This window comes from Drosophila suzukii, chromosome 3 (assembly GCF_043229965.1).
Source record: "Drosophila suzukii chromosome 3, CBGP_Dsuzu_IsoJpt1.0, whole genome shotgun sequence".
NCBI lineage: Eukaryota > Metazoa > Arthropoda > Insecta > Diptera > Drosophilidae > Drosophila > Drosophila suzukii.
Window position 1 is genome coordinate 42555705 of NC_092082.1, and position 72089 is coordinate 42627793.

General features: G+C 33.9%; 2 protein-coding genes and 1 long non-coding RNA gene across 3 annotated transcripts; 1 reads left to right on the forward strand and 2 right to left on the reverse strand.

Moving 5' to 3' along the window:
• Positions 1 to 11890: 11890 nt before the first annotated feature.
• On the reverse strand, positions 11891 to 13721 carry LOC139352794 (myb-like protein Q). The gene is made up of 2 exons (XM_070995424.1): positions 13347 to 13721; positions 11891 to 11995 (listed from the first exon to the last, which is right to left on the reverse strand). The coding sequence occupies exons 1-2, from the start codon at positions 13719 to 13721 to the stop codon at positions 11891 to 11893; spliced, it is 480 nt and encodes a 159-aa protein (XP_070851525.1).
• A 4728-nt stretch (positions 13722 to 18449) lies between these two features.
• LOC136117547 (uncharacterized) lies at positions 18450 to 20050 on the reverse strand. Its single transcript, XR_010655078.2, has 2 exons — positions 18881 to 20050; positions 18450 to 18815 (listed from the first exon to the last, which is right to left on the reverse strand). It is a non-coding gene; the product is annotated as an uncharacterized lncRNA (long non-coding RNA).
• Positions 20047 to 20735, forward strand: LOC108014230 (uncharacterized). The gene is made up of 2 exons (XM_017080266.4): positions 20047 to 20411; positions 20467 to 20735. Exons 1-2 carry the CDS (start codon positions 20052 to 20054, stop codon positions 20476 to 20478), a joined length of 372 nt encoding a protein of 123 aa, XP_016935755.4. The 5' UTR covers positions 20047 to 20051; the 3' UTR covers positions 20479 to 20735.
• The last annotated feature ends 51354 nt before the right edge of the window (positions 20736 to 72089 follow it).

The window sequence follows — 72089 nt, forward strand, 5'->3', positions numbered from 1 at the left end:
TCCCCCTCCCCCTCCCCCTCCCCCTCCCCCTCCCCCTCCCCCTCCCCCTCCCCCTCCCCCTCCCCCTCCCCCAATTAGATTTTTCGACACCATAACGTTAAAACAATAAATAATATACTCTTCTTTTACCCTCACTTCAATTTTGATTCCACTTGTGGAATGATTATGTTGTTATCTGCATTAAAATATATAACTTAAAAGGTAGTACAAAATATGACAGTTTTTATGCCATTCATTTTAATTTTGCGAAGGTTTACAGAAGTGAGCCTTCATACCATCTTTAAAAGCCCATAGATTGGTGAAATGAGCTCGGATTTTGATATGGCATACCTTTATGGGCTTGTGGAATGATTATGTTGTTATCTGCATTAAAACATATATCTTAAAAGGTAGTACAAAATATGACCGTTTTTATGTCATTGATTTTTATTTTGCGAAGGTTTACAGAAATGGGAAACCTTTCCATCTTTAAAAGCCCATAACTTGATCAAATGAACTCGGACTTCGATATGGCACATCTTTATGGGCTTGTGGAATGATTATGTTGTTATCTGCATAAATAAATATAAAACTTTAAAGGTAGTACCAAATATTACCGTTTTTATGTCATTGATTTTAATTTTGCGAAGGCTTACAGAAATGGGCCTCCTTTCCATCTTTAAAAGCCCATAGCTTGGTCAAATGAACTCGGAATTCGATATGGCATACTTTTATGGACTTGTGAAATGATTATGTTGTTATCTGCATTAATAAATAAACCTTTAAAGGTTGTAAAAAATATGACCGTTTTTATGTCATTGATTTTAATTTTGCAAAGGTTTACTGAAATGGGCCATCTTTCCATCTTTAAAAGACCATAACTTGGTCAATGAAATCGGTTTTCGATATGGCATACCTTTATGGGCTTGTGGAATGATTATGTTGTTATCTGCATTAAAATATATAACTTAAAAGGTAGTACAAAATATGACCGTTTTTATGTCATTGATTTTAATTTTGCGAAGGTTTACTGAAATGGGCCTTCATTCCATCTTTAAGTGCCTATAACTTAGTCAAATAAACTCGGTTTTCGATATGGCATACCTTTATGGGCTTGTGGAATGATGATGTTGTTACCTGCATTAAAATATATATCTTTAAAGGTAGTAAAAAATTTGACAGTTTTTATGTCATTGATTTTAATTTGGCGAAGGTTCACTAAAATGGGCCTTTTTTCCATCTTTAAAAGGCTATAACTTGGGCTTGTGGAATGATTATGTTGTTATCTGCATTAAAATATACAACCTTGAAGGGAGAATATAATATGACCGTTTTTACGCCATTGATTTTAATTTTGCGAAGGTTTACTGAAATGGGCCTTCTTTCCATCTTTAAAAGCCCATAACTTGATCAAATGAACTCGGACTTCGATATGGCACATCTTTATGGGCTTGTGGAATGATTATGTTGTTATCTGCATTAATATATATAACTTTAAAGGTAGTAAAAAAATGACCGTTCTTATGTCATTGATTTTAATTTTGGGAAGGTTTACTGAAATGGGCCTTCTTTCCATCTTTAAAAGCCCATAACTGAAATGAACTCGGATTTCAATATGGCATACCTTTATGGGCTTATGGAATGATTATGTTGTTATCTGCATTAAAATATACAACTTGAAAGGTAGTAAAAAATATGACCGTTTTTATGTCATTGATTTTTATTTTGCGAAGGTTTATAGAAATGGGCCTCCTTTCCATCTTTAAAACCCCATAACTTGGTCAAGTGAACTCGGAATTGGATGTGTAGTAGTAGGGTGTATTTGTATGTTCTGGATAAAACGATGGTGTATTTGTATGCTCTGGATAAATTTGTATTGTATGTTCTGACTCACTGTTTCGCTGGTGCGGGGGCGCTTATCGCTTGCGTAAGTTGTTGTTGTGGAAGTTGCTAGGGCCGCGCTCAATCCCCCTCCCACTCCCCCTCCCAGTTCCCCTCCCGCTTGTCCTCCCGCTTGTCCTCCCGCTTGTCCTGGTGCTTGACCCTCTGGGGGGTTGCGCTCACTCCCCCTCCCACTTCCCCTCCCACTTCCCCTCCCACTTCCCCTCCCACTTCCCCTCCCACTTCCCCTCCCACTCCCCCTCCCCCTCCACCTCCCCCTCACCGTGTCACCGTGGTGCTATATCTATTAAATATATCAGATATTTGTCCCATGATGACAACAAATAATATACTCTTTTTATCACACACTTCACTTTTTTTTAATTTCTACACACACATTATTGAAGGCTTTAGATATATCTTTTTTTTGTTATCGTGGAAAGAGTTCTTCTATTAAATAAATAGCAAATCTCTTTCCGCGACACAAAAAAAAAAAATACTCTTTATCTCACATCACTTTCTCTGCATTTCTGTTTTTTTTCTTTTGAAGGCTTTAAAAATATATTTTTTTCCTGATCGCGTAAAAAAGATCTATTAAATATAGCAGATCTTCCTCATCGATACGGAAAAAATATACTCTTCAACTTACGTTACACACACACACACACGATCGTTGATTTTGATATTGTTTCTGTTCAACGTTCTAGTGCAATATTTTGTGAATATTAATATAATCAATAGATCGTTAAACAGAAACAATATAATATTGTTTTTTTGTTTTTTTTTTTTTTGTTTTTGTGACTGTAAGCTGAAATGAGAACGTTGTATATTAAGAGATTCTATTTTCAGGAGTAAATAAGTTTTTTTATTAATGTTGATAGATTAATATATATATATATAGGTTATTGTTATATATGTGTATATTATTATTATTATTATCGCCTTTCAATTCTATCGGCCAAGTCCTGGTAGCGTTGTATTATAATATAAACTCCGACTTTAAAACGTTTTCTAATGTTACGTGAAAACGTCAATTCGCTGTCTGATAAGTGTGCCCCTATCGTCATCAATTTTCTCATATTTCGTAAGGTTTGTAGTTCGAAATCAGGGAGAATGTCTTCATATTCAATGCAAAATTCGTCGATTTCTTTTTTTAGCTCATCAACTTCGTCTGTATTAACGAATGTTTCAATCTCATAACTGCTTAATTCTTTCCTATTATTGTATCCCGCACCGAAAACGTCATCATCATCTTCAATACTAATTTTAGGATTTTTTTTTGTTAGGTTTTCACGCAAGAAGCGATAACGTTGCATTAAATTAAACGCTCCCCACATGAACTGCCCCCTGATTGGGCGTAAGGCTCTGTAGTCCCCCGGAGTAAGTACTGTTCTTACTGTCAAAAGTCTTTTTACAGTCCGTAAGGTTCTCAGATCAGCGCTAGATATTACATCATCGTATAACGTACGAAACTCTTCAATTTCATCCTTTAACTCTCGAATTTCTCGATCAGCAACACCAACAGAGTCTTCACTGTTGATAGATCTTCGTTTAGCAAGAGAGTTAACAGTGGTGGATTTAACCAACTTATTGGGTCGAGGATCTTCCTTTTCAGCAACACCAGCAGCAGCAGCAGCATCAGCATCAGCATCAGCAACACCAGCAGCAGCAGCAGCATCATCAGTAGTACCATCATCAGTACTAGCAGCAGCAGCAGCAGCATCACCATCACCATCAATGATAGATTTAGAAACTTGTGTGTTTTTGGAACCCTTTATTTTTTTTTTTTTTTGATTGAAAAAATATAAATAAAAAAAAAAATGAAGAATTAATTATAATTTTACATTCTTTTTTATGTTTTTTTTCTTGTTTTGTCTAGGCGCAGCAGGTATGGTTATGGTGGAGACCTACGTTATTATCCTCAATGGTGTCATCAGGAATTTGAGTTAAGATCTTGTAATCGTGGACGGTATAGTCTTCTTCTTCTTCGTCTTCTTCTGAGGTTGCGTAACCGGGTTGTCTGTGGGTACACACCACACATTTGCAATTGGAGCATCGAAGCGCTTTCGGTGGTCTACTCAATTTGCTTAACCAATTTGAACCGGATGCTTCTTCTGCTCCTACTACCACTTTCTTGTATTTGATCGTTTGTGACTCCATGTTAACTTCTGCTTGCTTGCTTAGTTTTTTGGTTATATATATTGTTCACGTACTTAATTCAATTATGAACTGACTTTGAATTTGACTGTCTCAGCGCTATTTATTGGAAACTTTTCGCTGATTGAGTGTGTGTATGTGGACGCTACATTTTCTCGCAATCACTTGCAAATACAAAGTAAGTGTTTTTTGTTTGAAATCCCTTTTGAACACCGGATGTGCGATAACTGCATCCATTGCAAAAAAAAATTATTAATTTGTTTATTTCTACCCCCACGCTCAATTTTTTTATTTGAGTAGGTGGCTTGCTGGGTATTTTTTTTTTAAAGTTATGTGAAAGATAACGAAGAAAAAAAGGACATTAAAATTTATTGGCTGAGTGGATGATAAGAGTATGCTTTGAGAAAAAAAATGTGATTTAAATTCACAACTGCGCAATAAGTGCACACACACACACACACACACACACACAATCACTTGCAATACAAAGTATGTATTTTTATTTTTTGTATTTTTTTTCTTCTTGTGATAACGAAGAAATAAAGTGTTTTAAATTTATTGGCTGAGTGGGTGATTTAAATTCCTCAACTGCACAACAAGTGAGTGATAAAAAAAAATCCCGCTCTCGCTCTACCTACCGCCCTCCCTCCCGCTCTCGCTCTCCCTCCCGCCCTCCCTCCCGCTCTCGCTCTCCCTCCCGCTCTCGCTCTCCCTCCCGCTCTACCTCCCGCCCTCCCTCCCGCTCTCCCTCCCGCCCTCCCTCCCGCTCACCCCCAATATTAAATACGATTTTTTTTTTTTAGTTTCACCACAATATGAAATATTAGTATTTTAATTTATTTCTAATTTTCTTTTTTTGTTTTTTAAATATTTTGAGTACAATATGCATTATTAAGTTCGTAATTATTATTATTATTTCGAACTGGTGATGCTGCATCTTCAGTCATCTCAACTTTGATGCAGTCTATATAACAAGAAAAGATTATTTGAAATATTACAATTGCAAGATAGACTAACAAAAGCAATAATAAAAATATAATAGTAATGTTAATATGATAGACATATTTTGATACAAGTGATGTTTTTGAAATGTCATCGTTGTCTACTGCTGCTGCTGCTGCTGCTGCTGCTGCTGCTGCTGCTGCTGCTGCTGCTGCTGCTGTTGATGATGAGTCTGGTTCTTTGATGCTGGTTGTTGTTTGTGTTGCTGCTGTTGTGTTGTCTGCTGCTGCTGCTGCTGCTGCTGCTGCTGCTGATGATGAGTCTGGTTCTTTGATGCTGGTTGTTGTTTGTGTTGCTGATGTTGTGTTGTCTGCTGCTGCTGCTGCTGATGAGTCTGGTTCTTTGGTGCTGGTTGTTGTTTGTGTTGTTGTTGTTGTTGTTGTTGTTGTTGCTGTTTCTGTTGTTGTCGGGGGTTGTGGTGTTGTTGTTGTTGTTGTTGTTGTTGTTGTTTGATTTGAAGTGATTTTAGCGACTGCGCATACTAACAGTAATAGGAATACGCGAAAATGCATTTTTTTTTGTTCGAAATGCTTGAGAGAGAGACTCGAGAATAATTTTCAACATACTAAATCTACTGACCAACATACACTCAATTTTATAGCTGAATCTATATACTATATATCACATTCTATCTTGCCTTAATTTTCCATCCCATTTTCTTTGTTTTCCTTTTTACAATCTCTCGCTCTATAATACACACACACACACACACAAACAACACAGGAAGCCTCCCACTTATTGTTCGGATATACTAGATGTTGACGATGATGATGATGATGATGATCTGAAATATATATATATAACAAATAAAATAACTGATATATATATATATTTATAAGTAGTATACTTACAAAATTTGATAGGAAGTCATAATTTGTAATGCGTCATGTTCATCAACCAATTTTTGTTGTATGTACTTGAAATGTTGTTCTTTTTCACAATCTACTACATCATCAGCAGCAGCAGCATAAGTTGTACTCATCTCTTTATTCGTTTCCATTTGATTAAAGGTAATATTTAAATTTTTAATATGTTCTAATCGCATATGTATACTTTGGAGAGTTTCTTTATCCTCGGGCGACAGAATGTGTAGATAATTTTGAATAAAATCAATAATTTTTTTTGTAAATGTCATTATTTTTTTTTTTTGTGTGTTGTTATTATTGATTATTCATATGCAAAACCTGTTGATAATCATTGATGTTATACGTTCCGATGTGTCTCTCTAACTGAAGGTTGGTGGGGTTGGCTTTATCGTAATAATCATCTCCCTCATCGTTGGTAAAGTCTCGTTCAAAAAAATAATTTTTCTCTATCAGGTTTCGCTCATTGGTATTGCTTACAGCATTATAGTGATGACAAAAAATTCGTAATGTTTTATTTTCGAAATCGCTATGATAATTGCATCGAATATTGACAATACTTCTCAAGTATTTTAATTTGAAATATCTACAAATTACAGCGGGTGAGTCAATTATTCCACCAATATCCTCTTCTTTTCTAATTAACTCTCGGCGGAAATTTTCAACTACCTCATCGATCGTGGGGAAAGTAAGAGGCATATGTTCGAATAGTACCAAATCTCGTTTAAATCTAATATCATTTTGATTTTTGTTGTTGCTGCTGCTGCTCTCTCGAATCACTTCCACAAATGCGGTATTGAGTTCAAAAATTAAATTTACTTTGACAGTCAATGTTTCGTTTACAACGAGATCAAAACTAGAGTATTTAATTTCCGTTTGGTAGGGAATTTTTTTGATATCATATTCGCTTTTTACTGACGCTATTCCAACGAGGATTCCAAGTACAAATAATAATATCAAAACCATAATTATTTTTATTTTGTGTATTTATTATTAATTTTTATTATGCGATTATATACTTTCCCTGTGGGTGAATGCTTAAAGACTAGTTTTACAGAATTGTGATTAAAGTAAAAAAATGCATGAATGCATGTATAATATATAGGTATAAAGAATATAAATTTTTTTTTGACGTCTCTCTCTCTCGGGCTCTGGCTTTGGCTCTCTCTCTACTGATTATTGAGTATTAGCTGCATTTGTTTTGGGCTGATAGCTTAGTAACAACAACAACAACACTAGTAAGTAAATGCATGAATAAAGTATGTGTATATAAATATATATAGGTATAAGTATAAAAAAAGATTAAAAAAGTTTTTTTTGTCTGCTCTCTTTCTCTCGGGGCTCCGGCTCTCCACTGATTATCGTTTATTGGCTGCGTCTGTTTGTTTGTGTGTTGTAATCGACTTCTAGTGCGTGCCCCTCTCTCTCTCTCTCTCTCTCTCTCTCAAGTGATTGTCATCGTCTCAGTTTGTATATAGTTGTTGATGTCTTCGTTGAGGATAATGTTCTTCAGGGTGTTGGGGTTTTTTTCGACAAATGTTTGTTCTACCTCACCGTTTGCTAATAAACGTTCAATAATGATTGTCTCAATATATTGATTGCATTTTATATTTAGTGTTCTCTTCTCATAATTGCTTTTATACAAACAACGAATTGATATAGCCGACTCTTTATATTGGAGATTAAAGTGCCTATAGAATGGTACTGTTGCATTCAGTATTCCTCCAATATTTTTCTCCTTTTCTATTAGGTTTGCTTGAAACAATTCGATTACTTGATCAACCGTAACTTTAATATTATCCTCGGCATTGTCCTCATCGTTAGCTGTTGATGTTGGTGGTGCAGCTGCTGGTGGTGTTGGTGTTGACGATTCAGTTATCAATTCCACCCACTCACTGGGTTTTATTGTTGTGGTTGGTGGTGGTGGTGGTGGTGGTGGTGGTGGTGGTGGTGGTGGTGGTGGTGTTGATGATGGTTGTCTCATAAATTCTAATGAGAGGTTTACTTTTAACACCTCGTTGTTCGATAATGTTATATTAAATTCTACACTTTTTGTATTTGTATTGATACTATTGGTGATATTCAGAATAGAAGCAAATTCAGGATTCGGAATAGGATTACAGTTTCCCTCCCCGAAATTGCAACCGAATAGTAAAATAATTACAATGAGTATTATTCGCAACATTTTTATTTTTATTTTTTATATTTTTTTTATTTGGTTTTTATTCTCGTTTTGATTGTAGTTTCTAGCTTGCAGTTCGACTTGCTACTAATGCTTGCTTGCTTGCTTGCTTGCATTCTCACAGAGAACGCAATAGAAAAAATATTCACATATACGTACATTGTATATATATATATATATATATTTATAATATTTTTCTAACCTCGTTTGATAGCGGTGTATATTCGAATAATTTATCATGAATTATGAGACAGTATGCAGATGTTTTTGAAGGGATATTACTTTGTGTTTTAATCTCAATTCGTATATCAATGGGTCCACTTTTTACTGCTTCATTTTGATGCGTTACATCTAAGACAATAATGGGAGCCTTATTTTTATAAGTCTCTAGCGATAATAACGGTTGTGACTCACAGCCGTAGTAACTTTTTTGAAAATTGATATACATATCGTATAATAGTGCATATCTATTATAAGAAAAATTTTGATTTAATCCGTCATACGGATATACTTCAGAATTGAGATATACTTTCACATCGACTAAATCACAATGAACATACTTCTTATTGTTTTTAAATGCGATAATAACATAGCGAGGGCGTTCAGTTTCAGCAGCTAATTTAACACTCCAAATAAATGTAGTTGTCTGTGGAACTACTGGGTTATAGTATATATCCCAACTCCTGAAGGGAATCAATAATGGCGTTTGTTTGTTTATCACATTAAACATGTACAATTTATAAGCATCAGACAATTGTACATGGGGCATTTTCCAAACAATGCTCGAAATCGTCATTTTCAATTGACTCATTGTTAAAGCTACAGCAGTGCTCTTATAAACATCATCGTTATCTTTTCCTCTTAATAGAACTAGCTCGTGTTTCCCATTCAGCAGTATTTTATTGTAGTCCTCAGCAAATCCAAGTAACAGATTCAACGGCACGCAAAAATTAAAGTTTCCTCTTTCAAGTTTTAAATTGTCTGTGATGGACCATCCACAATTTTCGAGCAAGTGTTCTTGATTTCGTTTAATTGATAAATAATTTTTTAAATCGCTTGTTACACCCAAATGTCGTGTTCGATCAATTTCAATACCATTCAATTCATATCGTATTTCACTAAATAGATACGCCATGCAATTATTCAATAAAGCTATTGTGGTTTCGATTTGATCATCAACTTTTGTGATATGCCCTTGAATGTGAAGAAAACTTTCGCTCGGCAACACATACAAATCTTGATTTTGTATGGCAATCCGAATTTCGTCATTGTTCTCATACGATCGCAAATAGGGTGAATAACTATGATAATCTTTCTTTATTATTGAATTATCAATAGTCGGTTTCTCGAGCACGTTAATTATATGTGACATTTTTTTTTTTTTTTAATTTGAATCCTAAACTCAATAAAAATTTTTTATTGCACTCCGTTAATGGGATTTGTTTTTGTTGTCGTCGCCGTCGTTGTTGTTGTCGATTAGCTAATCTGGTCAGCGTTGGTGAAGCGAGTGAGGGAGAATTGAGTGATAATGCCTTTTTATAGACGTTGTTGTTGTTGTTGTATATAATCATTTTTTTTATATTGGTTTTAAATGTAATCTTATTGTAATTCTTTCACCGCGAAAATTAATCAGATTACCGTCTTGATCACAGATTTTTAAAGTTATCGAATGTATTTCTTTTGTGTTTACTGGTAGATATATAACATTTTGTGGTACCTCAGTTATTTTATATCCAGGACTAACGACAAGCGCAAACTGATGTAGTGTGTGTGTTGTTTCGTTGTTTATATATGTACCATTTATAATATTGCATTGTACACAAATGGTATTAATTTTTGTGATATCAATTGCCTTATCAGAAGTATGTAATATATTAGGGCTTAATATATTCGAAGTGAATCCCAATAAAGAGCCGATTGACTTTTCCTTATTGAAATATATTTCATCAGTTGCAGAGAAAATTTCTGATTGCAAAGTGTTATAGTTTGGAACTAGATAGAATTTGGGACTTCCGTCGCTCTCATTCTGTGTTAACTTTCTATATTTTCGTGTCAATAGATCGTTAATATCGCTGATTTCATAGGAACCTACGGGGATTTTTATCAAATGTTTACCAATATGAAATAAATTATTGTCTACGTCAACGTTTGGAATCGAATTATAAGTGTCCAGACTGATTAACGCACACTGATAGTTCTGTTCAAGTTCAATTGGAGGAAAATAATCTGCAACAAGTACTGACGTATTGCCTGTTAGTGTTAATGTTATCGACATCTTAACGGTTCGGGAGGGAATGAAATGTTTATAGGCTTTACACATACACATATATAGTATGCTGCGTGTGTGTGTGCGTGTGTGTGTGTGTGTGTGTTTACAAATCAATCCAGGAATTATGCTCTGATGAGAATCCTAACCATTTAACGAATGCTCTACCATTTCGACGTCTAATAACCTTCTCCACTAGATATGTATCGGGAAATTTAGTTTTCATCAGCTCATATTCGTAAAATCCTCCCTTAATATCATTTCCCTGATAATCTTTCAATATATACGTAATGGGATTGGTATTTTGTATCCGTTTGATTTGGAATATCTCAGTTGTCCAGTTTGGAGTATAACCTTTTTCGAACACATGTTTATATTTACTTATTCGCACATAATCGTCAACTTTGAATTTTGGTTTATGAGTGATTTTCAGATGATTGTAAACGGTTTGGAGGAGTAATTCTTCATTTAGAAAACTTACATCGTTTGGCGCCATCAGAATTGTTTTATGGTATGTGTTATTATATTTAGCAATCAATGCCTTATAGATATTAATCCATTTGTAGCTACCTTGATAGCTGAACTCTTTCCACATCATATTTTTGATGGTTCTATTAAATCGTTCAACGATGCTGGCTTTTAAAATACTATACGTTGAATAATGATTAATATGATTTAATTTCATCAGATTTTGAAATGTCTTATTGAAAAATTCTTTACCATTATCTGTTTGTAAGTTTTTCGGTTTTCTTTGTGCATCATCGAAAATGCTTTTCATACTCTTTGTGACGCTGTCTCCTGTTTTGCTTTTAATAGCAACAGCCCATGCTTGCTTCGAAAACGTGTCAATAACAGTTAAAAGATAACGATATCCCTTATTATATAACTGATAGGGTATCATTTCAACTAAATCGGCTTGCCATAAATCATCTATCCCCTTCATTATCACACGTCGTCTGATAAAATTTTTTCGTCCTTGTCTATGCAACTCTTCGGTGAGTTGTCTTTTATCCGCATTCAAGTTATTGTTGTTGTTGTTGTCACTCATTTTGTTTTATTTTATTGTCAATATATTTAACAACAATGGGGAACTGTACTTTAATTTTTTTCACCTCATCCGTAGGTAGCTGTGTAGAGAGTAATTTAAAGAGAACGTCCTCAAGTCGTTGAATATTTTCTTCTAATCGCTCTATATACTTAGTATAAATATCTTGAGAGTAGTCCTCTAGAGCTAATTTTATAAGATTCGCACTTTCACTGACCTCTGATTGAAGGTTTGTTTCCAATGTAATTATTTTGCTTTTTAAAATATTTATGCTCTGTCTCAAGCTGTTTAAATCAATATCCGTTTTCTCTTGTCGATTTAAAATATATTTTTTTAGACTTGCTCCTCCTCCTCCTCCTCCTACTCCTCCGGACGACAAGCTTTCACCAAATTTATTAATCTGATTCATTTTATTATATTTGCCTCTCTAAGCTCTTCAATAATGGATATAATTTCGTTTTTGTGATTGGTATTTCCAGCACTCTCGGATGCTAATAGTAATCGTAATCTCTCGATTAATTCATTCGGATCATCCCAATACTTGTATCCTCTATCCTCCTTGGAGTAAGATTTTGTTGTTGCTGCTGCTGCTGCTGCTGCTGTTTGTGTTGTAAGCAAACCTTTACCAATAAGTTGTGTTTTCGGTTTGAATAGATTTTTTATAATATGCTGATACTTAAAGGATTTAGACCCCTTAACTTGTGAACTATTCTGATATTTTCGTTTGTGTGCGTTTGTTCTTAAGAGAATATCTCGATAATTTTTCAAGTCCAGATTTGAATAATGCGCGGGCTTCGTGTGAAATAGCAATTGAAATAGACCAGGAGTCAATTTCCATTTTTCCTTATCAATAATAATTGTGTTATTATTATTATATTTCAATTTACTATTGGCAAAATACCATTCACCATTTTCTTTTATATTCAGACCATACAACATGTCCAATTGTTTTTGACTTTTTAAGAGCTGAATATTATGCAAAAACGGTGATTTCTTGATCGAAACTTTTCTCTTGATTGCAATTTGTTTTTCCTTTTTGATCACATTGTTGTTGTTTTGTTGCTGTTGTTGTTGTTGTTGTTGTTGTTGTTGTTGTGGCTGTTGTTTTGTCTTGTTATATCTTGGATATCTGGGTCCATTTATCAAAAAACTTTTCTCAAGCATAGAATCTCTTTTTTCGATTAATTTTAATCTTTTATTAGAGGAAGAAGAAGACTGAGGCAGAGGTAAATTTTCTGTGTGAGCACTTCGTTTTTTTTTTGTGTGTGTGTATGATCTCGGTATAAAATTTATAATGTTCGATGACGATGTCTGTGCTGTTTTTTTAAATCTATTAAATTTGGGACCATTGACCTTACGACTTTTTTCAAGCATAGAATCTCTTTGTAGCAGATTAAAAGGTAATTTGTATCTCTTGTTATTAGGCTGGACTGCTGCTAAAGATAAATTCTCAATGTTAGCATTACGTTTGAGATTTTTAAAAAGACTTAATTTTAAATCATAATCATCATCATCATCATCAACAGCAGCAGCAGCAGCAGCAGCAGGGAGAGCTGGGGGGGCAGGGGGAGCAGGAGGGAGAGGGAGAGCTGGGGGGGCAGGGGGAGCAGCAGATGTACTACTACTAACTACTGCATTGTGGTCATCATCATCGTTCCCCCGTTTTAGTGTGTGTGCAGGACTGTTTTTTTCTAATAAATTAGAGTATTTTGCTCTTTGACTATCCAAAAATGAAGTATAGTCTGATAGGATTTCGTTGGAAGTATCTATCAAGTCGGGTGGGTTGTTGTTGTTGTTGTTGTTGTTGGTTATTGGAAAACTCGTTATTTGCGGACGATTAAATTCCATATCAAACACATTAGCATCATCATCATTAGCAGCAGCAGCAGCAGCATCCTCATGCTGGATGTTTCTTCGTTGATAAGGTCTTCTTTTCCTTCTGTTTGCATTATAGGATTTAAATTTTCTCACTTTTATCTCCAAATCGTTGTTTGTGTTGTCGGTGTTATCTAGTCTTCTTCGCATAACCCTCTTTGGAGAGTATCGTCTTTTGTGTTTAAGCATTTCAACATGTTGTTGTTGTTTTTGTTGTTGTTGTTGTTGCTGCTGCTGCTGTTGTTCTCCTTCTTGAAGACCTCGATGCTGATGATCATCATATTTTATCAGTTCACGCTTATTATTGTTGTTGTTGTTGTTGTTGTTGTTGTTGTTGTTGTTGTTGTTGTTGTATTTGTTTGCCTTCTTGTTCTTTTTTAGAAAATTTTCCGCAATCACATTCAAAGGTTTTGTAATTGGTTTAAAGGTATTTTCCAGCATATTAATTCGATCCATTTCATTCGACTTCATGCTCTTCAATTTCTGTGTCAACAACAATCTGGTTTGAATCAGATCATCCAACACTTTAGTCTTATTTTTTGATTTGACCATTGCTGCTGTGGTTGTTGTTGTTGTTGTTGTTTGTTTAAAAACCATTTATTTACTAGTAAAATATATGATATATATATGTATATATATATATATATAGCTGATCCAAAAGCTGATCCAAAGCTGATCCGAAGCTGATTCAGAGCTGATTCAAAGCTGATGCCGAGCTGATCCAGAGCTGATCGAGAGATGATGATGATTAAAGATGTATAAAACTATCGAATCCTTTTCTATATCGTCCTTTATCAATATCATTATCTTTACTTATGAGAACGAATTCATATTTTTGCTTCCAGCATTCCTCACAAATTTTTATAAATTGCTTAAAAGTCATATCGCCTATAACATGATCATTGTAAATATGTTTAATATTCATTTCATCTTGTTTAAAAATTATAATCAAATTAGCGTTGTCACGTATTAAATGTTTTGGTATTTTTGTATAAGTTTGACATAGATAGAAGGAGTCTATGTGTTTGTGGCGACCCATACAGAAATAATCTCTTATTGCTGTTTGCTTATCACAGATTACGTCATCAAATATCATTATTGAGTGTGGTCTAGCCCTTTCTGGACTGACGACTTTTTCCTTGTCTGAAAACGTGAACATGTGTATCCCCTTAATTGGTTTAATCAATTTCATTAAATATTGATACTTTGGCTGATACAACGATTTTGAATAAATGTATATATTTTGAAATTTAAGTCCATTGGGACTTTCGATCAAACTTATCATTACGTTTGTCTTTCCACAATTAGATGGCCCCACAATTAGAGCACGTATCGAATTCGGTAACAATGGGCTATGTGTAATTTTTCCACTCCTATCCCCCTCACCACAAATTTGATCGACATTTCGAACTTTAATTTGTCTGGTTTGTTTTATAAATCTCATTTTGTTGTTGTTGTTGTTGTTGTTGTTTTATTGGACAAATTTTTACAACTACTAATGAAAATACTATAAATATTTGAGTATATATTTCGTTTTTGTTTAATGTACGATTGTCATTGAAACAGAATAGTCATAAACAAAAAACAAAAAAAAGGAAATGCAATAATGCGTATAAATTATAAACATAAATTAAATTCATATCAGTATCGAATTGGTAGTGGACTCGTTAACAACTTGATTAACAAACTACCAATTGAACTTCATTTGCCAGGATATCAATTTTGTGGACCAGGCACAAAACTTGCAGAGCGTTTGAAACGTGGAGACAAAGGGATTAATCCGCTAGATGCAGCGTGTCGAGAACACGATATTGCATATTCACAATTCAAAGACCTGAAAAATCGTCATCAAGCCGATGATATTTTAGGTGATAGAGCGTGGGAACGTTTTAAAGCAAAAGATAGCGGTCTAAAAGAACGTTCTGCTGCTTGGTTTGTGACTAACGCTATGAAAACAAAAGTTAAATTCGGTCTAGGTATGTCTAAAAACAAATCTAATCGACGTCAACGTAAGAGGAAACCAGCTAGTAATAAAAAAAAACAACGTCGACGTCATCGACAAACAAGAAAAAAATCATTCGCAAGCATTGTGAGTCAAACGAAGCGAATTTTGAAACGAAGAAATCCTACGAGTATCGATGAAGCAATTCAGATATCTCAACAATCAATCCCACCTAGTTTTCATCGAAGACAACGAGGACAACGAGGACGAAGACGAGGTCTAGCGAATAATATCTCCAATATTCCGAGGGTGATACCATTACCAAAAATTGGAGGATTCCTACCGTTGATACCAATATTGACTGCACTTGGTGCAGTTGGTGGTCTTGCTAGTGGTGGATCTGCTGTTGCTAAAGCAATAAACGCTGTCAAAAATGGTAAAGAACAATTAGCCGAAGCGACACGTCATAACCGCTATATGGAATCAATTGCGATGGGAAAAGGACTTTTCTTGAAACCTTATAAGAAAGGATATGGACTATTTTATAAGCCATATTCAGCAAAAAACTAATAAATATGCTACCCAAACAAGCACTTACCGATATTGATTTAATTGATTTTGGTAAACAGCATTTTAGACACTTTCGTGGTGTTTTTATGCGTGATCGTCTCCCCAAGAAACCATGGACCAACGAATGTGGGATAATTAATTTAGATAACGAAAGCGGTAGTGGTACGCATTGGGTAGCATATTTCAAGAATAGAAATTATAAAGAATACTATGATAGTTTTGGTGATTTGCAACCGCCCATTGAAATTGTGAAATATTTAAAACCACCCATTGAATATAACTATAGAAATGAACAAAAATTCAATACATATAACTGTGGTCATTTATGTTTAAAATTTTTATTTCGAAAAAATAAAATGTAATATATTTGTATAAAGCAAAAAAGACAATTTTTTTTTATTTTTAGCTTAACTTAGTAGGGTATATCTTTGTGACCCCATGCAAGTGTGTCTATATTATTCTCTGTTATATAGCGCTTATCATCTAAATAGTTTAGGGTGACTTTTGTATACTCTTGCGTATAAATTTGATGTAATTTCGATTTAAATAAGTACATTGTTCCAACTTGCTTATTTTTTTTATACAAGCAATCTCGAAAATCGTTAATAGTTAATTTTGAGGTCACACTCGCCTTTACTCCTTTAATTTTTTTGATCTCCGTTGTTTCAGCATTATTTATATTAGAGACTTGTATTGAATACATTTTAGCTCTGAGTCCAATAAATTCTTTTATTATATCCCCCCTGCACTCATCTTTCATCATACCTAATTTTTTTTTGTTTATCAATGGTAATTTAAAAACATTATCCTTATCATATTCTGAAGTATCGAAATGCTGATCAATTTCAAAACGAATGTCATCATAAAAATCTATAGTCTTAATATCATAGATAAAAGAATCAGTATCCATATACATTAAATTTATATTTTCTTGATATTTCGGCTTCATATAGTCATAGTGAAAATTGTACATTTTAAATTTTGATAATTCTAGAACGGTGAAGCCAATGTAGACAGGCTTATCATAGACAACATGCACTTTTTTCATTTGAATTGCAAAGAAATCATCCGCCAATTGCAATATATTCTTAAAATTAAATTTTGAGATAAGTGCTCTAGCTCCCAATTTTTTACCATCACTCTCCCACCTGGACACTAATCTAATTGATTTTCTCTTGTCGACATTCTCCATTGTCTTCCCATAGACTGCATTGTTTAGCAGTTTGAAAAAATTCTTTTCAAAATCATTAACAGCCAATGTTCTGTGATGATTGTTACAATCAATATATTTTTTAAGCCAATCAGATTGTTCAAATTGTAATATTCGATGAATTTTCTTTAAAATCAGTCCATGTCGAAGACATTGCTGCAAATTTCTATAGTGAATTATATAATTATATTTGTTTGTCAAGTCTGCAATCAATTTTGATTGTTGCATATTTTCATTTTTTTTGTTCTGCGAACAAAATGGTAAATCATTGTGCTGGCTGTGTAAGTTTTCAGTGTATTCCAAATCGACCTCTAAAATATAACCAATTGGTTGATCATCTACGCACGTGTTTAAATCAAAATTTTCAAAAATTCCCTCTTCTGTTTCTTCTAGCCATTTAAAATTTTTATACGGAATAGCTTGTGACATAGCATACCCATATAAATTATTAACATCTAAGTATACAATATAATTTGATTCTTTCTCACAGTCGTAATCGTTATTTAGATATTTGTTATTTGCAATAGAATGACGTTTACTACATTGAACAAGACCACCTCTAATACCTTTCATTATAAAATTATACATATCAATATCTGTGAGTAGTTCTAATTCAATTTTAGTTGTCTTCAACATAGCATCCCACGATAGACCAGGAGTTGTATAATATTGACAAGGATCTAAATTATAGATTTTTTTACATACTGTTCTAAAATTCTCAAAAACATCACATAGCAACAGCACATCTACCTTCAAATATAATAATAAATAATCTAATAAATTTGTGCACTCGAAGGCATTCCAAACGTTTTGAGCGTGCTGATAACTCTCTTCAGAACAGTGTCTATCAGTTAATTGGTTATAAAAATTTTCGCGCAACGGTAATTGTGTATCTGACAAGCGTTCAACTGAATTTAAATAGCTATACGGAAATATGCCTTTACGTTTAACCATTTGAAATTTGTTCGGGTCCGTGAAAAATGACTTTATTGTGGTTAGATTTTCTTCTTTTAAATAACTGGCTAAGCTGTCTAAACTGGAAGGCATAAATCTAAATGAATCTAAAAATCGAAGTTCTAACGTTTCATTGGGATTTATATAAATTTTCTTTGAGATCGAAATATAAAACTCTTTGTTTAGCGGAATTATAGAAATATCACCAGGAATTTTAATTAATTCTTTTACAAATAAATGAGCATCGTATGCCGAGAGATTATGGAAAAATATTGGGAAAAATTTTGCTAATTTATAGTTTAAATTGCAATTATTATGTGCTACACCTCTATATTTGCCTGTTAAGTGACAATGGTCTAGAACTCTTTTAGATTGTTCAGTTAATATATTACCGCATATACTACAATTTTGTTCTAAGTCAATTATTTTTTGTTGCTCCATTGATAGCGGATATAAGGGTATCGTTACATTTAAGTGATTTTGATATAACACTAAACAATCATTATATATGCTCTCAACAAAATGTGTTGCACAATCTTCACCATAATATATTCGATATATATCCAAACTATTGTCAAATGAACACTTTATATAATAACTATATGCATACGGTATGTGCTTTTGAATCAAATTTATGTTATCCGAAGTTTTCAGATTCATCCCTTCTAAAATACACTCAAAATCAGCATATGCTACAAAAGGAACATCTAATTGATTTTTTAAATTTTTAAATCTTAAAGTCGCCGTTTCATTTGTAGGCATCTCAGTTATAATTCTATTACACTCCATAATATGTCGTTCCAGTTTGTCGCTATCGTAGAAATGTAGAAAACAGCCATTGCATAGATGAATCTTCCTCGTACTTTTCGTTATTTGTTTGCGAAGTAATCTAATGGAGAATCAAAGAAATAAATATAATTTTTTTATTTTTTAATTTTCTAATTTAATACTTACTTGGAAATATTTTTAATCCAAGCATAGTGATATTTGTCATCCTTCTCGAGAAGTAGTAGATATATAGTGTGTAAAACGTTGTCAGTTTTATTATTAGTTAAATAATATGGACCGATAATTGTCTTTTCATCGCTGTCTACACCCAACACAGTTATACTAATTTCAGGATTATTTTCTTCAAATATTTTTATGCTGTCGACCGGTGTGGGGAATTTTAATCCACTAAAATTTAATGATTTATTATTTATATTTATTATATCCGATCCAATGTTGTAAATGCCTTTACGTTTATATTGATTGGGTAGATTCTTATTACAAGGTAATTTCACAAAAGCCGATATTAATGCCCATTTAAAACAATATTCGTCTCTATTTTGCACGTTGATGCAGGCTTTTCTGTTTACTATTTCTCTTGGTAAACCAATGAAATTCGAGCCCTTTATTAGCTGATATTTATTTATATTAACTTCTAAATGAACTATTTCAATTAGGGACCAACCACTGTCTCGTTCTTGAAACTCGCTCATCTCACTTTTTATATAGTCATTTAAATTTTTGATTATTTCATTTAGATTTTCAGTCTGACTCATTGTTTGATTTAAGACTTGCATTTTTGTTTGAAATGACTTTAGATTGATTTCACAATGATCTTCACTCTCTTTAATCAAAACATAATTACAGAATTGTTCAAAATTAAATTTGCTTCGAGGAAGCAGTTGGCGGAAAAATACCAAGCACCGATGGAAGTGCTGATATCGATAGCGAAACCGATATCGATGTAAGAAACAGTGTTGAGCAACAACGAGTGGCAGTTGTAAACAAAGGACTAGAAGCGCCAAATATGTCACTTTCATTTGCCAAGGAAATCATCATGGATTTTGATGGATCTTCTTGTGCAAACATTTGGACCCAGCAAGTACGCAACATTGCTGAAATGTACAACCTGGATGCAGTGGGCATGAAGATGGTGATTGTGTCCAAACTGAAGGGTGTCGCTCAGCGCTGGTTGCATGCAAATGCAACGCGTATTATGGAGCCGGCAGAGAATCTTTTGGAACAGCTGATATTAGCATTCGGCGATAAGCTTTCAAAAGCAGAGGCACGACGCAAATTTGAAGATTTAAAGTGGCATCATTCCGAAAAGTTCGCGGTGTATTTTTAGGCAAAGACAATGCTAGCCAGCAGCATCAACATCGAACCGGACGAATTGGTTGATCAGATAGTCGAGGGAATACCAGCACAGAATTTGCGTGATCAAGCCCGGATCCAATGCTTCACAGATCCGATGCAAATTCTCCGTGCGTTTGCTGGTATCCGTTTGGACAAGCCAAAGGAGTTGGTGTCGAAGGAGCTGAACAGGAATAGGAGCGACAACGGAGGATTCCGCTGCGGTAATTGCAACGCCAGAGGACACATCGCTAAGAATTGTCGAAAGCCAGCAAGGGTGCCAGGATCCTGCTATGCTTGTGGCAAGTTCGGCCACTTCGTAGCCCAATGCGAGGAAAGGAAGGGAAATGCTGAAAATAAATATGTAAGGTGTATTAAAATTTATTTTGACAATCAAATTATATCTCCTATGGTTACAGCATGCATCTTAGACTCTGGCAGTCCAATTTCATTGATTAAATTATCTTTGTTGCCCAGGGAGGCCAAACTACATGAAGTTAAAGAACATTATTTTGGTATAAATAGAAGCCCATTACAAATCTATGGAAAAATTTTATGTTTTGTATTAAAAGAAAAAATAAAATGTTACTTCAATTTAACAGTTGTTGCCAATGAGTCTATGATGTATGATGTGGTTTTGGGTAGAAATTTCATGGATGCTTGCGATTTAAATTTAGATTTAAGAACTTTAAAGATGATAACTGTAGAAGATATATCAAAACATAACCCGACGAGTGCTACTAGTGATCTGTCGTTGCGCATTGCTGAAGTAAATCATTATATTGAGTGTTTAGATGACTATATAACCGAGAATGTTTTGGAATTGGCGACTGAAGCTGTAAAAGCGGAACATGCAGTCGTGAAAGATCATAATAAAAGAATAGGTCACAGGGCGATGATACAAAACAATGAAACAACGAGTCAAACAGTTACGAGACGAAACAATGAAACAATGAGTCAAACAGTTACGGGACGAAACAGTAAAACAATGAGTCAAACAGTTACGGGACGAAATAGTGAAAATGACGGTCAAACAGTTACGAGACGAAATAGTGGAAATATCGGTCAGACAGTTATGAGACTTAACAATGAAAAAACGGAATGTACAAATGTAAACAGGCAACTGGAAATTGACAATTTTGAAACCGAAATACTTAATATCGACTGTACAAACAACGAAACGATTGAATTTAACTGGGACAAAAGCATTACTTATCAAATACAATGTCGTTTCTTGAAAATAATTGAAAACAGTTATGTAAAAGCAACTAGACCTGAAAAGCCAATGATTAGAGCAGAAATGAAGCTATGCCTAGATAATGCAAAACCTTTCAGTTGTAGTCCTCGACGATTATCATATACAGAAAAGGATAAGCTTCAAAAATTACTAGACGAATATTTGAAAAGCGATATAATAAGACCAAGCGAATCAGAATTTGCATCTCCGATAGTATTAGTCAAGAAGAAAACAGGTGAAATTAGATTATGCATTGATTATAGGAAACTTAACAAAGCACTGCTAAAAGACAACTACCCACTGCCACACTTCGATGATTTATTAGATAAATTAGTGGACAAAAAAGTATTCTCGAAGTTAGATCTTAAAAATGGATATTTTCATGTTTTTGTAAATGAAGAATCTGTCAAATATACTTCATTCGTGACTCCACTAGGACAATTTGAATTTTTAAGAATGCCAATGGGTATCAAAAACGCACCGGCTGTTTTTCAACGCTTTGTTAATAAAATTTTTGATGACATGATTAGAAACAACAAAGTAGTAGTGTACATGGATGATATAATGGTCGCCAGCAAAGATATTAATGAGCATTTGGAAACATTAGAAGAAATATTTAAAAGGCTTACACAGAACAGATTAGAACTTAGAATGGATAAATGTGAGTTTTTAAAATCAAATATAAAGTATTTAGGATTTTTGATTTCCGAGAATGGCATCAGGGCAGACGATAAGGGCATTGAAGCCGTAAAAAATTTTCCAGTTCCCTCCAAGGTACAGGCAGTACAAAGTTTTTTGGGACTTTCTTCATATTTTCGAAGGTTTATAAAGGATTTCTCTACAATAGCAAAACCTTTGTACGACCTGTTAAGGAAAGACAAACCATTTCAATTTGGTGAAGTAGAGATGAATTGTTTTCTCAGTCTAAAGGAAAAACTTATTGAGTCACCAGTACTAGCGTTATATAATTACAAAGACGATACAGAATTACATTGTGACGCCAGCGCTCTGGGATTTGGTGCAGTACTGTTACAAAAGAAAGATGATGGCAAGTTACACCCTGTATTCTATTTCTCTAAGCGTACTACAGCAGATGAGGCTAAATTACATAGTTTTGAACTCGAGACTTTAGCGGTTATTTATGCTCTTCGTAGATTTAGGATATATTTGCAAGGAAAGCATGTGAGACTAGTAACCGACTGTATTGCACTTAAGTTAACACTTAATAAGGCAGAACTTAATCCGAAGATATCGAGATGGGCCTTGGAGATGGAAAACTATGATCTTGAGATATGTCACAGGGCTGGAAACAAAATGCAACATGTGGATGCTCTCAGCAGGTATAATAATATTCTAATAGTAGAAACCAACAGTTTTGAAGAAAATTTAGTCATTTGTCAAGGAAAAGATTTAAGAATTAAGAAGCTTAAAACCGTTTTAGAGAAAGCAGAACTTAAATTATTTGAAATGAGAAATGGTGTAGTGTACAGAAAAGCAAATGGCAATAGAATACTGTTTTACGTGCCAGAAGAATTGGAAAATCAGGTACTATATAAATACCATAACGAAATAGGACATGTAGGAAGAGATAAAATGATGGACATAATTTCAAAAACGTATTGGTTTCCAAGCTTGAAAGAAAAGTGTGTTGCGCATATAGAAAATTGTTTAAAATGTGTAGCGTTTTCACCAAAATCAGGTAAAGGAGAAGGTTTTTTGAACAGTATTCCCAAGGGAAGCAAACCATTCGAGTTAATACATATTGACCATTATGGTCCAGTAGACTCATCGAGAGCAAAAAAGCATATTTTTGTGGTAGTCGACGGATTTACGAAATTTGTAAGACTCTATTCAACTAAATCAACAAGTACTAGGGAGGTAATAACGGCATTAAAAGATTACTTTAGGGCATACAGTCGTCCAAAATGTATAGTTTCAGACCGCGGTAGTTGTTTTACGTCTAAGGACTTCGAAGAATTCATGGAAGAGTATAATGTGAAGCATATCAAGATAGCCACAGGCTCACCACAGGCAAATGGTCAAGTCGAAAGGATTAACAGGAGCCTTGGACCAATGATAGCAAAATTAGTTGATCAAAGTAAAGGTGTATACTGGGACAATGTTATAGATAAAATAGAACATGCTCTTAATAATACGTTGCACAGAAGTATAAGACAACTTCCGAGTAAAATGCTGTTTGGAGTAGAACAAAAAGGAAAGATTGTTGATGAACTTAAGGAAAAGCTAGAGGACATAAATGAAAATACAAAATTAGATAGCTTAGCACAAATAAGAAAAAAAGCTGCGACCCACCAAAAACAAGTTCAAGATTATAACGAAAAATTATATAATAAAAGACGTGTAAAGGCTAAAGGGTATAAAAAAGGAGACTATGTAATGGTGAAGAATTTTGACTCGACTGTTGGGACTGCTAGGAAACTGATTCCCAAACATAAGGGACCATATGTGATTGCAAAAGCGATGCGCAATGACAGGTTTTTATTAAAAGACGTCGAAGGGTTTCAATTAGCACGAAGTCCTTATCTAGGTGTTTGGAGTGCCCAAAATTTAAGACATTGGATAAAGAATAAAATTAAAGTAAAAAACAAAAATAAAAATGTAAAGTATAACAAGAAAATGAAACTTATGTAACCATAACCATAACCATTGATATAATAAGCATAACTTTTAAATCAATATATCTTGATCAGGTGATCAACCAGTCAGGATGGCCGAATTGTGGTAGGATAAGTGTCTTGTATATATTTAAGTATAACTCTTTGTTTGTAAATGTATATCAACAAGTATTTGAATGTAACGGCTAGCTGTCTAATAGTCGTTAGCATCTAAAGTATCTCCTGTTGTAAAGTGGCCAACCTGGCAACTCTAAAATGTTAAGTATCGATATTGATCGCAGCCAACTTCACGTAATCGTATGTAAAACCGACGCTATGTAAAACCAGCCTATTGCGAACAAGAAGTGAAGGAGAACAGTTCAGTTTAATAAAGTGTTTAATAAGTATAGCAGTTTATACTACTATAGATGTGATTATGTTGTTATCTGCATTAAAAAATATAAAACTCAAAAGGTAGTAAAAAATATGACCGTTTTTATGTCATTGATTTTAATTTTGCGAAGGCTTACAGAAATGGGCCTCCTTTCCATCTTTAAAAGCCCATAGCTTGGTCAAGTGAACTCGGAATTGCATGTGGCATACATTTATGGGCTTGTGGAATGATTATGTTGTTATCTGCACTAAAATATATAACTTTAAAGGTAGTAAAAAATATTAACGTTTTTTGTTATTGATTTTAATTTTGCGAAGGTTTACATAAATTGGCCTCCTTTCCATCTTTAAAAGCCAATAACTTGGTCAAGTGAACTCGGAATTGGATATGGCATACCTTAATGGGCTGGTGGAATGATTATGTTGTTATCTGCATTAAAATATATAACTTAAAAGGTAGTAAAAAATATGACCGCTTTTATGTCATTGATTTTAATTTAGCGAAGGTTTACTGAAGTGGGCCTTCTTTCCATCTTTAAAAGCCCATAACTTGATCAAATGAACTCAGACTTCGATATGGCACATCTTTATGGGCTCGTGGAATGATTATGTTCTTATCTGCTTTAATATATACAACTTTAAAGGTAGTACAAAATATGACCGTTTTTATGTCATTGATTTTAATTTTGCGAAGGTTTATAGAAATGGGCCGCCTTTCCATCTTTAAAAGCCCATAACTTGGTCAAGTGAACTCGGAATTGCATGTGGCATACCTTTATGGGCTTGTGGAATGATTATGTTGTTATCTGCATTAAAATATTTAACTCAAAAGGTAGTAAAAAATATGACCGTTTTTATGTCATTGATTTTAATTTTGCGAAGGCTTACAGAAATGGGCCTCCTTTCCATCTTTAAAAGCCCATAACTTGGTCAAATGAACTCGGAATTCGATATGGCTACCTTTATGGGCTTGTGGAATGATTATGTTGGTATCTGCATTAATAAATAAACCTTTAAAGGTTGTAAAAAATATAACCGTTTTTATGTGATTGATTTTAATTTTGCGAAGGTTTACTGAAATGGGCCTTCTTTCCATCTTTAAAAGGCCATAACTTGGTCAAATTAACTCGGACTTCGATATGGCACCTCTTTATGGGCTTGTGGAATGATTATGTTGTTATCTGCATTAATATATATATCTTTAAAGGTAGTAAAAAAACTGACCGTTCTTATGTCATTGATTTTAATTTTGCGAAGGTTTACTGAAATGGGCCTCCTTTCCATCTTTAAAACCCCATAACTTGGTCATATGAACTCGGTTTTCGATATGGCATACCTTAATAGGCTTGTGGAATGATTATGTTGTTATCTGCACTAAAATATATTACCTTAAAAGAAGTAAAAAATATGACCGTTTTTATGCCATTGATTTTAATTTTGCGAAGGTTTACTGAAATGGGCCTTCTTTCCATCATTAAAAGCCCATAGCTTGATCAAATGAACTCGGACTTCGATATGGCACCTCTTTATGGGCTTGTGGAATGATTATGTTGTTATCTGCATTAATATATATATCTTTAAAGGTAGTAAAAAAAATGACCGTTCTTATGTCATTGATTTTAATTTTGCGAAGGTTTACTGAAATGGGCCTCCTTTCCATCTTTAAAACCCCATAACTTGGTCATATGAACTCGGTTTTCGATATGGCATACATTTTTGGGCTTGTGGAATGATTATGTTGTTATCTGCATTAAAATATATAACTCAAAAGGTAGTAAAAAATATGACCGTTTTTATGTCATTGATTTTTATTTTGCGAAGGTTTACAGAAATGGGAATCCTTTCCATCTTTAAAAGGCCATAACTTGGTCAAATTAACAAGGAGTTCGATATGGCATACCTTAATGAGCTTGTGGAATGATTATGTTGTTATCTGCATTAAAATATATATCTTAAAAGGTAGTACAAAGTATGACCGTTTTTATGTCATTGATTTTTATTTTGCGAAGGTTTACAGAAATGGGAATCCTTTCCATCTTTAAAAGCCCATAACTTGATCAAATGAACTCGGACTTTGATATGGCACATCTTTATGGGCTTGTGGAATGATTATGTTGTTATCTCCATTAATAAATATAAAACTTTAAAGGTTGTACAAAATATCCGCCTTTCCATCTTTAAAAGCCCAAACCTTGGTCAAGTGAACTCGGAATTGCATTTGGCATACCTTTATGGGCTTCTGGAATGATTATGTTGTTATCTGCATTAAAATATATAACTCAAAAGGTAGTAAAAAATATGACCGTTTTTATGTCATTGATTTTAATTTTGCGAAGGCTTACAGAAATGGGCCTCCTTTCTATATTGAAAAGCCCATAACTTGGTCAAATGAACTCGGATTTCGATATGGCATAGCTTTATGCGCTTGTGGAATGATTATGTTGTTATCTGCATTAAAATGTATAACTTAGGAGGTAGTACAAAATATGACCGTTTTTATGTCATTGATTTTTATTTTGCGAAGGTTTACAGAAATGGGCCTTCTTTCCATCTTTAAAAGCCCATAACTTGGTCAAATGAACTCGGTTTTCGATATGGCATACATTTTTTGGCCTTGTGGAATGATTATGTTGTTATCGAAGGTTTACTGAAATGGGCCTTCTTTGCATCTTTAAAAGCCCATAACTTGATCAAATGAACTCGGAATTCGATGTGGCATACCTTTATGGGCTTGTGGAATGATTATGTTGTTATCTGCATTAAAATATATAACTCAAAAGGTAGTAAAAAATATAAACGTTTTCATGTCATTGATTTTAATTTTGCGAAGGTTTACTGAAATGGGCCTTCTTTGCATCTTTAAAAGCCCATAACTTGATCAAATGAACTCGGACTTCGATATGGCACCTCTTTATGGGCTTGTGGAATGATTATGTTGTTATCTGCATTAAAATATATAACTTTAAAGGTAGTAAAAAAAATGACCGTTCTTATGTCATTGATTTTAATTTTGCGAAGGTTTACTGAAATGGGCCTTCTTTGCATCTTTAAAAGCCCATAACTTGATCAAATGAACTCGGACTTCGATATGGCACCTCTTTATGGGCTTGTGGAATGATTATATTGTTATCTGCATTAATAAATATATAACTTTAAAGGTAGTACAAAATATAACCGTTTTTATGTCATTGATTTTAATTTTGCAAAGGTTTACAGAAATGGGCCTCCTTTTCATCTTCAAAAGCCCATAACTTGGTCAAATGAACTCGGACTTCGATATGGCATACCTTTATGGGCTTGTGGAATGATTATGTTGTTACCTGCATTAAAATATATAACTTTAAAGGTAGTAAAAAATATGACAGTTTTTATGTCACTGATTTTAGAAGGTTTACTGAAATGGGCCTTTTTTCTATCTTTAAATGGCCATAACTTGGTCAAATTAACAAGGAGTTCGATATGGCATACCTTAATGGGCTTGTGGAATGATTATGTACAAGGGTGGTCAAAAGTATTTTCACAAAAAAAAAGTTAAATATATTCCAAATTTGAACTTACATCTTGTTAACTTTGGCATCAATGGAAAGGTAATTTAAATGCCGTTTGAATGATACAATACATTTCTTAACACATTCAGTACTTATTGAAAAGGACGAATTTGTGTGAAAATGTCCCTTTTGAACTTTTTTCCTCGACTTGAAAACTTAAATTTTTTGATGCAAAAAGTTTCTTCAAACAAAAATAATAGTAACTGCAAAAAGAATTTTTCAAAAATCATTTTGCTTATATTTTTTATGATTTTTTGAAAATGCTTAGAAACATGCATTTTAGGCATATTTTTCTCTTTTTCATACAAATTTTTTCCGACAGTGTCACCTTTAAAAAACCATACAAAATATAAGCAAAATGATTTTTGAAAAATTCTTTTTGCAGTTACTATTATTTTTGTTTGAAGAAACTTTTTGCATCAAAAAATTTATGTTTTCAAGTCGAGGAAAAAAGTTCAAAAAGGACATTTTCACACAAATTCGTCCTTTTCAATAAGTACTGAATGTGTTAAGAAATGTATTGTATCATTCAAACGGCATTTAAATTACCTTTCCATTGATGCCAAAGTTAACAAGATGTAAGTTCAAATTATGAATATATTTAACTTTTTTTTTGTGAAAATACTTTTGACCACCCTTGTATTTATCTGCGTTCAAATATATATCTTAAAAGGTAGTACAAAATATGACCGTTTTTATGTCATTGATTTTAATTTTGCGAAGGTTTACTGAAATGGGCCTTCATTCCATCTTGAATAGCCCATAACTTAGTCAAATGAACTCGGCTTTCGATATGGCATACCTTTATGGGCTTGTGGAATGATTATGTTGTTATCTGCATTAAAATGTATAACTTAGGAGGTAGTACAAAATATGACCGTTTTTATGTCATTGATTTCAATTTTGCGAAGGTTTACTGAAATAGGCCTTCATTCCATCTTTAATAGCCCATAACTTAGTCAAATGAACTCGGATTTCGATATGGCATACATTTTTGGGCTTGTGGAATGATTATGTTGTTATCTGCATTAAAATATATAACTTAAAAGGTGGTACAAAATGTGACCGTTTTTATGTCATTGATCTTAATTTTGCGAAGGCTTACAGAAATGGGCCTTCATTCCATCTTTAAAAGCCCATAACTTGGTGAATAGAGCTCGGATTTCGATATGGCATACCTTTATGGGCTTGTGGAATGATTATGTTGTTATCTGCATTAAAATATATAACTTAAAAGGTAGTACAAAATATGACCGTTTTTATGTCATTGATTTTTATTTTGCGAAGGTTTACAGAAATGGGAATCCTTTCCATCTTTAAAAGCCCATAACTTGATCAAATGAACTCGGACTTCGATATGGCACCTCTTTATGGGCTTGTGGAATGATTATGTTGTTATCTGCATTAATATATATAACTTTAAAGGTAGTAAAAAAAATGACCGTTCTTATGTCATTGATTTTAATTTTGCGAAGGTTTACTGAAATGGGCCTTCTTTGCATCTTTAAAAGCCCATAACTTGATCAAATGAACTCGGAATTCGATGTGGCATACCTTTATGGGCTTGTGGAATGATTATGTTGTTATCTGCATTAAAATATATAACTCAAAAGGTAGTAAAAAATATGACCGTTTTTATGTCATTGATTTTAATTTTGCGAAGGCTTACAGAAATGGGCCTCCTTTCCATCTTTAAAAGCCCATAACTTGGTCAAATGAACTCGGAATTCGATATGGCATACCTTTATGGGCTTGTGGAATGATTATATTGTTATCTGCATTAATAAATATATAACTTTAAAGGAAAAACAAAATATTACCGTTTTTATGTAATTGATTTTAATTTTGCGAAGGTTTATAGAAATGGGCCTCCTTTCCATCTTTAAAAGCCCATAGCTTGGTCAAGTGAACTCGGAATTGGATTTGGCATACCTTTATGGGCTTTTGGAATGATTATGTTGTTATCTGCATTAAAATATATTACTCAAAAGGTAGTAAAAAATATGACCGTTTTTATGTCATTGATTTTAATTTTGCGAAGGCTTACAGAAATGGGCCTCCTTTCCATCTTTAAAAGCCCATAACTTGGTCAAATGAACTCGGAATTCGATATGGCATACCTTTATGGGCTTGTGGAATGATTATGTTGTTATCTGCATTAATAAATAAACCTTTAAAGGTTGTAAAAAATATGACTGTTTTTTTGTCATTGATTTTAATTTTCCGAAGATTTACTGAAATGGGCCTTCTTTCCATCTTTAAAAGCCCATAACTTGGTCAATGAACTCGGTTTTCGATATGGCATACCTTTATGGGCTTGTGGAATGATTATGTTGTTATCTACATTAAAATATATAACTTAAAAGGTAGTTAAAAATATGACAGTTTTTATGTCATTGATTTTAATTTGGCGAAGGTTTACTGAAATGGGCCGTTTTTCCATCTTTAAAAGGCCATAACTTGGTCAAATTAACTAGGAGTTCGATATGGCATACCTTAATGGCCTTGTGAATTGATTATGTTGTTATCTGCATTAAAATATATAACTTAAAAGGTAGTTAAAAATATGACAGTTTTTATGTCATTGATTTTAATTTGGCGAAGGTTTACTGAAATGGGCCGTTTTTCCATCTTTAAAAGGCCATAACTTGGTCAAATTAACTAGGAGTTCGATATGGCATACCTTAATGGCCTTGTGGAATGATTATGTTGTTATCTGCATTAAAATATATAACTTAAAAGGTAGTACAAAATATGACCGTTTTTATGTCATTAACTTTCATTTTGCGAAGGTTTACAGAAGTGGGCCTTCATTGCGTCTTTAAAAGCCCATAACTTGGTGAAATGAGCTCGGATTTCGATATGGCATACCTTTATGGGCTTGTGGAATGATTATGTTGTTATCTGCATTAAAATATATATCTAAAAAGGTAGTACAAAATATGACCGTTTTTATGTCATTAACTTTCATTTTGCGAAGGTTTACAGAAGTGGGCCTTCATTGCGTCTTTAAAAGCCCATAACTTGGTCAAATGAACTCGGATTTCGATATGGCATACCTTTATGGGCTTGTGGAATGATTATGTTGTTATCTGCATTAAAATGTATAACTTAGGAGGTAGTACAAAATATGACCGTTTTTATGTCATTGATTTTTGTTTTGCGAAGGTTTACAGAAATGGGAATCCTTTCCATCTTTAAAAGCCCATAACTTGATCAAATGAACTCGGACTTCGATATGGCACATCTTTATGGGCTTGTGGAATGAATTTGTTGTTATCTGCATTAATAAATATAAAACTTTAAAGGTAGTACAAAATATTACCGTTTTTATGTCATTGATTTTAATTTTGCAAAGGTTTATAGAAATAGGTCTCCTTTTCATCTTTAAAAGCCCATAACTTGGTCAAGTGAACTCGGAATTGGATGTGGCATAACTTTATGGGCTTGTGGAATGATTATGTTGTTATCTGCATTTAAATATATTATTCAAAAGGTAGTAAAAAATATGAACGTTTTTATGTCATTGATTTTAATTTTGCGAAGGTTTACAGAAATGGGCCTCCTTTTCATCTTCAAAAGCCCATAACTTGGTCAAATGAACTCGGAATTCGATATGGCATACCTTTATGGGCTTGTGGAATGATTATGTTGTTACCTGCATTAAAATATATAACTTTAAGGGTAGTAAAAAATATGACAGTTTTTATGTCACTGATTTTAGAAGGTTTACTGAAATGGGCCTTTTTTCTATCTTTAAAAGGCCATAACTTGGTCAAATTAACAAGGAGTTCGATATGGCATACCTTAATGGGCTTGTGGAATGATTATGTTGTTATCTGCTTTCAAATATATATCTTAAAAGGTAGTACAAAATATGACCGTTTTTATGTCATTGATTTTAATTTTGCGAAGGTTTACTGAAATGGGCCTTCATTCCATCTTTAATAGCCCATAACTTAGTCAAATGAACTCGGCTTTCGATATGGCATATCTTTATGGGCTTGTGGAATGATTATGTTGTTATCTGCTTTAAAATATATAACTCAAAAGGTAGTAAAAAGTATGAACGTTTTCATATCATTGATTTTAATTTTGCGAAGGCTTACAGAAATGGGCCTCCTTTCCATCTTTAAAAGCCCATAGCTTGGTCAAGTGAACTCGGAATTGGATTTGGCATACCTTTATGGGCTTTTGGAATGATTATGTTGTTATCTGCATTAAAATATATTACTCAAAAGGTAGTAAAAAATATGACCGTTTTTATGTCATTGATTTTAATTTTGCGAAGGCTTACAGAAATGGGCCTCCTTTCCATCTTTAAAAGCCCATAACTTGGTCAAATGAACTCGGAATTCGATATGGCATACCTTTATGGGCTTGTGGAATGATTATGTTGTTACCTGCATTAAAATATATAACTTTAAGGGTAGTAAAAAATATGACAGTTTTTATGTCACTGATTTTAGAAGGTTTACTGAAATGGGCCTTTTTTCTATCTTTAAAAGGCCATAACTTGGTCAAATTAACAAGGAGTTCGATATGGCATACCTTAATGGGCTTGTGGAATGATTATGTTGTTATCTGCGTTCAAATATATATCTTAAAAGGTAGTACAAAATATGACCGTTTTTATGTCATTGATTTTAATTTTGCGAAGGTTTACTGAAATGGGCCTTCATTCCATCTTTAATAGCCCATAACTTAGTCAAATGAACTCGGCTTTCGATATGGCATATCTTTATGGGCTTGTGGAATGATTATGTTGTTATCTGCTTTAAAATATATAACTCAAAAGGTAGTAAAAAGTATGAACGTTTTCATATCATTGATTTTAATTTTGCGAAGGCTTACAGAAATGGGCCTCCTTTCCATCTTTAAAAGCCCATAACTTGGTCAAATGAACTCGGAATTCGATATGGCATACCTTTATGGGCTTGTGGAATGATTATGTTGTTACGTGCATTAAAATATATATCTTTAAAGGTAGTTAAGAATATGACAGTTTTTATGTCATTGATTTTAATTTGGCGAAGGTTTACTGAAATGGGCCGTTTTTCCATCTTTAAAAGGCCATAACTTGGTCAAATTAACTAGGAGTTCGATATGGCATACCTTAATGGCCTTGTGGAATGATTATGTTGTTATCTGCATTAAAATATATAACTTAAAAGGTAGTACAAAATATGACCGTTTTTATGTCATTAACTTTCATTTTGCGAAGGTTTACAGAAGTGGGCCTTCATTGCGTCTTTAAAAGCCCATAACTTGGTGAAATGAGCTCGGATTTCGATATGGCATACCTTTATGGGCTTGTGGAATGATTATGTTGTTATCTGCATTAAAATATATATCTAAAAAGGTAGTACAAAATATGACCGTTTTTATGTCATTGATTTTTATTTTGCGAAGGTTTACAGAAATGGGAATCCTTACCATCTTTAAAAGCCCATAACTTGATCAAATGAACTCGGACTTCGATATGGCACATCTTTATGGGCTTATGGAATGAATTTGTTGTTATCTGCATTAATAAATATAAAACTTTAAAGGTAGTACAAAATATTACCGTTTTTATGTCATTGATTTTAATTTTGCAAAGGTTTATAGAAATAGGCCTCCTTTTCATCTTTAAAAGCCCATAACTTGGTCAAGTGAACTCGGAATTGGATGTGGCATAACTTTATGGGCTTTTGGAATGATTATGTTGTTATCTGCATTTAAATATATTATTCAAAAGGTAGTAAAAAATATGAACGTTTTTATGTCATTGATTTTAATTTTGCGAAGGTTTACAGAAATGGGCCTCCTTTTCATCTTCAAAAGCCCATAACTTGGTCAAATGAACTCGGAATTCGATATGGCATACCTTTATGGGCTTGTGGAATGATTATGTTGTTACCTGCATTAAAATATATAACTTTAAAGGTAGTAAAAAATATGACAGTTTTTATGTCACTGATTTTAGAAGGTTTACTGAAATGGGCCTTTTTTCTATCTTTAAAAGGCCATAACTTGGTCAAATTAACAAGGAGTTCGATATGGCATACCTTAATGGGCTTGTGGAATGATTATGTTGTTATCTGCGTTCAAATATATATCTTAAAAGGTAGTACAAAATATGACCGTTTTTATGTCATTGATTTTAATTTTGCGAAGGTTTACTGAAATGGGCCTTCATTCCATCTTTAATAGCCCATAACTTAGTCAAATGAACTCGGCTTTCGATATGGCATACCTTTATGGGCTTGTGGAATGATTATGTTGTTATCTGCATTAAAATATATAACTTAAAAGGTAGTACAAAATATGACCGTTTTTATGTCATTGATTTTAATTTTGCGAAGGTTTACTGAAATAGGCCTTCATTCCATCTTTAATAGCCCATAACTTAGTCAAATGAACTCGGTTTTCGATATGGCATACATTTTTGGGCTGGTGGAATGATTATGTTGTTATCTGCATTAAAATATATAACTTAAAAGGTGGTACAAAATGTGACCGTTTTTATGTCATTGATCTTAATTTTGCGAAGGTTTACAGAAATGGGCCTTCATTCCATCTTTAAAAGCCCATAACTTGGTCAAATGAACTCGGATTTCGATATGGCATACCTTTATGGGCTTGTGGAATGATTATGTTGTTATCTGCATTAATATATATAACTTTAAAGGTAGTAAAAAAATGACCGTTTTTATGTCATTGATTTTAATTTTGCGAAAGTTTACATAAGTGGCCATTCATTCCATCTTTAAAAGCCCATAACTTGGTGAATGGAGCTCGGATTTCGATATGGCATACCTTTATGGGCTTGTGAAATGATTATGTTGTTATCTGCATTAAAATATATATCTTAAAAGGTAGTACAAAATATGACCGTTCTTATGTCATTGATTTTTATTTTGCGAAGGCTTACAGAAATGGGAATCCTTTCCATCTTTAAAAGCCCATAACTTGATCAAATGAACCCGGACTTCGATATGGCACCTCTTTATGGGCTTGTGGAATGATTATGTTGTTATCTTCATTAATATATATAACTTTAAAGGTAGTAAAAAAAATTACCGTTCTTATGTCATTGATTTTAATTTTGCGAAGGTTTACTGAAATGGGCCTTCTTTGCATCTTTAGAAGCCCATAACTTGATCAAATGAACTCGGAATTCGATGTGGCATGCCTTTATGGGCTTGTGGAATGATTATGTTGTTATCTGCATTAAAATATATAACTCAAAAGGTAGTAAAAAATATGAACGTTTTTATGTCATTGATATTAATTTTGCGAAGATTTACAGAAATGGGCCTCCTTTTCATCTTCAAAAGCCCATAACTTAGTCAAATGAACTCGGTTTTCGACATGGCATACCTTTATGGGCTTGTGGAATGATTATATTGTTATCTGCATTAATAAATATATAACTTTAAAGGAAGAACAAAATATTACCGTTTTTATGTCATTGATTTTAATTTTGCGAAGGTTTATAGAAATGGGCCTCCTTTCCATCTTTAAAAGCCCATAACTTGGTCAAGTGAACTCGGAATTGGATGTGGCATACCTTTATGGGCTTTTGGAATGATTATGTTGTTATCTGCATTAAAATATATTACTCAAAAGGTAGTAAAAATATGACCGTTTTTATGTCATTGATTTTAATTTTGCGAAGGCTTACAGAAATGGGCCTCCTTTCCATCTTTAAAAGCCCATAACTTGGTCAAATGAACTCGGAATTCGATATGGCATACCTTTATGGGCTTGTGGAATGATTATGTTGTTATCTGCATTAATAAATAAACCTTTAAAGGTTGTAAAAAATATGACTCTTTTTTTGTCATTGATTTTAATTTTCCGAAGGTTCTTTCCATCTTTAAAAGCCCATAACTTGGTCAATGAACTCGGTTTTCGATATGGCATACCTTTATGGGCTTGTGGAATGATTATGTTGTTATCTGCATTAAAATATTTAACTTAAAAGGTAGTACAAAATATGACCGTTTTTATGTCATTAACTTTCATTTTGCGAAGGTTTACAGAAGTGGGCCTTCATTGCGTCTTTAAAAGCCCATAACTTGGTGAAATGAGCTCGGATTTCGATATGGCATACCTTTATGGGCTTGTGGAATGATTATGTTGTTATCTGCATTAAAATATATATCTTAAAAGGTAGTACAAAATATGACCGTTTTTATGTCATTGATTTTTATTTTGCGAAGGTTTACAGAAATGGGAATCCTTTCCATCTTTAAAAGCCCATAACTTGATCAAATGAACTCGGACTTCGATATGGCACATCTTTATGGGCTTGTGGAATGAATTTGTTGTTATCTGCATTAATAAATATAAAACTTCAAAGGTAGTACAAAATATTACCGTTTTTATGTCATTGATTTTAATTTTGCGAAGGTTTATAAAAATGGGCCTCCTTTCCATCTTTAAAAGCCCATAACTTGGTCAAGTGAACTCGGAATTGCATGTGGCATACCTTTATGGGCTTGTGGAATTATTATGTTGTTATCTGCTTTAAAATATATAACTCAAAAGGTAGTAACAAGTATGAACGTTTTTATATCATTGATTTTAATTTTGCGAAGGCTTACAGAAATGGGCCTCCTTTCCATCTTTAAAAGCCCATAACTTGGTCAAATGAACTCGGACTTCGATATGGCACCTCTTTATGGGCTTGTGGAATGATTATGTTGTTACCTGCATTAAAATATATATCTTTAAAGGTAGTTAAAAATATGACAGTTTTTATGTCATTAATTTTAATTTGGCGAAGGTTTACTGAAATGGGCCGTTTTTCCATCTTTAAAGGGCCATAACTTGGTCAAATTAACTAGGAGTTAGATATGGCATACCTTAATGGCCTTGTGGAATGATTATGTTGTTATCTGCATTAAAATATATAACTCAAAAGGTAGTAACAAGTATGAACGTATTTATATCATTGATTTTAATTTTGCGAAGGTTTACAGAAATGGGCCTTCATTCCATCTTTAAAAGCCCATAACTTGGTCAAATGAACTCGGATTTCGATATGGCATACCTTTATGGGCTTGTGGAATGATTATGTTGTTATCTGAATAAAAATATATAACTTAAGAGGTAGTGAAAAATATGACCGTTTTTATGTCATTGATTTTTATTTTGCGAAGGTTTACAGAAATGGGAATCCTTTCCATCTTTAAAAGCCCATAGCTTGGTCAAATGAACTCGGAATTCGATATGGCATAACTTTATGGGCTTGTGGAATGATTATGTTGTTATCTGCATTAAAATATATAACTCAAAAGGTAGTAAAAAATATGAACGTTTTTATGTCATTGATTTTAATTTTGCGAAGGCTTACTGAAATGGGCCTCCTTTTCATCTTCAAAAGCCCATAACTTGGTCAAATGAACTCGGAATTCGATATGGCATACCTTTATGGGCTTGTGGAATGACTATGTTGTTATCTGCATTAAAATATATAGCTCAAAAGGTAGTAAAAGATATGAACGTTTTTATGTCATTGATTTTAAGTTTGCGAAGGTTTACTGAAATGGGCCTTCTTTGCATCTTTAAAAGCCCATAACTTGATCAAATAAACTCGGACTTCGATATGGCACCTCTTTATGGGCTTGTGGAATGATTATATTGTTATCTGCATTAATAAATTTATAACTTTAAAGGTAGTACAAAATATTACCGTTTTTATATCATTGATTTTAAATTTGCGAAGGTTTATAGAAATGGGCCTCCTTTCCATCTTTAAAAGCCCATAACTTGGTCAAGTGAACTCGGAATTGGATGTGGCATAACTTTATGGGCTTGTGGAATGATTATGTTGTTATCTGCATTTAAATATATAACTCAAAAGGTAGTAAAAAATATGAACGTTTTTATGTCATTGATTTTAATTTTGCGAAGGCTTACAGAAATGGGCCTCCTTTTCATCTTCAAAAGCCCATAACTTGGTCAAATGAACTCGGAATTCGATATGGCACCCCTTTATGGGCTTGTGGAATGATTATGTTGTTACCTGCATTAAAAAATATAACTTTAAAGGTAGTAAAAAATATGACAGTTTTTATGACACTGATTTTAATTTGGCGGGTTTACTGAAATGGGCCTTTTTTCCATCCTTAAAAGGCCATAACTTGGTCAAATTAACAAGGAGTTCGATATGACATACCTTAATGGGCTTTTGGAATGATTATGTTGTTATCTGCATTAATATATATAACTTTAAAGGTAGTAAAAAAATGACCGTTCTTATGTCATTGATTTTAATTTTGCGAAGGTTTAAAGAAGTGGCCCTTCATTTCATCTTTAAAAGCCCATAACTTGGTGAAATGAGCTCGGATTTCGATATGGCATACCTTTATGGGCTTGTGGAATGATTATGTTGTTATCTGCATTAAAATATATATCTTAAAAGGTAGTACAAAATATGATCGTTTTTATGTCATTGATTTTTATTTTGCGAAGGTTTACAGAAATGGGAATCCTTTCCATCTTTAAAAGCCCATAACTTGATCAAATGAACTCGGACTTCGATATGGCACATCTTTATGGGCTTGTGGAATGATTATGTTGTTATCTGCATTAATAAATATAAAACTTTAAGGGAAGAACAAAATATAACCGTTTTTATGTCATTGATTTTAATTTTGCGAAGGTTTATAGAAAAGGGACTCCTTTCCATCTTTAAAAGCCCATAACTTGGTCAAGTGAAATCGGAATTGGATGTGGCATACCTTTATGGGCTTTTGGAATGATTATGTTGTTATCTGCATTAAAATATATAACTCAAAAGGTAGTAAAAAAAATGACCGTTTTTATGTCATTGATTTTAATTTTGCGAAGGCTTACAGAAATAGGCCTCCTTTCCATCTTTAAAAGCCCATAACTTGGTTAAATGAACTCGGAATTCGATATGGCATACCTTTATGGGCTTGTGGAATGATTATGTTGTTATGTGCATTAATAAATAAACCTTTAAAGGTTGTAAAAATATGACTAGTTTTATGTCATTGATTTTAATTTTGCAAAGGTTTACTGAAATGGGCCTTCTTTCCATTTTTAAAAGCCCATAACTTGGTCAAATGAACTCGGTTTTCGATATGGCATACATTTTTGGGCTTGTGGAATGATTATGTTGTTATCTGCATTAAAATATATAACTTAAAAGGTAGTACAAAATATGACCGTTTTTATGTCATTGATCTTAATTTTGCGAAGGTTTACAGAATTGGGCCTTCATTCCATCTTTAAAAGCCCATAACTTGGTCAAATGAACTCGGATTTCGATATGGCATACCTTTATGGGCTTGTGGAATGATTATGTTGTTATCTGCATAAAAATATATAACTTAAGAGGTAGTAAAAAATATGACCGTTTTTATGTCATTGATTTTTATTTTGCGAGGGTTTACAGAAATGGGAATCCTTTCCATCTTTAAAAGCCAATAACTTGGTCAAATGAACTCGGAATTCGATATGGCATAACTTTATGAACTTGTGGAATGATTATGTTGTTATCTGCATTAAAATATATAACTCAAAAGGTAGTAAAAAATATGAACGTTTTTATGTCATTGATTTTAATTTTGCGAAGGCTTACAGAAATGGGCCTCCTTTCCATCTTCAAAAGCCCATAACTTGGTCAAATGAACTCGGAATTCGATATGGCATACCTTTATGGGCTTTTGGAATGATTATGTTGTTACCTGCATTAAAAAATATAACTTTAAAGGTAGTAAAAAATATGACAGTTTTTATGTCACTGATTTTAATTTGGCGGGTTTACTGAAATGGGCCTTTTTTCCATCCTTAAAAGGCCATAACTTGGTCAAATTAACAAGGAGTTCGATATGGCATACCTTAATCGGCTTTTGGAATGATTATGTTGTTATCTGCATTAATATATATAACTTTAAAGGTAGTAAAAAATGACCGTTCTTATGTCATTGATTTTAATTTTGCGAAGGTTTACAGAAGTGGCCCTTCATTCCATCTTTAAAAGCCCTTAACTTGGTGAAATGAGCTCGGATTTCGATATGGCATACCTTTATGGGCTTGTGGAATGATTATGTTGTTATCTGCATTAAAATATATATCTTAAAAGGTAGTACAAAATATGATCGTTTTTATGTCATTGATTTTTATTTTGCGAAGGTTTACAGAAATGGGAATCCTTTCCATCTTTAAAAGCCCATAACTTGATCAAATGAACTCGGACTTCGATATGGCACATCTTTATGGGCTTGTGGAATGATTATGTTGTTATCTGCATTAATAAATATAAAACTTTAAAGGAAGAACAAAATATAACCGTTTTTATGTCATTGATTTTAATTTTGCGAAGGTTTATAGAAAAGGGACTCCTTTCCATCTTTAAAAGCCCATAACTTGGTCAAGTGAAATCGGAATTGGATGTGGCATACCTTTATGGGCTTTTGGAATGATTATGTTGTTATCTGCATTAAAATATATAACTCAAAAGGTAGTAAAAAATATGACCGTTTTTATGTCATTGATTTTAATTTTGCGAAGGCTTACAGAAATGGGCCTCCTTTCCATCTTTAAAAGCCCATAACTTGGTCAAATGAACTCGGAATTCGATATGGCATACCTTTATGGGCTTGTGGAATGATTATGTTGTTATGTGCATTAATAAATAAACCTTTAAAGGTTGTAAAAAATATGACTAGTTTTATGTCATTGATTTTAATTTTGCGAAGGTTTACTGAAATGGGCCTTCTTTCCATCTTCAAAAGCCCATAACTTGGTCAATGAACTCGGTTTTCGATATGGCATACCTTTATGGGCTTGTGGAATGATTATGTTGTTATCTGCATTAATAAATTTATAACTTTAAAGGTAGTACAACATATTACCGTTTTTATGTCATTAATTTTAATTTTGCGAAGGTTTATAGAAATGGGCCTCCTTTCCATCTTTAAAAGCCCATAACTTGGTCAAGTGAACTCAGAATTGGATGTGGCATAACTTTATGGGCTTGTGGAATGATTATGTTGTTATCTGCATTTAAATATATAACTTAAAAGGTAGTACAAAATATGACCGTTTTAATGTCATTGATTTTAATTTTGCGAAGGTTTACTGAAATGGGCCTTCATTCCATCTTTAAGAGTCCAAAACTTAGTCAAATGAACTCGGTTTTCGATATGGCATACCTTTATGGGCTTGTGGAATGATTATGTTGTTACTTGCATTAAAATATATATCTTTAAGGGTAGTAAAAAATATGACAGTTTTTATGTCATTGATTTTAATTTGGCGAAGGTTTACTGAAATGGCCCTTTTTTCCATCTTTTAAAGGCCATAACTTGGTCAAATTAACTAGGAGTTCGATATGGCATACCTTAATGGGCTTGTGGAATGATTATGTTGTTATCTGCATTAATATATATAACTTTAAAGGTAGTAAAAAAAATGACCGTTCTTATGTCATTGATTTTAATTTTGCGAAGGTTTATTGAAATGGGCCTTCTTTGCATCTTTAAAAGCCCATAACTTGATCAAATGAACTCGGAATTCGATGTGGCATACCTTTATGGGCTTGTGGAATGATTATGTTGTTATCTGCATTAAAATATATAACTCAAAAGGTAGTAAAGAATATGAACGTTTTTATGTAATTGATTTTAATTTTGCGAAGATTAACAGAAATGGGCCTCCTTTTCATCTTCAAAAGCCCATAACTTAGTCAAAAGAACTCGGTTTTCGACATGGCATACCTTTATTTGCTTGTGGAATGATTATATTGTTATCTGCATTAATAAATATATAACTTTAAAGGTAGTATAAAATATTACCGTTTTTATGTCATTGATTTTAATTTTGCGAAGGTTTATAGAAATGGGCCTCCTTTCCATCTTTAAAAGCCCATAACTTGGTCAAGTGAACTCGGAATTGGATGTGGCATAACTTTATGGGATTGTGGAATGATTATGTTGTTATCTGCATTAAAATATATAACTCAAAAGGTAGTAAAAAATATGAACGTTTTTATGTCATTGATTTTAATTTTGCGAAGATTTACAGAAAGGGGCCTCCTTTTCATCTTCAAAAGCCCATAACTTGGTCAAATGAACTCGGAATTCGATATGGCATGCCTTTATGGGCTTGTGGAATGATTATGTTGTTACCTGCATTAAAATATATAACTTTAAAGGTAGTAGAAAATATGACAGTTTTTATGTCACTGATTTTAATTTGGCGAAGGTTTACTGAAATGGGCCTTTTTTCCATCTTTAAAAGGCCATAACTTGGTCAAATTAACAAGGAGTTCGATATTGCATACCTTAATGGGTTTGTGGAATGATTATGTTGTTATCTGCATTAATAAATAAACCTTTAAAGGTTGTAAAAAATATGACCGTTTTTATATCATTGATTTTAATTTTGCGAAGGTTTACTGAAAAGGGCCTTCTTTCCATCTTTAAAAGCCCATAGCTTGGTCAATGAACTCGGTTTTCGATATGGCATACCTTTATGGGCTTGTGGAATGATTATGTTGTTATCTGCAATAATAAATATATCTTAAAAGGTTGTACAAAATATGACCGTTTTTATGTCATTGATTTTAATTTTGCGAAGGTTTACTGAAATGGGCCTTCATTCCATCTTTAAGAGCCCATAACTTAGACAAATGAACTCGGTTTTCGATATGGCTCATCTTTATGGGCTTGTGGAATGATTATGTTGTTACCTGCATTAAAATATATAACTTTAAAGGTAGTAAAAAATATGGCAGTTTTTATGTCATTGATTTTAATTTGGCGAAGGTTTACTGAAATAGTCCCTTTTTCCATCTTTAAAAGGCGACAACTTGGTCAAATTAACAAGTAGTTCGATATGGCATACCTTAATGGGCTTGTGGAATGATTATGTTGTTATCTGCATTAATAAATAAACCTTTAAAGGTTGTAAAAAATATGACCGTTTTTATGTCACTGATTTTAATTTTCCGAAGGTTTTTTGAAATGGTCCTTCATTCCATCTTTAAGAGCCCATAACTTAGTCAAATGAACTCGGTTTTCGATATGGCATACCTTTATGGGCTTGTGGAATGATTATGTTGTTACCTGCATTAAAATATATAAAGGTAGTAAAAAATATGACAGTTTTTATGTCATTGATTTTAATTTGGCGAAGGTTTACTGAAATGGGCCCTTTTCCATCTTTAAAAGGCCATAACTTGGTCAAATGAACTCGGTTTTCGATATGGCATACCTTTATGGGCTTGTGGAATGATTATGTTGTTATCTGCATTAATATATATAACTTAAAAGGTTGTACAAAATATGACCGTTTTTATGTCATTGATTTTAATTTTGCGAAGGTTTACTGAAATGGTCCTTCATTCCATCTTTAAGAGCCCATAACTTAGTCAAATGAACTCGGTTTTCGATATGGCATACCTTTATGGGCTTGTGGAATGATTATGTTGTTACCTGCATTAAAATATATAACTTTAAAGGTAGTAAAAAATATGGCAGTTTTTATGTCATTGATTTTAATTTGGCGAAGGTTTACTGAAATAGTCCCTTTTTCCATCTTTAAAAGGCGACAACTTGGTCAAATTAACAAGTAGTTCGATATGGCATACCTTAATGGGCTTGTGGAATGATTATGTTGTTATCTGCATTAATAAATAAACCTTTAAAGGTTGTAAAAAATATGACCGTTTTTATGTCACTGATTTTAATTTTCCGAAGGTTTTTTGAAATGGTCCTTCATTCCATCTTTAAGAGCCCATAACTTAGTCAAATGAACTCGGTTTTCGATATGGCATACCTTTATGGGCTTGTGGAATGATTATGTTGTTACCTGCATTAAAATATATAAAGGTAGTAAAAAATATGACAGTTTTTATGTCATTGATTTTAATTTGGCGAAGGTTTACTGAAATGGGCCCTTTTCCATCTTTAAAAGGCCATAACTTGGTCAAATTAACAAGGAGTTCGATATGGCATACCTTAATGGGCTTGTGGAATGATTATGTTGTTCTCTGCATTAAAATATATAACCTTAAAGGAAGTAAAAAATATGACCGTTTTTATGCCATTGATTTTAATTTTGCGAAGGTTTACTGAAATGGGCCTTCTTTCCATCTTTAAAAGCCCATAACTTTAACATTAATATATATAACTTTAAAGGTATTAAAATAATGACCGTTCTTATGTCATTGATTTTAATTTTGCGAAGGTTTACTGAAATGGGCCTTCTTTCCATCTTTAAAAGCCCATAACTGAAATGAACTCTGATTTCAGTATGGCATACCTTTATGGGCTTATGGAATGATTATGTTGTTATCTGCATTAAAATATACAACTTTAAAGGTAGTAAAAAATATGACCGTTTTTATGGCATTAATTTTTATTTTGCGAAGGTTTACAGAAATGGGAATTCTTTCCATCTTTAAAAGCCCATAACTTGGTCAAATGAACGCGGTTTTCGATATGGCATACACTTTTGGGCTTGTGGAATGATTATGTTGTTATCTGCATTAAAATATATAACTTAAAAGGTAGTACAAAATATGACCGTTTTTATGTCATTAATTTTAATTTTGCGAGAGTTTACAGACGTGGGCCTTCATTCCATCTTTAAAAGCCCATAACTTGGTGAAATGAGATCGGATTTCGATATGGCATACCTTTATGAGCTTGTGGAATGATTATGTTGTTATCTGCATTAAAATACATATCTTAAAAGGTAGTTAAAAATATGACCGTTTTTATGTCATTGATTTTTATTTTGCGAAGGTTTACAGAAATGGGAATCCTTTCCATCTTTAAAAGCCCATAACTTGATCAAATGAACTCGGACTTCGATATGGCACATCTTTATAGGCTTGTGGAATGATTATGTTGTTATCTGCATTAATATATATAACTTTAAAGGTAGTAAAAAAAATGACCGTTCTTATGTCATTGATTATAATTTTGCGAAGGTTTACTGAAATGCGCCTTCTTTCCATCTTTAAAAGCCCATAACTGAAATGAACTCGGATTTCAATATGGCATACCTTAATGGGCTTATGGAATGATTATGTTGTTATCTGCATTAAAATATACAACTTTAAAGGTAGTAAAAAATATGACCGTTTTTATGTCATTGATTTTAATTTTGCGAAGGCTTACAGAAATGGGCCTCCTTTCGATCTTTAAAAGCCCATAACTTGGTCAAATGAACTCGGAATTCGATATGGCATACCTTTATGGGCTTGTGGAATGATTATGTTGTTATCTGCATTAATAAATATATAACTTTAAAGGTAGTACAAAATATTACCGATTTTATGTCATTGATTTTAATTTTGCGAAGGTTTATAGAAATGGGCCTCCTTTCCATCTTTAAAAGCCCATAACTTGGTCAAGTGAACTCGGAATTGGATGTGGCATGCCTTTATGGGCTTGTGGAATGATTATGTTGTTACCTGCATTAAAATATATAACTTTAAAGGTAGTAAAAAATATGAACGTTTTTATGTCATTGATTTTAATTTTGCGAAGGTTTACTGAAATGGGCCTCCTTTTCATCTTCAAAAGCCCATAACTTGGTCAAATGAATTCGGAATTCGATATGGCATACCTTTATGGGCTTGTGGAATGATTATGTTGTTACCTGCATTAAAATATATAACTTTAAAGGTAGTAATAAATATGACAGTTTTTATGTCATTGATTTTAATTTGGCGAAGGTTTACTGAAATGGGCCTTTTTTTCATCTTTAAAAGGCGATAACTTGGTCAAATTAACAAGGAGTTCGATATGGCATACCTTAATGGGCTTGTGGAATGGTTATGTTGTTATCTGCATTAATAAATAAACCTTTAAAGGTTGTATAAAATATGACCGTTTTTATGTCATTGATTTTAATTTTGCGAAGGTTTACTGAAATGGGCCTTCTTTCCATCTTTAAAAGCCCATAACTTGGTCAATGAACTCGGTTTTCGATATGGCATACCTTTATGGGCTTGTGGAATGATTATGTTGTTATCTGCATTAATATATATAACTTAAAAGGTTGTACAAAATATAACCGTTTTTAAGTCATTGATTTTAATTTTCCGAAGGTTTACTGAAATGGTCCTTCATTCCATCTTTAAGAGCCCATAACTTAGTCAAATGAACTCGGTTTTCGATATGGCATACCTTTATGGGCTTGTGGAATGATTATGTTGTTACCTGCATTAAAATATATAACTTTAAAGGTAGTAAAAAATATGACAGTTTTTATGTCATTGATTTTAATTTGGCGAAGGTTTACTGAAATGGGCCCTTTTCCATCTTTAAAAGGCCATAACTTGGTCAAATTAACAAGGAGTTCGATATGGCATACCTTAATAAGCTTGTGGAATGATTATGTTGTTATCTGCATTAAAATATATAACCTTAAAGGAATAAAAAATATGACCGTTTTTATGCCATTGATTTTAATTTTGCGAAGGTGTAGCGTGTAACGTTCGACTGAACTGTTTTGAATCGAGGGATCTGTACTTGCGGGGCACGCTATAGGTTCCGGCACTAACTCGTCGGCTTTGGGGGTGTTGTTCTTGCTTTATACTGACCCTGACACTATCTACACATTATTATTAACAGACTAAGAATTGAGCGTGCTTGCGACAAAATTATAAGTTAGTTAACTAAACCGGAAGAAATATAAATAAATTCGGAAAGAATTAGAATTTAAAGACTCAAGAAAAGAAAAGAAAGGGAGAAATCTTAATGCAGCGAAGACACGGATTTTATTGTGCTCGCATGTTGCCCACCCTACCTATGATCACGCGCCGCAAGAGCATGAATCTGGTGACCCCTTTTGTACCCTACGACCGAGAAAACATCAGCGGAGTTCAGTAAATTTTGGAGTCTAAGCTTCCATTTTTATAATAAATTCGAGGAAAGAAAACATAATTAATAGTAATTCAGTAATAGTAATTGAGGATAAAGTAATAGGTATAAAAATAGTAATAATGTTTAAACAATGGTATATAATATTAATTAAGAGAACATATATATATGGTTTTGTAAGATAAGGCGGTTGTTTCAAAGTTTAGAATTTCAATTCGTTTCAGGGTGAGCTATTAATTTAATTTGCTTGGTTTAATTTAATTAGGATTAATAAAATATTTTTTTGATAAAATTTAAAATTAAATTCAAGTTAATTCTCTTTAAGTACTTAATATTTGTTGGATAATATTTTCGTTAATTTAATGCTTCATTAGATTCGGGATTCATTTATTATCATTCCTGGCCGTTCGAATAAAAGTCTGGTTTAGTTTTCAAAAGTTAAAGGTGGATATATGAAATAAACGTTTAGTTTTCAAACTCACGGCAACTTTTCCATCGGCGAAAGATCGATCTTCCGACGCAGGTGTGCTGGAAAAAGATTATGGTGTTTTGCACCATAGGGTTAAAGTGACCTAAGAATATATTTGTGAAAACCATTTAAAAAGAAACTTTCCTGCCATTATGTCCCGATTCTTTAGAGGCACAAAATTGTTATTTAAGTTTAGGTAGTATCTACAATAAACTAATTAAGATTCGCTCCATTATATTTTAAAATTTCCCTAGATATTTTTCCCCAGGGGGTTCACTGTGGTTGCAGGTTAAATATGCTCGCAATTGGGGCAAAAGATTGGGTTGATCGCCAGAGATAATACAAAGAAATAGTAGAGGGTTAAACCCCGTTAAAATTTTCGCATATGTGCATGGGGCTGCTGCTGATGTGTATGTGCGGCCTAGAGATTTCCCGCGGTGTAGCTGCGTAAGTGTGCGCCAAAAGATTACACGTCCATGTGTATAAGTAGCGGCTCGTAAATGCGCGCATGTGCAAAAGGGTTAGCTGCGCATGCTTGTTCGTTGGTGCAGGGTTAGGTACACATGACGTTTATGGGGGTGCTCCACGGTGCAGGCGCCGGATTTCGGTGGTACCTGGTTATGTACGCTTGTAGCTAGGGGGTGCTCCTCGGTACGTGCACGTGGGTTTCCGTTGGTGATACCTAGTTTACATGCTCCTCGTCTCGACGACCTAACATACTGCTAACTGGGCACAACCTGACGATTGGGGAACGGTTACAGCAAATACCAAAAAATACACTGTTCTCGAGAATATCTACCTTACGATTGTGCTCCGAAAACATCTTGGGGGCTTTGGGATTTTTTCCCTGGCCGTTGCCGGCAGAAACCTCGCCAATCCAACCAAAAAAAATAATATAACTTGCTGCTGGCCTGCTGGCCGGAACACTTTCGTAGCCGGGACGACTCTAAGTTTTTCCTCTTCAGCTGCCTGAAACACGGGACAGAAAGAAAACCAATTCGCCGGGAAACTTACTCGATCTAAGCTTTGGCGGGTGTCTTTATTTAAATTTTTCACTATCGAATCGCAATACTTGCAAGATGCACGCGTACCCGAGTTAAAGATTCTAACTTATTTGGGACTGGGAATTTAATTTTTTTAGTGCATGTGCACTCGGCGACTGCTCGATTGAAAAGAAATAGAACGGAACCGGGTAATGTGGGTCTAGGCTGCCAGCGGAAATGCATCGCAGCCGGTAATCACGCCATGTTGGTAATTAACCTTTCCAGAGCTCCCCTGGTGCAGCTGATCATGCCAGCCGTGGACAGTTGGTATTCCCAAAAAAATACTAACTAACATCTGTGGTTTGAAACCAAGCATAATAGCGACTAACATCTGTGGTTTGAAACCAAGCATAATAGCGCTACCCTAGTACAGCTGATTACTATCGGTCAGTTGTCATCTCAAAAAAAATACTAAACCGGGCTTACTAATATTTGTGGTTTGAAACTAAGCTAAGCTCAAAAAAAAAACCTAAACGAAAAATATTTTTCTGGGCCGAACTAAAAGGAAAAATTTCGTTGCTTCAGTCGCCGCTACAAAGGATCGATCATCTAATACGTTTAATTTCCTTAACAACGAGTAAGTGGAACCGGAGGTAATCATGTGCTGGCCGAAAACCATGTAGTATGGAGAGGTACCTATACTAGCATGAACCGATGATCTCAAAGCACAACATATCCTACCTAGATACTCGTCCCAGTCCTTCTGATCAGGACGCAAATAAGCCCTAATTGCAGAGATTACAGAACGATTTACGCGCTCATACGCGTTAGCCTGGGGTGAATGCACTGCAGTCAGTGTGTGCGTAACCCCGTACTGTTGCATAAGCTTCTGAAAAGCATGAGAGCGAAATTGCGAGCCGTTGTCGGACAACACCGTTTCCGGAGCTCCATACGCCATAAACAACTCCCCTTCGAGGTACTTTATAACGACACTAGTTTCAATCTTTCGAACTGCTTTCAGAAACACATACTTGGAAAAATGATCTAAAACGATAAAAATACCAATGTTCCCACTTCTTGACCTATGATAAGGTCCAAGGAAGTCAATAAAAAGACGTTGGAAAAATCGCTGACTTTCAGGGGCTTTTCCTAAGGGAGGACGCAGTACGAAATTTGGAGCTTTTGTGGTTTTACACACTTCACAGGCATTTATATAAGTCTTTATATCCGACACAAGGCCAGGCCAGAAATAGTATCGCCTAACTCTCTCAATCGTTTGTGTATGCCACAATGTGACGACAAAGGGCTATCGTGCGCTCGCGAAAGGATTTCGGGCACTAATTCTCTGGGTATCCACAGCTTCCACGCATACTCATCGTGAACTTGCTCTCCTGTCAAGTGTTCAGCTTTGCGATAAACGTAACCGCTGTCGGTCTTAAGATCGGGAAAACTAGCTTGGTTTGCCGCTACTTTCTCTACAAGATCAACATACCCAGCGGACTTAAAATGTTCCGAACTAAGATCAACGAGCAACTTTTCACGCAAGTCTAAGGCGGCTACTGTATCCTCGTTAACGCGAGACAGTGAATCGGGAACTATGTTAAGGGATCCCTTACGATGCTCAATATCGAAACTATACCTCTGCAACGCTAATGCCCATCGAGCTAAGCGAGAATTTAGGTCATGATTAGACATTAACCACTTCAAAGATGCGTGGTCGGTTATGATTTTAAATTTATGTCCTTCCACATAGGCCCTAAAAATTTTAAGAGCTACAATCGCTGCTAGGCATTCTTGTTCAGTGACCGTATAGTTACGCTGAGGCTTGTTCAATTTCTTCGAAATGAACGCAATCGGACGCTCGTCTCCTTCCTCAGAGACTTGTACTAAAACTGCACCTACACCGGTTTTACTTGCATCGCAATGTATCGCAAAGGGTTTAGAAAAATCGGGGCTACATAAAACCGGAGCCTCACTAAGACACCGTTTTAACTGTTCAAAAGCTTTAATTGCCTCATCAGTCAAACTAAACCTCCTTTTCGTGGTCATCAAATCAGTCAGAGGAGTGGATAGTGATGCAAAATTTGGAACAAACTTGCTGTACCACCCACACAAACCCATAAAACTTCTCAAGCTGCGCAAAGTCCTGGGAGCGGAAAATTCGTGATGGCAGTCACCTTTTCAGGATCGGTGCGTATTTCACAGTCACCTATTATATGGCCTAAATAGCGCACACGCAGCATGCAGAAGTGACTTTTGCCAATATTGATTGTCAAACCGGCACGCCTTATGTGAAGAGCTACCTCTCTAAGTACTTCGAGATGCCTTTCAAAGCTTGCAGAAATTACCAATAAGTCGTCTAAGTAAATGAACACCTCGTTCCTGAGATGAGCCGGGACGACCTTGTCCATCAACCGCGACATTGTGCTCGTGGCATTGCACAGCCCGAACGGCATGACTTTAAATTGGTAGAGGGGTCTACCTGGTACTGTGAAGGCCGTCTTGTCTCGAGATGCAACATCTTAAGGCACCTGCCAATAAGCATCCTTAAGATCAAGACTAGATATGTACTCTGCCTTTGGCAAACGGCTTAAAATGCCACTAATTTGGGGAAGTGGGTATGCATCCTTTTCGGTGAAACTGTTTACCTTACGACAATCCAGACAAATTCTAACTTTTCCAGGTTTTGTTACCATTACGATTGGAGAAGACCAAGCACTTTCTGACTCCTCTATCACTCCCAATTGTATCATTCTATCGATCTCGGCGTACATAGCCCTTTCTACTGCGGGAGAAACAGGGAAATGACGTTGTTTTATTGGTTTAGCCATACCCACATCGATCGAATGCTCAATAAAATTGGTCTTGCCGAGACCTTCTTGAGTTAACGAGGGAAAACAACTGATTACGTTTATTAGTTTGGCTCTCTCAGCCTCGGACAAATCATGTTGATCGGTTTCGACCTTTCCGTTACTTTCCGTTACAGATTCTAGCTCGGAAATATTTAAACATTTTGGAAGCAGATCGAACAACCTCCAGAAATCTATTCCCAAATACAAATCTTGTTTCAGTGAGGGTATTATATAAATCGTCCATGGATTTTTGACGTTGTTATATTCAACATCCAATTTTAATCGTCCTACTATCTGTTGAGATCTTCCATCTGCAGTAGCTGCATTAGCTGTTATCGTTTTGTAATCGTACTTGTCTAATACTTCACTAGCTAACTGTCCTCCAACACAACTAATCGCTGGGCCAGAATCTAATAATCCATAAACGGTACGATTGAGAAGACGAATTGGCTAGAATGGGCGAGGATCCTTAGGCCTTTCGAGGTACGCTACACCGAGTTTACATTTCCTAACATTCACGTCGACGACAAATCTCTCTTAATTCCGAAACTGATCTAATCTCGATATTTAAAAGTTCATGTCTAATTTCGGGACGTAGGTTGTTCTTGAGGACCCGTACTAATTTATGCGGCGTCCATGGAACTTCTAGCTGATCAACTAGTCCTGATAGAGTCTCATAAAAGCAATCGAAAGTTTCATTCGGCTTTTGCTTAGTATTCCGTATCAGTTCCTCTATATCCCCATCATCCCTACTTGGTCTAAACTGTTGACGTAAGGCTGCACAAAATGCGTCCCAGACAACTTCGCCGTGTGCTTTGTGATATCGCCAATAAAACTCGTTGGCTTTCCCTTCAAAAAGCACGCTTGCATTTTTACAAAGTACCGTGAAATTTCCTTCTAACGTTTTCTTTGTGAGTGTCTCAACTCTGTATATAAAATTGTCGACAGACACCCCTACTCCAGAATATTTAATTTTCCATCCATTAAGTATATGCACAACTTTATCCGGTCGGTTCAGCAAATCAGACGTGGTGCATCTTTGATAACCTGGAGAGACCGTAAGAAGCCGGGAATTTTCCGGTGGTTCATTCGTTAAATCGGACTGACTATCCATACTTTCTATGCCTCGAGCAGCAGGTTGTTGAATGTTACCATTGCTACTAATTTGCGACGCCAAAGCACTTGTTATACTGTCTGTCAATGAACTTTGAATCAATTCTGTCACTTTTTCCGAAAGGGTAGTGAGTAGTCTCCGCTCCATGGTAAGTAAAGTCATAGCGTTAGCGGTTATGAAGCCCGCCGCATTATTACTGGAATTTGTATTAACTCCTGATGTGGATGGTCCCTCAGCCGTTGCTGATTTATCACTACTCTCTAAAGGCTGCTTACTTTTTGATCGACTGCGAGTTTGTAGCCCTGAACTATCAAGTGGCTTACCGACTGCAGGCCTACAAGCTGATTTGCATACTGGACATTGTGCGCTTTTCTTAAAATGCGCTTCTATGCACTTCCTGTGAAATTCATGTTGACACGAGGCTATGAAAATTTCGGCGACGGTAATATCGGATTTACATATCGGACAAATTGTAGCTGGGCCACCTTCTGTCCCCTTATTCGGCGATCGGTCCACACCCATAATGCACACCGATAAAAATGTTCTCAGGACAATTTCCAAAAAAAAATTCTTGCGCCAACGTTAACCAACTACAACCAAAGTTTTAATCAAGTAAGAGGGGTTATGTTTCTATAAACAAAAATTGTTTAACAAAAAAAAAATTTATATACGGAAACGATATTACTTGTTTCTATAAACAAAATTTTAAGCCCAAAAAAAAAAATATATATACGGAAAAAGATATTAACTGAACTCCTTGCTAGATGTCCTACGAGTCGAGGGTGTTTTATTTATTTTAAGTTTCTCGGAAATTATTGAAATTACAGAAATAAAAGATTGTTTAGGCTTTATAAAAAAAACCTTTTCTAAAAAATACAAAAGGAGGGAAGTAGTTACTTTCTTATTTCGGACAGCGGACAGCGACCTGTTCAAAACATATTCGCATGTATTCCAGCCTATGAAAAGGGAATATAGTACTTCAGAAAAATGATAAATAAAAGATTGCCACTAACTATTTGTGGATACGGCACTGCTTTCAAGTGATGCCAGTATTTTCCGAACAGTTAAATTAATGTCTATCTTTAATTTACAGAGCATGGTTAGTTCAACGACTTGGTATTTTAAGCTGGGACAGAAGACCTAAGTTGATTTTTGGATTTTCTGTTTTCCTCAGACTAATAGACACATCATCATCTCTGCTTAATTTAGGAAAATTCTTTAGTTAGCTTATAATTCCGGACAGCATTGAATGCTTATATTCACAAAGCATGTTTTCCAAGAACTAAAAAAAATAAAAAGAGAATTTTTAGAAAAAAACAAGGAAGAACGCTATAGTCGAGTACATCGACTATCAGATACCCGTTACTCAAAAGGAAATGGAGATATGCAAGCAGCAAAGCGAGATTAAAATGCGCCACCTACCGGCGGTAGACAGATTTAAGCGTTATGGGCGTTAGAGTGGGCGTGGAAAATTTTTGGATCAATCGATAGGTATTTCCGACACCAATACATTTCAGTTAAAATTTCTTATCTAGCATGCAAATTGTGGGCGTCACAGGTTTTTGCGGTTTGTGGGCGTTTTAGTGGGCGTGGCAAACTTTTTTTTAGGTCAATCGATAGGTATTGTTGAGAACAATACATTTCAGTTAAAATTTTCTATCTAGCATCAAAACTGTAGGAGTTACAGTTTTGGGCGGTTTGTGGGCGTTAGAGTGGGCGTGGCAGTCTACTGAAACAAACTTGCGCTGCGTAAGAAGCTCAGGAATCTGTACGCCAAATCTCAATAGCCTAGCTCTCATAGTTTCCGAGATCTCAGCGTTCATCCGGACAGACAGACGGACAGACGGACAGACGGACATGGCTAGATCGACTCGGCTAGTGATCCTGATCAAGAATATATATACTTTATGGGGTCGGAAACGCTTCCTTCTGCCTGTTACATACTTTCCGACGAATCTAGTATACCCTTTTACTCTACGAGTAACGGGTATAATAAAAAAGAAAGTTTTAAAGACATTGAATTTATCTACCAGTGAGTCTTAATGAATAAAAATTACTCAGTAAGGCCCCTACACGTTGAGCGCCACTTTTTCCTATTAATAATAATGAATTATAAAGGTTTACTGAAATGGGCCTTCTTTCCATCTTTAAAAGCCCATAACTTGATCAAATGAACTCGTACTTCGATATGGCACATCTTTATGGGCTTGTGGAATGATTATGTTGTTATCTGCACTAATATATATAACTTTAAAGGTATTAAAAAAATGACCGTTCTTATGTCATTGATTTTAATTTTCGAAGGTTTACTGAAATGGGCCTTCTTTCCATCTTTAAAAGCCCATAACTGAAATGAACTCTGATTTCAATATGGCATACCTTTATGGGCTTATGGAATGATTATGTTGTTATCTGCATTAAAATATACAACTTTAAAGGTAGTAAAAAATATGACTGTTTTATGTCATTGATTTTTATTTTGCGAAGGTTTACAGAAATGGGAATTCTTTCCATCTTTAAAAGCCCATAACATGGTCAAATGAACACGGTTTTCGATATGGCATACACTTTTGGGCTTGTGGAATGATTATGTTGTTATCTGCTTTAAAATATATAACTTAAAAGGTAGTACAAAATATGACCGTTTTTATGTCATTGATTTTAATTTTGCGAAGGTTTACTGAAATGGGCCTTCATTCCATCCTTAAAAGCCCATAACTTGGTGAAATGAGCTCGGATTTCGATATGGCATACCTTTATGAGCTTGTGGAATGATTATGTTGTTATCTGCATTAAAATATATATCTTAAAAGGTAGTTAAAAATATGACCGTTTTTAAACTTATGATTATTTTGTTATCTGCATTAATATATATAACTTTAAAGGTAGTAAAAAAAATGACCGTTCTTATGTCATTGATTTTAATTTTGCGAAGGTTTACTGAAATGGGAATCCTTTCCATCTTTAAAAGCCCATAACTTGGTCAAGTGAACTCGGAATTGGATGTGGCATACCTTTATGGGCTTGTGGAATGATAATGTTGTTATCTGCATTAAAATATATAACTCAAAAGGTAGTAAAAAATATGACCGTTTTTATGTCATTGATTTTAATTTTGCGAAGGCTTACAGAAATGGGCCTCCTTTCCATCTTTAAAAGCCCATAACTTGGTCAAATGAACTCGGAATTCGATATTGCATACCTTTATGGGCTTGTGGAATGATTATGTTGTTATCTGCATTAATAAATAAACCTTTAAGGGTTGTAAAAAATATGACCGTTTTTATGTCATTGATTTTAATTTTGCGAAGGTTTACTGAAATGGGCCTTCTTTCCATCTTTAAAAGCCCATAACTGAAATGAACTCTGATTTCAATATGGCATACCATTATGCGCTTGTGGAATGATTATGTTGTTATCTGCATTAAAATATATAACTTAAGAGGTAGTAAAAAATATGACCGTTTTTATGTCATTGATTTTTATTTTGCGAAGGTTTACTGAAATGGGCCTTCATTCCATCTTTAAGAGCCCATAACTTAGTCAAATGAACTCGGTTTTCGATATGGCATACCATTATGCGCTTGTGGAATGATTATGTTGTTATCTGCATTAAAATATATAACTTAAGAGGTAGTAAAAAATATGACCGTTTTTATGTCATTGATTTTAATTTTGCGAAGGTTTACTGAAATGGGCCTTCTTTCCATCTTTAAAAGCCCATAACTGAAATGAACTCTGATTTCAATATGGCATACCTTTATGGGCATGTGGAATGATTGTGTTGTTACCTGCATTAAAATATATAACTTTAAAGGTAGTAAAAAATATGACAGTTTTTATGTCATTGATTTTAATTTGGCGAAGGTTTACTGAAATTGACCCTTTTTCCATCTTTAAAAGGCCATAACTTGGTCAAATTAACTAGGAGTTCGATATGGCATAGCTTAATGGGCTTGTGGAATGATTATGTTGTTATCTGCATTAAAATATATAACCTTAAAGGAAGTAAAAAATATGTCATTGTCATTTATGTCATTGATTTTTATTTTGCGAAGGTTTACAGAAATGGGAATCCTTTCCATCTTTAAAAGCCCATAACTTGATCAAATGAACCCGGACTTCGATATGGCACAACTTTATCCGGTCGGTTCAGCAAATCAGACGTGGTGCATCTTTGATAACCTGGAGAGACCGTAAGAAGCCGGGAATTTTCCAGTGGTTCATTCGTTAAATCGGACTGACTATCCATACTTTCTATGCCTCGAGCAGCAGGTTGTTGAATGTTACCATTGCTACTAATTTGCGACGCCAAAGCACTTGTTATACTGTCTGTCAATGAACTTTGAATCAATTCTGTCACTTTTTCCGAAAGGGTAGTGAGTAGTCTCCGCTCCATGGTAAGTAAAGTCATAGCGTTAGCGGTTATGAAGCCCGCCGCATTATTACTGGAATTCGTATTAACTCCTGATGTGGATGGTCCCTCAGCCGTTGCTGATTTATAACTACTCTCTAAAGGCTGCTTACTTTTTGATCGACTGCGAGTTTGTAGCCCTGAACTATCAAGTGGCTTACCGACTGCAGGCCTACAAGCTGATTTGCATACTGGACATTGTGCGCTTTTCTTAAAATGCGCTTCTATGCACTTCCTGTGAAATTCATGTTGACACGAGGCTATGAAAATTTCGGCGACGGTAATATCGGATTTACATATCGGAAAAATTCTTGCGCCAACGTTAACCAACTACAACCAAAGTTTTAATCAAGTAAGAGGGTTTATGTTTCTATAAACAAAAATTGTTAAACAAAAAAAAAATTTATATACGGAAACGATATTACTTGTTTCTATAAACAAAATTTTAAGCCCAAAAAAAATATATATATATACGGAAAAAGATATTAACTGAACTCCTTGCTAGATGTCCTACGAGTCGAGGGTGTTTTATTTATTTTAAGTTTCTCGGAAATTATTGAAATTACAGAAATAAAAGATTGTTTAGGCTTTATAAAAAAAACCTTTTCTAAAAAATACAAAAGGAGGGAAGTAGTTACTTTCTTATTTCGGACAGCGGACAGCGACCTGTTCAAAACATATTCGCATGTATTCCAGCCTATGAAAAGGGAATATAGTACTTCAGAAAAATGATAAATAAAAGATTGCCACTAACTATTTGTGGATACGGCACTGCTTTCAAGTGATGCCAGTTTTTCCGAACAGTTAAATTAATGTCTATCTTTAATTTACAGAGCATGGTTAGTTCAACGACTTGGTATTTTAAGCTGGGACAGAAGACCTAAGTTGATTTTTGGATTTTCTGTTTTCCTCAGACTAATAGACACATCATCATCTCTGCTAAATTTAGGAAAATTCTTTAGTTAGCTTATAATTCCGGACAGCATTGAATGCTTATATTCACAAAGCATGTTTTCCAAGAACTAAAAAAAATAAAAAGAGAATTTTTAGAAAAAAATAAGAAAGAAAGTTTTAAAGACATTGAATTTATCTACCAGTGAGTCTTAATGAATAAAAATTACTCAGTAAGGCCCCTACACGTTGAGCGCCACTTTTTCCTATTAATAATAATGAATTATAAAGGTTTACTGAAATGGGCCTTCTTTCCATCTTTAAAAGCCCATAACTTGATCAAATGAACTCGTACTTCGATATGGCACATCTTTATGGGCTTGTGGAATGATTATGTTGTTATCTGCATTAATATATATAACTTTAAAGGTATTAAAAAAATGACCGTTCTTATGTCATTGATTTTAATTTTCGAAGGTTTACTGAAATGGGCCTTCTTTCCATCTTTAAAAGCCCATAACTGAAATGAACTCTGATTTCAATATGGCATACCTTTATGGGCTTATGGAATGATTATGTTGTTATCTGCATTAAAATATACAACTTTAAAGGTAGTAAAAACAAGAAAGAACGCTATAGTCGAGTACCTCGACTATCAGATACCCGTTACTCAGCTAAATGGAGATATGCAAGCAGCAAAGCGAGATTAAAATGCGCCACCTACCGGCGGTAGACAGATTTAAGCGTTATGGGCGTTAGAGTGGGCGTGGCAAATTTATTTTTGGATAAATCGATAGGTATTGACGACACCAATACATTTCAGTTAAAATTTTTTATGTAGCATGCAAATTGTGGGCGTCACAGGTTTTCGCGGTTTGTGGGCGTTTAAGTGGGCGTGGCAACCTTTTTTTTAGGTCAATCGATAAGTATTGATGAGAACAATACATTTCAGTTAAAATTTTTAATCTAGCATCAAAACTGTTGGAGTTACAGTTTTGGGCGGTTTGTGGGCGTTAGAGTGGGCGTGGCAGTCTACTTAAACAAACTTGCGCTGCGTAGGAAGCTCAGGAATCTGTACGCCAAATCTCAATAGCCTAGCTCTCATAGTTTCCGAGATCTCAGCGTTCATCCGGACAGACAGACGGACAGACGGACAGACGGACAGACGGACATGGCTAGATCGACTCGGCTAGTGATCCTGATCAAGAATATATATACTTTATGGGGTCGGAAACGCTTCCTTCTGCCTGTTACATACTTTCCGACGAATCTAGTATACCCTTTTACTCTACGAGTAACGGGTATAAATATGACTGTTTTATGTCATTGATTTTTATTTTGCGAAGGTTTACAGAAATGGGAATTCTTTCCATCTTTAAAAGCCCATAACATGGTCAAATGAACACGGTTTTCGATATGGCATACACTTTTGGGCTTGTGGAATGATTATGTTGTTATCTGCTTTAAAATATATAACTTAAAAGGTAGTACAAAATATGACCGTTTTTATGTCATTGATTTTAATTTTGCGAAGGTTTACTGAAATGGGCCTTCATTCCATCCTTAAAGCCCATAACTTGGTGAAATGAGCTCGTATTTCGATATGGCATACCTTTATGAGCTTGTGGAATGATTATGTTGTTATCTGCATTAAAATATATATCTTAAAAGGTAGTTAAAAATATGACCGTTTTTAAACTTATGATTATTTTGTTATCTGCATTAATATATATAACTTTAAAGGTAGTAAAAAAAATGACCGTTCTTATGTCATTGATTTTAATTTTGCGAAGGTTTACTGAAATGGGAATCCTTTCCATCTTTAAAAGCCCATAACTTGGTCAAGTGAACTCGGAATTGGATGTGGCATACCTTTATGGGCTTGTGGAATGATAATGTTGTTATCTGCATTAAAATATATAACTCAAAAGGTAGTAAAAAATATGACCGTTTTTATGTCATTGATTTTAATTTTGCGAAGGCTTACAGAAATGGGCCTCCTTTCCATCTTTAAAAGCCCATAACTTGGTCAAATGAACTCGGAATTCGATATGGCATACCTTTATGGGCTTGTGGAATGATTATGTTGTTATCTGCATTAATAAATAAACCTTTAAGGGTTGTAAAAAATATGACCGTTTTTATGTCATTGATTTTAATTTTGCGAAGGTTTACTGAAATGGGCCTTCTATCCATCTTTAAAAGCCCATAACTGAAATGAACTCTGATTTCAATATGGCATACCTTTATGCGCTTGTGGAATCATTATGTTGTTATCTGCATTAAAATATATAACTTAAGAGGTAGTAAAAAATATGACCGCTTTTATGTCATTGATTTTTATTTTGCGAAGGTTTACTGAAATGGGCCTTCAGTCCATCTTTAAGAGCCCATTACTTAGTCAAATGAACTCGGTTTTCGATATGACATACCTTTATGGGCATGTGGAATGATTGTGTTGTTACCTGCATTAAAATATATAACTTTAAAGGTAGTAAAAAATATGACAGTTTTTATGTCATTCATTTTAATTTGGCGAAGGTTTACTGAAATGGGCCTTCTTTCAATCTTTAAAAGCCCATAACTGAAATGAACTCGGATTTCAATATGGCATACCTTTATGGGCTTGTGGAATGATTATGTTGTTATCTGCATTAATAAATATAACTTTAAAGGAAGTAAAGAACATGACCGTTTTTAAGTTATTGATTTTAATTTTGCGAAGGCTTACAGAAATGGGCCTTCATTCCATCTTTAAAAGCCCATAACTTGGTCAAATGAACTCGGTTTTCGATATGGCACATCTTTATGGGCTTGTGGAATGGTTATGTTGTTATCTGCATCATAACATATAACTTAAAAGGTAGTACAAAATATGACCGTTTTTATGTCAATGATTTTAGTTTTGGGAAGGTTTACAGAAATGGGCCTTCATTCCATCTTTAAAAGCCCATAACTTGGTCAAATGAAATCGGATTTCGATATGGCATACCTTTATGGGCTTGTGGAATGATTATGCTGTTATCTGCATTAAAATATATAACTTAAAAGGTAGTAAAAATCTTTAAAAGCCCATAACTTGGTCAAATGAACTCGGATTTCGATATGGCATGCCTTTATGGGCTTGTGGGATGATAATGTTATCTGCATTAAAATACATAACTTTTAAGGTAGTAGAAAATACGACCGTTTTTATGTCATTGATTTTAATTTTGCGAAGGTTTACTGAAATGGGCCTTCATTCCATCTTTAAGAGCCCATTACTTGGTCAGATCAACTCGGTTTTCGATATGGCATACCTTTATGGGCTTGTGGAATGATTATGTTGTTATCTGCATTAAAATAAATACCTTAAAAGGTAGTACAAAATATGACCGTTTTTATGTCATTGATCTTAATTTTGCGAAGGTTTACAGAAATGGGCCTTCATTCCATCTTTAAGGGCCCATAACTTGGTCAAATGAACTCGGTTTTCGATATGGCATACCTTTATGGGCTTGTGGAATGGTTATGTTGTTACCTGCACTAAAATATATAACTTAAGAGGTAGTAAAAAATATGACCGTTTTTATGTCATTGATTTTTAATATGCGAAGGTTTACAGAAATGGGAATCCTTTTCATCTTTAAAAGCCCATAACTTGGTCAAATGAACTCGGAATTCGATATGGCATACCTTTATGGGCTTGTGGAATGATTATATTGTTATCTGCATTAATAAATATATAACTTTAAAGGTAGTACAAAATATTACCGTTTTTATGTCATTGATTTTAATTTTGCGAATGTTTATAGAAATGTTCCTCCTTTCCATCTTTAAAAGCCCATAACTTGGTCAAGTTAACTCGGAATTGGATGTGGCATATTTTTATGGGCTTGTGGAATGATTATGTTGTTATCTGCATTAAAATATTTAACTCAAAAGGTAGTAAAAAATATGAACGCTTTTTATGTCATTGTTTTTAATTTGGCGAAGGTTTATAGAAATGGGCCTCCTTTCCATCTTTAAAAGCCCATAACTTGGTTAAATGAACTCGGAATTCGATATGGCATACCTTTATGGGCTTGTGAAATGATTGTGTTGTTATCTGCATAAATAAATAAACCTTTAAAGGTTGTAAAAAATATGACCGTTTTTATGTCATTGATTTTAATTTTGCGAAGGTTTACTGAAATGGGCCTTCTTTCCATCTTTAAAAGCCCATAACTTGGTCAATGAACTCGGTTTTCGAAATGGCATACCTTTATGGGCTTGTGGAATGATTATGTTGTTGTCTGCATTAAAATATATATCTCGGACTTCGATATGGCATATCTTTATAAGCTTGTGGAATGATTATGTTCTTATCTGCATAACCCTTACGCCCATAAACCGCCCACAAACTTCAAAAAAACGTAAATATGAACGTGGATATCTCGGAAACTATCAAAGATAGAGAATTGGGATTTAGATTCCGTAGCCTTATACGCAGCGCAAGTTTGTTACGCGAATATGCCTAACGCCCACAAACCGCAAAAACCTGTGACGGCCACAAATTGTATGCTAGATAAAAAATTTTAACTAAAATGTATTGGTCTCGTCAATACCTATCAATTGGTCCAAAAAAAAATTTGCCACGCCCACTCTAACGCCCATAACGCTTAAATCTGTATACCGCCGGTAGGTGGCGCATTTTAATCTCGCTTTGCTACTTGCATATCTCTATTTAGCTGAGTAACGGATATCTGATAGTCGAGGTACTCGACTATAGCGTTCTTCCTTGTCTTAATTTTGCGAAGATTTACTGAAATGGGCATTCTTTCCATCTTTAAAAGCCCATAACTTGGTCCATTGAACTCGGATTTCGATATGGCATACCTTAGTGGGCTTGTGGAATGTTTATGTTGTTATCTGCATTAAAATATATAACCTTAAATGAAGTAAAAAATATTAATGTTTTTATGTCATTGATTTTAATATTGCGAAGGTTTACTGAAATGGGCCTTCTTTCCATCTTTAAAAGCCCATAACTTGATCAAATAAACTCGGAATTCGATATGGCACATCTTTATGGGCTTGTGGAACGATTATGTTGTTATCTGCATTAATATATATAACTTTAAAGGTATTAAAAAATATGACCGTTTTTATGTCATTGATTTTAATTTTGCGAAGGTTTACTGAAATGGTCCTCCTTTCCATATTTAAAAGCCCATAACTTGGTCAAATGATCTCGGTTTTCGATATGGCATACCTTTATGGTCTTGTGGAATGATTATGTTATTATCTGCATAAAAATATATAAAATAAAAGGTAGTAAAAAATATGACCGTTTTTATGTAATTGATTTTAATTTTGCGAAGGTTTACTGAAATGGGCCTTCATTCCATCTTTAAGAGCCCATAACTTGGTCAAATGAACTCGGTTTTCGATATGGCATACCTTTATGGGCTTGTGGAATGATTATGTTGTTATCTGCATTAAAATAAATAACTTTAAAGGTAATAAAAAATATGACCGTTTTTATGTCATTGATTTTAATATTGCAAAGGTTTACAGAAATGGGCCTTCATTCCATCTTTAAAAGCCCATAACTTGATCAAATGAACTCGGATTTCGATATGGCACACCTTTATGGGCTTGTGGAATGATTATGTTGCTATCTGCAATTATATATACAACTTTAAAGGTAGTAAAAAATATGACCGTTTTTATGTCATTGATTTTAATATTGCGAAGGTTTACAGAAATGGGCCTTCATTCCATCTTTAAAAGCCCATAGCTTGATCAAATGAACTCGGATTTCGATATGGCACATCTTTATGGGCTTGTGGAATGATTATGCTGTTATCTGCATTAAAATATATAACTTAAAAGGTAGTCCAAAATATGACCGTTTTTATGTCATTGATTTTAGTTTTGCGAAGGTTTACAGAAATGGGCCTTCATTCCATCTTTAAAAGCCCATAACTTGGTCAAATAAACTCGGAATTCGATATGGCATACCTTTATGGGCTTGTGGAATGATTATGTTGTTATCTGCATTACTAAATATATAACTTAAAAGGTAGTAAAAAATATGACCGTTTTTATGTCATTGATTTTAATTTTGCGAAGGTCTACAGAAATGGGCCTTCATTCCATCTTTAGGAGAACATAACTTGGTCAAATTAACTCGGTTTTCGATATGGCACATCTTTATGGGTTGTGGATTGTGGATTATGATGCAGATAACAACATAAACATCATAACTGAAATGAACTCGGATTTCAATATGGCATACCTTTATGGGCTTATGGAATGATTATGTTGTTATCTGCATTAAAATATACAACTTTAAAAGTAGTAAAAAATATGACCGTTTTTATGTCATTGATTTTTATTTTGCGAAGGTATACAGAAATGGGAATCCTTTCCATCTTTAAAAGCCCATAACTGAAATGAACTCGGATTTCAATATGGCATACCTTTATGGGCTTATGGAATGATTGTGTTGTTATCTGCATAAATAAATAAACCTTTAAAGGTTGTAAAAAATATGACCGTTTTTATGTAATTGATTTTAATTTTGCGAAGGTTTACTGAAATGGGCCTTCATTCCATCTTTAAGAGCCCATAACTTCGTCAAATGAACTCGGTTTTCGATATGGCATACTCTTGTGGGCTTGTGGAATGATTATGTTGTTACCTGCATTAAAATATATAACTTTAAAGGTAGTCAAAAATATGACAGTTTTTATGTCATTGATTTTAATTTGGCGAAGGTTTACTGAAATGGGCCTTTTTTCCATCTTTAAAAGGCCATAACTTGGTCAAATTAACAAGGAGTTCGATATGGCATACCTTAATGGGCTTGTGGAATGATTATGTTGTTATCTGCATTAAAATATACAACTTTAAAAGTAGTAAAAAATATGACCGTTTTTATGTCATTGATTTTTATTTTGCGAAGGTATACAGAAATGGGAATCCTTTCCATCTTTAAAAGCCCATAACTTGGTCAAATGAACTCGGTTTTCGATAAGGCATACATTTTTAACCTTGTGGAATGATTATGGTCTTATATGCATTAAAATATATTACTTAAAAGGTAGTACAAAATATTACCGTTTTTATGTCATTGATTTTAATTTTGCGAAGGCTTACAGAAATGGGCCTCCTTTCCATCTTTAAAAGCCCATAACTTGGTCAAATGAACTCGGAATTCGATATGGCATGCCTTTATGGGCTTGTGGAATGATTATGTTGTTATCTGCATAAAAATATATAACTCAAAAGGTAGGAAAAAATATGACCGTTATTATGTCATTGATTTTAATTTTGCGATGGTTTACTGAAATGGGCCTTCTTTCCATCTTTAAAAGCCCATAACTGAAATGAACTCGGATTTCAATATGGCATACCTTTATGGGCTTATGGAATGAATATGTTGCTTTCTGCATAAAAATATACAACTTTAAAGGTAGTACAAAATATTACCGTTTTTATGTCATTGATTTTTATTTTGCAAAGATTTACAGAAATTGGAATCCTTTCCATCTTTAAAAGCCCTTAACTTGGTCAAATGGACTCGGTTTTCGATATGGCATACATTTTTAAGCTTGTGGAATGATTATGTTGTTATCTGCATTAAAATATATAACTTAAAAGGTAGTACAAAATATGACCGTTTTTATGTCATTAATTTTAATTTTGCGAAGGTTTACAGAAGTGGGCCTTCATTCCATCTTTAAAAGCCCATAACTTGGTGAAATAAGCTCGGATCTCGATATGGCATACCTTTATGGGGTTGTGGAATGATTATGTCGTTATCTGCATTAAAATATATATCTTAAAAGGTAGTACAAAATATGACCGTTTTTATGTCATTGATTTTTATTTTGCGAAGGTTTACAGAAATGGGAATCCTTTCCATCTTTAAAAGCCCATAGCTTGGTCAAGTGAACTCGGGATTGGATGTGGCATACCCTTATGGGCTTGTGGAATGATTATGTTGTTATCTGCATTAAAATATGCAACTTTAAAGGTAGTAAAAATATGACCGTTTTTATGTCATTGATTTTTATTTTTCGAAGGTTTACAGAAATGGGAATCCTTTCCATCTTTAAAAGCCCATAACTTGGTCAAATGAACTCGGATTTCGATATGGCATGCCTTTATGGGCTTGTGGAATGATAATGTTATCTGCATTAAAATATATAACTTTAAAGGTAGTACAAAATATGACCGTTTTTATGTCATTGATTTTAATTTTGCGATGGTTTACTGAAATGGGCCTTTCCATCTTTAAAAGCCCATAACTGAAATGAACTCGGATTTCAATATTTCAATTTCATACCTTTATTGGCTTATGGAATGATTATGTTGTTATCTGCATTAAAATATACAACTTTAAAGGTAGTAAAAATATGACCGTTTTTATGTCATTGATTTTTATTTTGCGAAGGTTTACAGAAATGGGAATCCTAACTTGGTCAAATGAACTCGGATTTCGATATGGCATGCCTTTATGGGCTTGTGGAATGATAATGTTAACTGCATTAAAATATATAACATTAAATGTAGTAAAAAATCTGACCGTTTTTATGTCATTGATTTTAATTTTGCGAAGGTTTACTGAAGTGGGCCTTCATTCCATCGTTAAAAGCCCATAATTTGATCAAATGAACTCGGAATTCGATATGGCACAAATTTATGGGCTTATGGAATGATTATGTTGTTATCTGCATTAAAATATATAACTTAAAAGGTAGTACAAAATATGTCCGTTTTTATGTCATTGATTTTAGTTTTGCGAAGGTTTACAGAAATGGGCCTTCATTCCATCTTTAAAAGCCCATAACTTGGTCAAATGAACTCGGAATTCGATATGGCATACCTTTATGGGCTTGTGGAATGATTATGTTGTTATCTGCATTACTAAGTATATAACATACAAGGTAGTCAAAAATATGACCGTTTTAATGTCACTGATTTAAATTTTGCGAAGGTTTACTGAAATGGGCCTTCTTTCCATCTAAAAAAGCCCACAGCTTGATCATATGAACTCGGACTTCGATATGGCACATTTTTATGGGCTTGTGGATTGATTATGTTCTTATCTGCATTAATATATACAACTTTAAAAGTAGTAAAAAATATGACCGTTTTTATGTCATTGATTTTAATTTTGCGATGGTTTACTAAAATGGGCCTTCTTTCCATCTTTAAAAGCCCATAACTGAAATGAACTCGGATTTCAATATGGCATACCTTTATGGGCTTATGGAATGAATATGTTGTTATCTGCATTAATATATACAACTTTAAAAGTAGTAAAAAATCTGACCGTTTTTATGTCATTGATTTTAATTTTGCGAAGGTTTACTGAAGTGGGCCTTCATTCCATCGTTAAAAGCCCATAATTTGATCAAATGAACTCGGAATTCGATATGGCACATCTTTATGGGCTTATGGAATGATTATGTTGTTATCTGCATTAAAATATATAACTTAAAAGGTAGTAAAAAATATGACCGTTTTTATGTCATTGATTTTTATTTTGCGAAGGTTTACAGAAATGGGAATCGTTTCCATCTATAAAGGCCCATAACTTGATCAAATGAACTCGGTTTTCGATATGGCATACATTTTTAAGCTTGTGGAATGATTATGTTGTTATGTGCATTAAAATATATAACTTAAAAGGTATTACAAAATATGTCCGTTTTTATGTCATTGATTTTAGTTTTGCGAAGGTCTACAGAAATGGGCCTTCATTCCATCTTTAAAAGCCCATAACTTGGTCAAATGAACTCGGTTTTCGATATGGCATACATTTTTAAGCTTGTGGAATGATTATGTTGTTATGTGCATTAATAAATATAAAACTTTAAAGGTAGTACAAAATATTACCTTTTTTATGTCAGTGATTTTAATTTTGCGAAGGCTTATAGAAATGGGCCTCCTTTTCATCTTTAAAAGCCCATAACTTGGTCAAGTGAACTCGGAATTGTATGTGGCATACCTTTATGGGCTTGTGGAATGATTATGTTGTTATCTGCATTAAAATATACAACCTTAAAGGTAGAAAAAAATATGACCGTTATTATGTCATTGATTTTAATTTTTCGAAGGTTTACAGAAATGGGAATCGTTTCCATCTATAAAGGCCCATAACTTGGTCAAATGAACTCGGTTTTCGATATGGCATACATTTTTGGGCTTGTGAAATGATTATGTTGTTATCTGCATTAAAATATATAACTTAAAAGGTATTACAAAATATGACCGTTTTTATGTCATTAATTTTAATTTTGCGAAGGCTTACAGAATTAGGCCTTCATTCCATCTTTAAAAGAACATAACTTGGTTAAATGAGTTCGGATTTCGATATGGCATACCTTTATGGGCTTGTGGAATGATTATGTTGTTATCTGCATTAAAATATTTATCTTAAAAGGTAGTACAAAATATGACCGTTTTTATGTCATTGATTTTAATTTTTCGAAGGTTTACAGAAATGGGAATCCTTTCCATCTTTAAAAGCCCATAACTTGGTCAAATGAACTCGGGTTTCGATATGGCATACATTTTTGGGCTTGTGGAATGATTATGTTGTTATCTGCATTAAAATATAAAACTTAAAAGGTAGTACAAAATATGACCGTTTTCATGTCACTGACTTAAATTTTGCGAAGGTTTACAGAAGTGGGCCTTCATTCCATCTTTAAAAGCCCATAACTTGGTGAAATGAGCTCGGATTTCGATATGGCATACCTTTATGGGCTTGTGGAATGATTATGTTGTTATCTGCTTTAATAAATAAACCCTTAAAGGTTGTAAAAAATATGATTGTTTTTATGTGATTGATTTTAATTTTGCGAAGGTTTACTGAAATGGTCCTTCTTTCCATCTTTAAAAGCCCATAACTCTACCTTTATGGGCTTGTGGAATGATTATGTTGTTATCTGCATTAAAATAAATAACTTAAAAGGTAGTAAAAAATATGACCGTTTTTATGTCATTGATTTTAATTTTGCGAAGGTTTACTGAAATGGGCCTTCTTTCCATCTTTAAAAGCCCATAACTTGATAAAATGAACTCGGACTTCGATATGGCACATCTTTATGGGCTTGTGGAATAATTATCTTGTTATCTGCATTAATATAAAAACTTTAGAGGTAGTAAAAAAAATGACCGTTCTTATGTCACTGATTTTAATTTTGCGAAGGTTTACTGAAATGGGCCTTCTTTCCATCTTTAAAAGCCCATAACTTGGTCAAATGAACTCGGTTTTCGATATGGCATACATTTTTAAGCTTGTGGAATGATTATGTTGTTATCTGCATTAAAATGTATAACTTAAAAGGTAGTACAAAAAATGACCGTTCTTATGTCACTGATTTTAATTTTGCGAAGGTTTACTGAAATGGGCCTTCTTTCCATCTTTAATAGCCCATAACTTGGTCAATGAACTCGGTTTTCGATATGGCATACCTTTATGGGCTTGTGGAATGATTATGTTGTTATCTGCATTAATATATATAACTTAAAAGGTTGTACAAAATATGACCGTTTTTGTGTCATTGATTTTAATTTTGCGAAGGTTTACTGAAATGGGCCTTCATTTCATCTTTAAGAGCCCATAACTTCGTCAAATGAACTCGGTTTTCGATATGGCATACTCTTGTGGGCTTGTGGAATGATTATGTTGTTACCTGCATTAAAATATATAACTTTAAAGGTAGTCAAAAATATGACAGTTTTTATGTCATTGATTTTAATTTGGCGAAGGTTTACTGAAATGGGCCTTTTTTCCATCTTTAAAAGGCCATAACTTGGTCAAATTAACAAGGAGTTCGATATGGCATACCTTAATGGGCTTGTGGAATGATTATGTTGTTATCTGCATTAAAATATATAACCTTAAAAGAAGTAAAAAATATGACCGTTTTTATGCCATTGATTTTAATTTTGCGAAGGTTTACTGAAATGGGAATCCTTTCCATCCATAAAAGCCCATAACTTTGTCAAATGAACTCGGTTTTCGATATGGCATACATTTATGGGCTTGTGGAATGATTATGTTGTTATCTGCATTAAAATATATAACTTAAAAGGTAGTACAAAATATGACCGTTTTTATGTCATTAATTTTAATTTTGCGAAGGTTTACAGAAGTAGGCCTTCATTCCATCTTTGAAAGCCCATAACTTGGTGAAATGAGCTCGGATTTCAATATGGCATACCTTTATGGGCTTGTGGAATGATTATGTTGTTATCTGCATTAAAATATATATCTTAAAAGGTAGTACAAAATATGACCGTTTTTATGCCATTGATTTTAATTTTGCGAAGGTTTACTGAAATGGGAATCCTTTCCATCTATAAAGGCCCATAACTTGCTCAAATGAACTCGGTTTTCGATATGGCATACATTTATGGGCTTGTGGAATGATTATGTTGTTATCTGCATTAAAATATATAACTTAAAAGGTAGTACAAAATATGACCGTTTTTATGTCATTAATTTTAATTTTGCGAAGGTTTACAGAAGTGGGCCTTAATTCCATCTTTAAAAGCCCATAACTTGATCAAATGAACTCGGACTTCGATATGGCACATCTTTATGGGCTTGTGGAATGATTATGTTGTTATATGCATTAATAAATATAAAACTTTAAAGGTGGTACAAAATATTACCGTTTTTATGTCATTAATTTTAATTTTGCGAAGGTTTATAGAAATGGGCCTCCTTTCCATCTTTAAAAGCACATAACTTTGTCAAGTGAACTCGGAATTGCATGTGGCATACCTTTATGGGCTTGTGGAATGATTATGTTGTTATATGCATTAAAATATATATCTTTAAAGGTAGTAAAAAATATGACAGTTTTTCTGTCATTGATTTTAATTTGGCGAAGGTTTACTGGAATGGGCCTTTTTTCCATCTTTAAAAGGCCATAACTTGGTCAAATTAACTAGGAGTTCGATATGGTATACCTTAATGGGCTTGTGGAATGATTATGTTGTTATTTGCATTAAAATATATAACCTTAAAAGAAGTAAAAAATATGACCGTTTTTATGCCATTGATTTTAATTTTGCGAAGGTTTACTGAAATGGGCCTTCTTTCCATCTTTAAAAGCCCATAACTTGGTCAAATGAACTCGGTTTTCGATATGGCATACATTTTTAAGCTTGTGGAATGATTATGTTGTTATCTGCATTAAAATATATATCTTTAAAGGTAGTAAAAAATATTACAGTTTTTATGTCATTGATTTTAATTTGGCGAAGGTTTACTGAAATGGGCCTTTTTTCCATCTTTAAAAGGCCATAACTTGGTCAATTTAACTAGGAGTTCGATATGGCATACCTTAATGGGCTTGTGGAATGATTATGTTGTTATTTGCTTTAAAATATATAACCTTAAAAGAAGTAAAAAATATGACCGTTTTTATGCTATTGATTTTAATTTTGCGAAGGTTTACTGAAATGGGCCTTCTTTCCATCTTTAAAAGCCCATAACTTGGTCAAATGAACTCGGTTTTCGATATGGCATACATTTTTAAGCTTGTGGAATGATTATGTTGTTATCTGCATTAAAATATATAACTTAAAAGGTAGTACAAAATATGACCGTTTTTTTGTCATTGATCTTAATTTTGCGAAGGTTTACAGAAATGGGCCTTCATTCCATCTTTAAAAGCCCATAACTTGGTCTAATGAACTCGGATTTCGATATGGCATACCTTTATGGGCTTGTGGAATTATTATGTTGTTATCTGCATTAAAATATATAACTTAAGAGGTAGTAAAAAATATGACCGTTTTTATGTCATTGATTTTTATTTTGCGAAGGTTTACAGAAATGGGAATCCTTTCCACCTTTAAAAGCCCATAGCTTGGTCAAATGAACTCGGGTTTCGATATGGCATACATTTTTGGGCTTGTGGAATGATTATGTTGTTATCTGCATTAAAATATATAACTTAAAAGGTTGTACAAAATATGACCGTGAGAAGGGTAGCTTTTTGAGTGGTGTAGGTTTTATTTAGGATAGTTGTGTTGGATATAAGGTTACATATAGAAATTATAAATATAAGTGTCCTGCGCACGTTCTGCTCTTGAGTACGACTCTGTCTCGACTACTTTACATTAGTAGAGTCTGGTAACATTATCAAAAAAGGACTTATTCTACACTAATATTGAAGGTTTGGTATATACTATATTAGCCGCTGTTCACAGTCGGCCTCTCCTGACAAATCTCTGCGTCCTCGCAGGATTCATGGGGTGGATCATCTTCAAAGTCGTCATCTTCATCGGGCTCCTCCGGTGGCAGCTCACACCAGCGCACTATGGGGAATTTGCTCACTTTTTGTGGCATTAATTAATATCTTAAGAACAAAGCAACATTTAAAAGTTTTGTTTTTAGAATTAAGTATATAAAATTAAAAGGAAGTAAATTAATAAAATAAAAAAAATTTTTTTTCTTGAATTTTTTTTTAAGAGACCAAACTGATTTTAAAAAAAAATTTTGCCTTTTTTTATTTCCCATTTTTTTAGTGAAATTGTAATTTTTTGTATTGTGATCACTATAATTCTTAACAAAAATACTAAAATCCTATATATCAACGTTAAGTAAGTGAAATGATGTTGTAAAATAATTTTAAAATAATCGTTATTTAATAAGAAATATA

Excerpts from the sequence above, each read along its gene's own strand:
- LOC139352794 (XM_070995424.1), bottom strand. The coding sequence starts at position 13,721 with ATGAAGTCGAATGAAATGGATCGAATTAATATGCTGGAAAATACCTTT. Across the intron at positions 11,996-13,346 it reads ACAACGATTTGGAGATAAAA|GTTTGCTTACAACACAAACA; the intron begins GTGAGAAAATTT and ends TTATTGGTAAAG.
- LOC108014230 (XM_017080266.4), top strand. The coding sequence starts at position 20,052 with ATGCTAGCCAGCAGCATCAACATCGAACCGGACGAATTGGTTGATCAG.